Source organism: Leopardus geoffroyi, chromosome X, assembly GCF_018350155.1.
Source record: "Leopardus geoffroyi isolate Oge1 chromosome X, O.geoffroyi_Oge1_pat1.0, whole genome shotgun sequence".
Classification (NCBI taxonomy): domain Eukaryota; kingdom Metazoa; phylum Chordata; class Mammalia; order Carnivora; family Felidae; genus Leopardus; species Leopardus geoffroyi.
The window spans coordinates 64,090,451-64,162,539 of record NC_059343.1 but is presented as its reverse complement, the minus strand read 5'-3'; the positions used below and the strand labels follow the sequence as shown (position 1 = coordinate 64,162,539).

At 36.3% G+C, this 72,089-nt stretch overlaps 1 protein-coding gene across 4 annotated transcripts; it reads left to right on the top strand.

The window, feature by feature from the left end:
- The first annotated feature begins 18,576 nt into the window (after nucleotides 1-18,576).
- Nucleotides 18,577-67,251, top strand: CYSLTR1 (cysteinyl leukotriene receptor 1). 4 transcript variants are annotated; one of them, XM_045471386.1, is made up of 5 exons: nucleotides 18,577-19,081; nucleotides 20,666-20,815; nucleotides 40,357-40,414; nucleotides 59,812-59,897; nucleotides 63,339-67,251. In XM_045471386.1, the coding sequence occupies exon 5, from the start codon at nucleotides 63,366-63,368 to the stop codon at nucleotides 64,386-64,388; it is 1,023 nt and encodes a 340-aa protein (XP_045327342.1). In that variant the 5' UTR covers nucleotides 18,577-19,081; nucleotides 20,666-20,815; nucleotides 40,357-40,414; nucleotides 59,812-59,897; nucleotides 63,339-63,365; the 3' UTR covers nucleotides 64,389-67,251. The 4 variants fall into 4 exon arrangements, with proteins under 4 accessions (XP_045327342.1, XP_045327343.1, XP_045327339.1 ...); XM_045471387.1 differs by lacking the exon at nucleotides 20,666-20,815; XM_045471383.1 differs by lacking the exon at nucleotides 40,357-40,414.
- The last annotated feature ends 4,838 nt before the right edge of the window (nucleotides 67,252-72,089 follow it).

Sequence of the window (72,089 nt, the reverse complement as noted above, 5' to 3'; positions counted from 1 at the left end):
GGTTGTACCTAGAGGGTGTTATGCTAAGTGAAATAAGTCAGACAGAGAAAGAGAAATACCATATTACTTCATTCACATGTGAAATCTAAAAAACAAAACAAATGAATAAACAAACAAAAAATGGAATCGGACATGTAAATGCAGAGAACAAAACTTATGGTTGCCAGAGAATAGAAGGTTGTAGAATGGGCAAAATGGATGAAGCAGCATGAGAGATACAGGTTTCCAGTTATGTAATGAGTAAGTCATGGGAATAAAAGGCATACCATAGGGAATATAGTCCATGATATCATAATAGCATTGTATGGTGACTCACAGTAGCTATACATGTGGTGAGCATGGCATAATGTATAGAGAAATTGAATCACTATGCAGTACACCTGAAACAAATGTAACATTTTATGTCAACTATACTCAAATAAAAAAAATGTTTTAAAGACATAAATAGCTGAAAAAAGTTTGAAAACAATATTTTTAATTTGAATCCATTTTGATTAATACATCTATGTATATATGTAAAGAAAAGAGTATAAAAGGCTATACATATCAATATTAAGAGTGGGTTAATTCAGAAAGGTGAGATTATGGATGATTTCCTTAATTGATTTCTTTAATTTTTGTTTCATGATATTTGTAATTTCATATAACTAAAACAAAATAAAGTTACTTCAGGAAAAAAGAACAATTTGAAGTTATTTATGCTGAAATGTTAGCAATATCTCAGATCCACTTTCCTTCAAAACTTTGGAACTCAGCATAAGAAGAGAAGGACTGGATGCCTGGAAAGCTGAAGAGATAAAAATTGGAAAACATGAAAAGGATTAAAAGGCATAACTTTGAGTTATAAAATAATAATTCACAAGGATGAAAAATACCCCATATGGAATGAGTTAATCATATAGTAATAACTTTGCATGGTGACAGATAGTAATTACATTTGTGGTGAGCATTTAGGAATGTATAAGATTTCCTGGTTAATCCATTCATTCTTTGTTTTTTAATTTACACCCAAATTAGTTAGCATATAGTGCAACAATGATTTCAGTAGATTCCAATGAGTCATCCCCTATATATAACACCCAATGATTATCCCAACAAGTGTCTTTCTTAATGCCCTTTGCCCATTCAGCCCATCCCCACACCAACAACCCCTCCAAACCCTCTTTTTCCTCTATATTAAATAGTCTCTTATGTTTTGTCCCTCTCCCTGTTTTTATATTAGTTTTGCTTCCCTTCCCTTATGTTCATCTGTTTTGTATCTTAAATTCCACATAAAAGTGAAGTCATATGATATTTGTCTTTCTCTGACTGACTAATTTCACTTAGCATAATACCCTCTATTTCCAACCACATTGTGGCAAATGGCAAGATTTCGTTCCTTTTGATTGCTGAGTAATATTCATATATATATATATATATATATATATATATATATATATATACACATACATATTACATCTTCTTTATCCAGTAATCTATCAGTGGACATTTCTGTTTTTTCCTTATTTTGACTATTGCCAATAGTGCTGCTATAAACATTGGGGTGCATGTGCCCCTTCAAAACAGCACACTTATATCCCTTGGATATATACCTAGTAGTGCAATTGGTGGGTTGTGGCATAGTTCTATTTTTAGTTTTTTGAGGAACCTCCATACTGTTTTCCAGAGTAGATACACCAGTTTGTATGCCCACCAACAGTGAAAAGGGTTCCTCTTTCTCCACATCCTTACCAACATTTTTTCTTTGCCTGAATTGTTAATTTCAGCCATTCTGACTCGTGTGAGGTGATATCTCATTAAGTTTTGATTTGTATTTCCATTATGATGAGTGATGTTGAGCATTTTTTCATGTGTCTTCTAGCCATCTGGAAGTTTTCTTTGGAAAAGTGGATATTCATGTCTTTTGCTCATTTCGTCACTGGATTATTTGTTTTTTAGGTGTTGAGTTTGATAAGTTCTTTGAAGATTTTGGATACTAATGCTTTATCTGATATATCATCCACAAATATCTTCTCCCATTCCATCAGTTGCCTTTTAGTTGTGCTGATTGTTTCCTTTGCTGTGCAGAAGCTTCTTATCTTGATGAGGTCCTAATGGTTAATTTTTGCTTTTGTTTTGCTTGCCTTCAGAGACATGTTGAGTAAGAACTTGCTTCGGCTGAGATCAAAGAGGTTTTTATCTGCTTTCTCCTCTAGGATTTTGATTACTTCCTGTCTTATATTTAGGTTTTTCATCCATTTTGAGTTTATTTTTGTGTGTGGTATAAGAAAGTGATCCAGGTTTATTCTTCTGCATGTCACTGTCCAGTTTTCCCAACACCATTTGCTGAAAAGACTGTCTTTAATCAATTGGATATTCTTTCCTGGTTTGTCAAAGATTAGTTGTCCATAACTTTGTGGGTCCATTTCTCGTTTCTCTATTCTGTTCCAGTGATTTGTCTCTTTTTGTGCCAGTACCATACTGTCTTGATGATTACCGTTTTGTAATACCTCTAGAAGTCAGGAATTATGGTGTCTCCAGCTTTGGTTTCCTTTTTTTCAACTTTACTTTGGCTATTTGAGGAGTTTTCTGGTTCTATACAAGTTTTAGGACTGTTTTTTTCCAGCTCTGTGAAGAATGCTGGTGTTATTTTGACAGGATTGCATTGATTATGTAGATTTCTTTGGATAGTATCACATTTTAAATATATTTGTTCTTTCAATCCATGAGCGTGGAAAATGTTTCCATTTTTTTGTGTGTCTTCTTCAATTTCTTTCATAAGCTTTCTATAGTTTTAAGTGTATAGATTTTTCATCTCTTAAGCTAGTTTATTCCTAGGTTTTTATGGTTTTTGGTGCAATTGTAAACAGGACTGATTCCTTGATTTCTCTTTCTACTGCTTCATTATTGGTGTATAGAAATGCAACTGATTTCTGTGCATTGATTTTTTATCCTGCAACTTTGCTGAATTCATGGATCAGTTCTAGCAGTTTTTTGTCGAATCTTTTGTGTTTTCCATATAGAGTATCATGTCACCTGCAGAGAGTTAAAGTTGCACTTCCTCTTTGCCAATTTGGATGATTTTTATTTCTTTGTGTTGTCTGATTACTGAGGCTAGTACTTCCAGTACTATGTTGAATAACAGTGGTGAGAGGGGACATCCCTGTAGTTTCCTGACCTTAGAGGGCAAGATCTCAGTTTTTCCCCATTGAGGATGATATTAGCGATGGGGCTTTTGTATATGGCTTTTATGATCTTGAGGTATGATCCTTCTGTCCCTACGTTCTTGAGGGTTTTTATCAAGAAAGGATACTGTATTTTGTCAAATGGTTTCTCTGCACCTATTGAGAGGATCATGTGGTTCTTGTCCTTTCTTTTATGGATGTGGTGGATCACATTGATTGATTTGTGGATATTGTACCAGCCTTGCATCTCAGGTATAAATCCCATTTGATCATGGTGAATAATTATTTTAATGTATTGTTGGGTCCAGTTGGCTAGTATCATTGAGAATTTTTGTATCCATATTCATCAGGAAAAAATGGTCTATAGTTCTCCTTTGTAGTGGGGTCTCTGGTTTTGGAATCAAGGTAATTATGACCTCATAGAATGCATTTGGAAGTTTTCCTTATATTTCTATTTTTTGATCAGCTTCAAAAAAATAAGCTTATTTAATAACTTTTATTTAAATTTTTGATAGAATTCCCCTGGAAAACTATCCAGTTTTGGACTCTTGTTTGTTGGGAGATTTTTGGTTACTAACTCAATTTCTTTACTGATTATGGGTCTGTTTAAATTATCTTTATCTTCCTGTTTCAGTTTTCATAGTTTATACGTTTCTAGGAATTTGTCCATTTCTTCCAGATTGCCCAATTTATTGGCATATAATTGCTCATAATATTCTCTTATTATTATTTGTATTTCTTCAGTGTTGGCTGTGATCTCTCCTCTTCAATTCATTTTATTTACTTGGTTCCTTTCCTTTTTCTTTTTGATCAATCTGGCTAAAAGTTTACCAATTTTGTTTATTCTTTCAAAGAACTAGCTCCTAGTTTCATTGATCTGTTCTACTTTTTTAAAATTTATTTTGATAGCATTGATTTCTGCTCTAATCTTTATTATTTCCTGTCTTCTTCTGGTTTGGGGCTTTATTTGCTACTCTAGGTGTAAGTTTAGGTTGTGTATCTGAGACCTTTCTTCCTTCTTTAGGAAAGTCTGGATTGCTATCCACTTTCCTCTTATGATGGCCTCTGCTGCATCCCAGAGGTTTTGGGCTGTCGTGTTATCATTTTAATTGGCTTCCATGTACTTTTTAATTTCCTCTTTAACTTATTGGTTAACCCATTTATTCTTGAGTATGATGTTCTTTTTTTCTAATGTTTATTTATTTTAGAGAGAGAGGAATGAGCCAGAGAGGGCAGAGACATAGGGAAACACAGAATCTTAAGCAGGCTCCAGGCTCTGAGCTGTCAGCACAGAGCTCAACGTGGGGCTCAAAACCACAAACAATGAGAACATGATCTGAGCTGAAGTTGGACACTCAACCAACTGAACCACTCAGGCACCCCATGTTAGGATGTTCTTTAATCTCCAAGTATTTCTTGTCGTTCCAAATTTTCTTCTTGTGGTTGATTTCAAGTTTCTTAGCATTGTGGTCTGAAAACATGCACGGTATGATCTCAATATTTTTAAACTTGTTGAGTGCTGATTTGTGTCCCAGTATGTGATTTATTCTGGAAATATTCCATGTGCATTTGAGAAGAATGCTTATTTCACTGCTTTAGGATGAAATGTTCTGAATATATCTGTTAAGTCCATCTGGTCCAGTGTGTCATTCAAAGCCATTGTTTCCTTGTCGATTTTCTATTTAGATGATTTGTCCATTGTTGTAAGTGGAGTGTTGAAGTCCCTTACTATTATGTTATTATCAATGAGTTTCTTTATGTTTGTGATTAATTAATGGGGCATAAATGTTTACAATTGTTAGATCTTCTTGGTGGATAGACCCCTTGATTATGATATAATGTCCTTCTTCATCTCTTGTTACAGTTTTTATTTTAAATCTAGATTGTCTGAGATAAGTATGGCTACTCTAGCTTTCTTTTGGTGACCATTAATATGAGAGATGGTTCTCTATCCCCTTACTTTCAATCTGAAGGTGTGTTTAGATCTAAAATGGGTCTCTTGTAAACAGCATATAGATGGATTTGGTTTTCTTATCCATTCTGCTACCCTATGTCTTTTGATTGGAGCATTTAGTCCATTGACATTTAGAATTAATACTGAAAGATATGAGCTTAATTCTACTGTGTTTTCTGTAGAGTTCAAGTTTCTGATAGTGTTTTCTGGTCCTTTTTAGTCTATGTTGTTTTTGGTCTTTTTTGCTTTGTCTTTTCTCCCATCAGAGAGTCCCTCTTAAAATTTCTTGTGGGCTGGTTTAGTGTTCACCATACTCCCTTAGGTTTTTTTGTTTGTTTGTTTGTTTGTTTGTTTGTTTTGGTCTGGGAAACTATCTCTTCTTCTATTTTGAATGACAGCCTTGTTGGATAAAGAATTCTTGGCTGCATATTTTTCCAATTCAGCACGTTGAATATATCCTGCCACTCCTTTCTTGCCTGCCAAGTTTCTGTGGGTAGGTCTGTTGTAAAACTGATCTGTCTTCCTTTATAGGTTAAGGACTTTTTTCCTTTGCTGCTTTCATGATTCCTTCCTTGTCTGTGTACTTTGTGAATTTGACTATTATATGCCTTCTTGATGGTCAGTTTTTGTTGAATTTAATGGAGGTTCTCTGTGATTCTTGGATTTTGATGTCTGTGTCTTTCCCCAGGTTAAGAAACTTTTCCACTATGATTTGCTTGCATAAACCCTCTACACCTTTTCCTCATTTTTCATCTTCTGGGACTCTTAGGATTTGGATGTTCTTCCTTTTCAGTGAGTCACTGACTTCTCTAATTCTTATATCATGCTCTTTTGCCTTAGTTTCTGTCTTTTTTTCTGCTTCATTACTCTCCATAATTTTGTCTTCTATATCTCTTATTCACTGCTCTGATTCATCCATCCTTGCCACTGTGGCAGCCATTCAAGATTGCACCTCAGTTATAGCATTTTTAATTTACTCCAAACTAAATTTTACTTATTTTATCTCCACAGAAAGGGATTCTATGCTTGTTTCAATCCAAGCTAGTACTCTTATTATCGTGATTCTAAATTATAATTCAGACATCTTGTTTATATCTGTGTTGATTAAGTCCCTGGCTGTACATTCTTTCTGTTCTTTCTTTTGGGGTGAATTCCTTTGTTTTGTCATTTTGGAGGAAGAAAAACAATTAATAAAATAAAAACTAAAAATTAAAAAGAGCAAAAACAAAACAATAAAATCAAATAAAAGAACATATACCTTATGTATGTTTTGGTCTGATTGTTGGAATAAGCTTGACTGAATAGAGAAAAAAGGGAAAAAGAAAAGAAAAAAATAAGAAAACATCTAAAATTTTAAAAAATGTTTACAGGGGTGCCTGGGTGGCTCAATTGGTTGAGTGTCCGACTTCAGCTCAGGTCATGATCTCACAGCTTGTGGGTTCAGGCCCTGCATCAGGCTCTGTGCTGATGGCTCAGAGCCTGGAGCTGCTTTGGATTCTGTTTCCCCTCTCTCTGCCCCTCTACCACTTGCACTCTGTCTCTCAAAAATAATAAAATAATAAAACATTAAAATTTTCTTAAATAATAAAAAATGTATACAATAAAATAGAATAAAATTAATTGAAGAAGGTAAAATAGAATAAAAAATAAATTTATAAAAATAAAAATATAGTAAAATTTTTTTAATTTTATATAAAAACAGAAAATAAAAATAAATCTTTTTCTGTATCCAAGAATAAGAAAAAAAAATAGATGGACCAGCAAACAGAATGATATCTGAATGAAATTACATCCACTTTCCCCTAGAAGTCAAACTATGAAGCACTTTATTGTCCATACATTAAACAGGTAGACAGACTTGTGATGGTCCTCTAGGACTTGGTTGGTGAAGTTGGATGGGGCTTGGTGTAACGGCTCCATTCTCCACTAGGTGGTGCTTCTTAGTTTACTGGGGTGGATCAGTGTGGTGCTCCAGCCTGTGTGTGTACATGTGTAGAAGAGGTGAAAATGGCGCCACCCAACTTCCCAGTCTCTAGTACCAGAACTCTGTGCTCTCACCAACTGGCAATCAAGCACCCCCCCCCCTTCATCTCTGGCTTCCATGCACTCCCTGCTTCTCTACTGTCTGCCTCCAAACCATTGGCCTGTCAGGCAGGACCTCCCCCCTGAATTTTATCTCAGATGGGTCTGTGTTTCCAAACCCCTCACTTCTGAGGGCCCTGCTGCTATGACCCAATCTGACCCTCTGGGGGAGGGTCTCACCAAGCAATGGCCAAGTGCCAGAATGCCCCTGGGAACATACTTGTGATCACAATGTTGCAGAGGCTCAGAAGTTGTGGCCAGGTGTTGGCTTGCCCCAGAATAAGTTCATGATGTCACAAAGAGACAGTGGTTCAGGGATTATGGTAAATCACAACACACAACCAGCTCCAGGTTTCACTGCACCCTAGACACTTTGTTCCAATACCAGCAACTGTGTTCCCTAGGGTCCCCTAGGACCTTTGCCTGTGGGGAGGCTGTACAGCCTCTACCAAATTCTCTCCTAGTAGGGGACCCCCTAATCCCAGTGTGGCCCACAGACCCCTCGGACCTTGCTACCAGCTCCTGAGGATTTGCCCTTCCAAACAGAGTGTTTCCAGCCATTGGGCAGTGGAATTCCAACACTGCTCTGCCTTTTTTATAGAGTCCTAATGGTATTGGAAACCTCTCCTTTCTCCCTTTCTTGTTCAGTCACTTGTGGATGTTTCCACTCTTTCTCTTTCTCCCAGCTACTTTCAGGGTGAGTGCTTTTCCCGTACTCTCCCCACTTTCTCTGTCTTCTCTCTACAAATACTGCTCACTACCTCCCACAACTTCTCTATCCCCCAACTCACCTCGCTGCACCATGTGTCTGCCAAGTTCTGCAGCTCTAGTTATGCAGATTGTTGTGTTAATCCTAAGATCAGTTTTCTAGGTGTGCAAAATGGTTTGATTCTGATTTAGCTGCATTTCAGGGAGGAGAGAAGCAGAGAACTTCCATGCTGCCCCACCATGTTGGGACCCTGCCGCTGCTCTGCCAGCCTACATTCATTCTTTAGTAGGATGTTTCTTCCAATTTTTTTTCTTGTGGTTGACATCAAGTTTAACAAGAGTTGTTCTCTAAAAATATGCATGGTATGATCTCAATCTTTTTTGACTTCTTGAGGGCTGATTTGTAACCCAGTATGTGATCTATTCTGGAGAATATTCCATATGCAATTGAAAAAAAATGTGTATTCTGCTGTTTTCAGATTAAATGTTCTGAATATATCTGTTACCCATCTGTTCCAGTGTGTCATTCAAAGTCATTGTTTCTTTATTGATTTTCCACTTAGCTGATCTGTCCATTGCTAACAACCAGGACATTTAAGAAGAAATTACAAAATACATGGAAGCAAATGAAAATGAAAACATGACAGTCCAAAACCTGTGGGATGCAACTAAGGTGGTCCTAAGAGGGAAGTATATTGCTTGCAATACAGGACTATCTAAAGAAGTAAAACTAGTCTCAAATACACAACATAACTTTATGCTAAAGGAGCACAGAAAGGAACAGCAAATAAAGACTAAAGCCAGTGGAAGAAGAGAAATAATAAAGATTAGTGCAGAAATAAATAATATGGAAATAAAAAACAGGTAGAACAGATCAACAAAACTAAGAGCAGGTTCTTTGAAAGAATTAATAAAAGTGATAAACCCCTAGCCAGAATTATCAAAAAGAAAAGAGAAAAAACTCTAATACATGACAGAAGAGAGAACACAACCAACATCACATAATTATAAGCAATTATAAGAGCATATTATACACACACACACACACACACACACACCAACAAACTCAGCAATCTGGAAGAAGTGAATAAATTCCTGAAATCATACAAACTACCAAAATGGAAGCAGGAAGAAATAGAAAATTTGAACAGACCCATAACCAGCAAAGAAATTGAATCAGTAATCAAAAATCTCCCAAAACAGAAAAATCCAAGGCCAGATGGCTTCCCAGTGGAATTCTACCAGACATGTAAAGAGTTAATACTTATTCTTCTCAAACTGTTCCAAAAAATAGAAAGGGAAAGAAAATTTCCAAACTCATTCTATGAGACATTACATTGATTCCAAAACCAAAGATCCCAATAAAAAAGAGAATTATAAGCCGATATTGCTTGAACATGGATGCAAAAATTCTCAACAAGATATCACCAAATCGGATTCAACAGTACATTAAAAGAATTATTCACCACGAACAAGTGGGATTTGTTCTGGGACTGTAAGAGTGGTTCAATATTCACAAATCAATCAACATGACACATCACATTAGTAAAAGAAAAGAACCATATGATCTTCTCAATAGGTGCAGAAAAATTATTTGACAAAATACAGCATCCATTCTTGACAAAAACTCTCAGTTGAGTAGTTATTAATGAAACATACTTCAACATCATGAAGTCCATATATGAAAGACCCACAGCTAGTATCATCCTCAATGGGGAAAACGTGAGAGCTTTTCCTCTATGGTCAAAAACAAGACAAGGCTATCCACTCTCACCATTACTATTTAACATAGTAGTGGAAGTCTTAGCCTCAGCAACCAACAACAAAAAGAAATAAAAAGCATCCAAATAGGCAAAGAAGAAGTTAAACTTTCACTATTTGCTGATGACATGATGCTATATGTATAAAACCTGAAAGACTCCATGAAAAAAATTGCTAAAACTATTACATGAGTTCAGCAAAGTTGCAAGATATAAAGCCAATGTACAGAAATCTGTTGCATTTCTATACACCAATAATGAAGCAGCAGAAAATTAAATCAAGGAATCAATCCCATTTACACTTTCAGCAAAAACATTAGATAACTAGGAATAAACCTAACCACAGAAGTAAAAGATCTGCACTCTGAAAACTAAAGAACACTTATGAAAGAGGTTGAAAAAACACAAAGAATCATTCCATGTTTGGAATATTCATAGATTGGAAGAACAAATATTTTTAAAATGTCTACAGTATCCAAAGCAATCTACAGATTTAATACAATCCCTATCAAAATAACACCAACATTTTTCACCGAGCTAGAACAAACAATCTTAACATTTGTATGAAACCACAACAGACCCCAAATAACCAATACAATCATGAAAAAAGAAAGCAAAGTGGGGACATCATAATTCCAGACTTCAAGTTATATTACAAAGCTGTAGTCATCGAGACAGTATGGTACTGGTACAAAAGCAGACACATAGATCAATGGAACAGAATAGAAAACCCAGAAATGAACCCACAATTATATGGTTAACTAATATTCAACAAAGCAGGAAAGAATATCCAATGGTATAAAAACACTCTGTTCAACAAATGGTGTTGGGAAAACTGGAGAGAAACATGCAAAAGAATGAAATTGGATCACTTTCTTACACCATACACAAAAAATAAATTGAAAATGGATGAAAGATCTAAATGTGAGACAGGAAACCATCAAAATCCTAGAGGAGAAAACAGACAGCAATATCTTTGACCTTGGCCTAAGCAACTTCTTACTATACACATCACCAGAAGCATGGGAAACAAAAGCAAAAATGAACTATTGGGACCTCATCAAGATCAAAAACTTCTGCACATCAAAGTAAATAAGCAACAAAGCTACAAGACAGCCTAAAAAATGGGGGAAGATATTTTCAAATGACATATCTTATAAATGGTTAGTATCCAAAATATATAAAGAACTTATCAAACTCAACACCCAAAAAACAAATAATACAGTTAAGAAATGGGAAGAAGACATGAATCAACATTTTCCCAAAATTGACATAGAGATATCCAACAGACACATGAAAGGTGCTCAATATCACTAATCATCAGGGAAATATAAATCTAAACTGTGAAGAAATACCACCTCATACCTGTCAGAATGCCTAAAATTAACAACACAGGAAACAACAGATGTTGGCCCATATTCAGAGAAAGGGGAACCATCTTACACTGTTGGTGTGAATGCAAACTGGTGCAGCCACTCTGGAAAACAGTATGGAGGTTCCTCAAAAAAGTTAAAAATATACTTTAATAAAATACTAAAATTTAAAAAGGAAAATAGTTTTTAAATAAAACATAAGTCAAGAAGTGCTCACTTCACTTATTCCTAATTTTCTTCAGGGGTTATCCTATTGGACTGACAAGTTCTGACTTAATTTCACATGTGCAGTAGACAAAACATGGCCCCAAGAAAAATGTAGTATGAAGAGATTTTTAGGTTTCTAGCCTCTTTCTTCTGTGTTTAAAATGTTCTTCTGACTTGCTGCCCTGAGAACCTATTAAGTACAACTAAACTATCTGATACACTCTTAAAAGTCTGAAAGGAGGCACAGTTATGCAACATGGAGTGCTTATTTATATATAATGCTACCAGCACTTCCTGCTTAAAACAGGAAGGAAGAGAAGGACTGACAGTTATAAAACAAAAATAAGTAAATTATGAGTCCTTTTTATCTCAGAAACAAAGAGACAGATTTTACAGGTACCATTTTGACTAATCCTGATGACTCCTCATTTGTTTAAATGATAATGGACTCAAGACAGCCTAGAGATTGAATAGTCATCATATTCAAAAACAAAAAGTAGAATCAGACCTATAAATACAGAAAACAAGCTGATGTTTACCAGAGGGAAGTGTTGTGAGGGGATGGGCAAAATGGGTGAAGGAGAGTGAGAGATACAGGTTTCCAGTTACGGAATGAAAAAGTCCCAGGAATAAAAGGCACATCATAAGGAATATGGACAGTGATATTATAATAACATTGTATGGTGACAGATGGTAGCTACGCTTATGGTGAGCATAGCATAACATTGAGAATTTGAATCACTCTGTTGTACTCTTGAAACTAATGCAACATTTGTATCAACTATATTCAAATAAAAAGAAAATTTTAAGAAAAATCTTAAAAATAAGTCAATAATTTTTAATCTATTTATAAATTGAGTTTGACCTAAATATAGTTACCATCTGATTATGTTCTGTATGTGGAAATTTTATTGGCAGTAAGAATAAACAAATAATATTTATGCAAATTCCAAAGAGAAAAAAAGTGCTTCATTTAGAAAAAAGTGGACATTAGAACCATTTCAGAGGAGGGAGCATACCAATAATATCTTTATACAAATGAGAAATTTCAATATTCTCTAACAAGAGCATTTCTCCATCAACATTAAGCTAATAACAAATAATGATCTCAGAATTTTACAGTGAATTCCTATTTTTTAAAGTGCTTTCATAAACTTCATTTGATCAACAGTGAAGAATTGGAAGATAACAGTTCAGATTCCATGCTAAGAGATGAAATAGGGGCGCCTGGATGGTTCAGTCGGATGAGCACCAACTCTTGATTTTGGCTCAGGTCATGATCCCAGGGTTGTGGGATTGAGCCCATGTCCAACTTTGTGCTGAGCATGGAGCCTGCTTTAGATTCTCTCTCTCTCCCTTTGCCTCTCTCCCTGGATCACATTCTCTCTCTCTCTCTCTCTCTCTCTCTCTCTCTCTAAAAAAGAATAAAAGAAAGAAAATAGATGTAACAAAAGTGATCAGTTTATGTTCCTGAACACCAGATAAACCTTTACTCCTCATCCTATTAAGTGTATTTTCCTGCTATAAGGAAAATGTTCAACCAACCAGGAACCACACATTTGTCTCCTTCCTTTCCCATATTTCTTCTCTATGGGTGAGAAATAAATTGTCATGTACAACTTCATGGAACAAAAGGTAATCTCTAAACTAACAAAATGAACTTGAGGTTGATCCATAGAAGTATGTTCAAAATCAAAAATTATGAAATTAAACAAACTAATCCCTTTTTTCCATAACCATATCTATTATACTTCTAGGGATTCAGCTTAGTCCCATGAGACAAATACTATATTCTGTGTGTTTTTTTTTAGAACAGTAAACAAAATCTTCATTTTCATTAGTTTGTTTTAGTCAAGTTCAAAGCTTCAAGCAGCCAATCTAGGTACCAGGTACTAGGTACTAGGTATTTAGTAGTGAGGAGCCTTCTGGGCTAAATTGTGATGCACGTATTTATTAGGATATAATCAATATCAAGTAAAGCACTTTGATCACCTGAAAGCAAAAGTAAAAAAAAAATTACCAAAAAGTGTAAATTGGAAAAACTGTGGAAATAGAAATGAAAACAAAAAGTAAAGATTCTACATTGTATTCAAATTTGTGCCTAATATTTCCTGAGGGTTGGCTCACTTGTACAAATCACCAAATCACCAAACCAGAAAGGCTACAACGTGGGAAAGTTCTGAACACTCCAAACCAGAAGTCATTCTTCAGGACAGTGTCTAATTCCTGATTGGTAATTTCAAAATATAATAACTCTGAGTGAGCAAAACCATAGCGTGAATAAAAATAAAGCTATATTTATTGGAAACATTATGCCAGGCACTATTGCATTTAAGCCTTGTAACAACCCCATGAGGTAGTGTAATTATTGGTTCCATTTTACAGACCAGGAATTTAAGGAGCTAAGAGGTTGAATAACTTACTCAAGATCACAAATAGTAAATGGTGGAACCAAGATCGAGCCCAGATCTGTCTGTCTCCAGAGCTTACACTATTAACTACTAGTGCATACAATGCCTCAGAATATAGTTACTTCTGCTACCAACTACTCCATCTAAAGGAGGGGTTCTGAAAGGAAAAATGAAAAAGGGGAGTCATTGAAAACACTTCCATTGAAGCACTTTCCCTTCTTGGCCAGAGAATTGATTGGTCCCTGCCTAAATAAAGGAAATATATCAAAGACAGCTTCTAAACACGTCCCTGGGGCATTTCCCAAGATACTAGGAAATAACAATTACATTGTTTGTATAGCTACTGACAGTTCACAAGCATTTTCACATGCATTAGCTCACTCTTATTTCTAGTGAAGTGATATAGTCGCAATTATTAACCCTTTACTGTTATTAATTACAAATGGGAGAACTGACACTCAGAAAATTCAAGTGACTTTATCTCTTCCAGGTCACACCAAAAGTGATGTAGCCACAATGAAACCAGGGGTGCATGTATCCATTTGAATTAGTGTTTTTGTACTTTTTGTGTAAATACCAAGTAGTGTGATTCCTGGACCATAGGATATTTCTATTTTTAACCTTTTGAGGAACTTCCATACTGTTTTCCACAGTGGTTACACCAGTTTACATTCTCTCACCAATAGTGCAAGAGGGTTCCCCTTTTTCCACATACTTGCCAACACTTGTTATTCCTTGTGTTGTTGATTTCAGCCATTTTGACAGGTGTGAGGTGATATCTCATTGTAGTTTTGATTTATATCTCCCTGATTATGAGTGATGTTGAGCATCTTTTCATATGTCTGTTGGCCATTCTGAATGTCTTCTTTGCAAAAATGTCTATTCATATCTTCTGCCCATTTTTTAACTGGATTATTAATTTTTGAGTGTTGAGTTCGATAAGTTATATTTTGCATACTAACCCTTTATCAGATATGTCATTTGCAAATATCTTCTCCCATTCCATAGGTTGTCTCTCAGTTTTGTTGGTTGTTTCATTTGCTGTGCAGAAGCTTTTTATTTTGATGTAGTCCCAATAGTTGTTTTGTTTTTGTTTTTTGAGAGAGAGAGAGAGAGAGAGAGAGAGAGTATGTTTGAGCAGGGGAGGGGCAGAAGGAGAGGGAGAGAGAGAATCTTAAATAGGCTACACGCCCAGCAAGGAGCTTGATGTGAGGTTTGATCTCATGACCATGAGATGATGACCTGAGCCAAAATCAAAAGTTGGACCCTCTACCAACTGAGCTAACCAGACACACCAGTTTATTTTTGTTTTTTTTTTTTTCTCTTGTCTGAGGAGACATATCTAGAAAAATGTTGCTATAGCATATGTCAGAGAAGTTACTGCCTGTGTTCTAGGATTTTTATGGTTTCAGGTCTCCATTTTGAGTTTATTTTTGTATATGATGAAAGAAAGTGGTCCACTTTCATTCTTTTGCAGGTGGCTGGCCAGTTTTCCCGATACCATTTGCTGAAGAGATTTTTGTTTTACGTTGCATATTCTTGCCTCCTTTGTCAGAGATTAATTGACCATATAATTGTGGGTTTATTTCTGGGCTTTCTGCCCTATTCCATTGACCTATGTGGGGTTTTTTTTTCATGCCAGTAGCATACTGTTTTGATTACTACAGCTTTCTAGTATAACTTGAAATCTGGAATTGTGATACATCCAGCTTTGTTTTTCTTTTTCAAGATTGCTTTGGCTATTTTGGGTTTTTTGTGGTTCCATAAAAATTTTCAAGATTGTTTTTTCTAGTTCTGTGAAAATGCTGTTGGAATTTTGATAAGGATTGAGTTAAATCTGTATATTGCCTTAGGGTGCATGGGAATTTTATCAATATTTCTTCTTCCAATCCATGAATATGGAATATCTTTCCATTTGTTTATATCATCTTTAATTTCTTTCATCAATGTTTTAGTTTTCAGAGTACAGGTCTTTCTTCCTAGGTATGTTATTATTTTGGGCGCAATTATAAATTTGATTATTTTTTTAATTTCTCTTTCTGTTGCTGCATTATTAGGGTATGGAAACAAAACAGATTTCTGTAAATTGATTTAGTATCCTGCAACTTTACTGAATTCATTTATCAGTTCTGGTAATTTTTTGGTGGAGTCTTTAAAGTTTTCTACATATAATATCATGTATCTGAAAATAGTGAAACTTTTTGCTTCTTCCTTACTAATTTGGATGCTTTTTATTTCTTTTTGTTGTATGATTGCTGTGGCTAGGATTTCCAATACTATGCTGAATAAGAGTGGTGAAAGTGGACATCCTTATCTTGTTCCTGACTTTATGGGAGAAGCTCCCAGTTTTTCACCATTGATCGTCACTAAAATCTATTTTAAATCTGTGGTTTTCAATGCAGTTGCCATTATCCACATTACATGTGCCTATGAGCATCTGGAAGATGGCTAGTTTTATTGAAGTATTTTATTTTATTTTATTTTATTTTATTTTATTTTATTATTCTACATTTTATTTTAAATAATCACTTTGACTAGTGGCTACCACATTGGACAGAACAGAATAACATAAGGATGTTGACTTTAATGATCTGTACGATCTGTCTTAGGTTATCTATGCTATTCTGTACAAGTTTCATTCAAACTCATCTAAAATTCTGTTAGTGTACCCTGACCTCACCAGAAGTGAAAATCCAGGGTTGCTTTATACTCATGCAGTGAGTGGGCCCTGAGGCAGGAAGAAAGTGTTGAATGCCATATTTTCACAGCTTAGACTGATATATTTTTATTGTCTCTGAGTTTCCATGAATTGAAATAAAAGGATGAATCACAGCTATCTCGGTCTCTGTGAATGAATGTACATGTGTGTATATCACTGTGCTATGAGTATAGTAATACTCTTTATCTTCCTTTCCAAAGTGCCATTAGTGTTTATTGTGGAACAATTTCAGTTCTTGGAAGAAAAAAAAATGATTCCTCTTGATTTTATGGTGAAATGAATACATCTTAAGAAAGTCTCTTTCTCTCTGGTTTCAGTTTCCTCATCTCTAATATGAGAGAGTTGGACTACATTTATTTAGTTGACAAAACAAACAAGGCAGAAAGCTAACAGCTGGTGACACATGATAAATTAGACCTGTGATCAATTAGACCCTCAGGGATTCAATTGAATAAAAAGTCTAAGCAAAATGATTTTAAGGCTCCTTTTTCAGCTCTATAAGCTCATGTAAACTATGAATCCTGTAGCTCATAATTAATGAGTAAACATTCTACGACTGAAAATCCTTTAACCTTGTACCAAAGTCCTAGTTAATTAAGACAGTGTCTCCATCCAACTATATGTTATTCCCCCTCTTCTTCACCATTCCCTACTTGGTCCTCTCCAACTCAGTAATAAAATAAGAACTGAAATAATCTGGGAAAATGAGAAAGAGTAGAGAGAAGGCAGCAAAGAGGTATCAGTTTTGGCATTTCATCATTTCCTGGAATGGTAAAAAAAAAATGTTAGTTATTATATCAAACATGATATAAATTGATGCAGCTATACAGGGAAAAGACCCAATTGTGGATGGATGGAGCACTGCCCTTCCCATCACTCAGGAAGCAGAGAAGCAGCTAAGGAAGGAAATAAGTAGGGGAGCACACATGAGCATCACATGGCATCCCCTCTCTGTCATAGCTATTGTGGTGACATCTTGAAGCTCAAATATGTTAAAACCTTTCTCTTTTCTTCATTATCTGAGTACAAACTACTTTTCCACCATAGCTCAAGATGACTGTAATAGTCCAGACTAGAGAGGAAGTGATAACTCATATTCTGCCTCCCTTATTAACTTTCCCCTAGGCCTCTGGGGATCCAAACTCAGCTGAAAAAATTCTAGTTATAATGTCACTTTAGCTAGTAAACGCCCCAGGGGAGGATTGAAGAGTCTGGTCTTGGATCCAAATGTTATCTCTCCCTTTAATTTGCTTGGACAGCTTTCTCTCTCATCCACTACCATAACTAAGAATTCTATGAAAGAAAAAGTAGGTTTCAGAATTTTTAGTGCCCTTGCCTCAAGTTTCCTGTCATATAATTCAGGTACCTACATATGCAAAGTTTGAGTAAATGGCTTTGCATCTACAGCAAGTAGTAAACAGAGGGCTGTTGCTGGGCTCATGTTTTACTGAGTACCAAATTAATTATTAATTATTAGTTATGGGAACATGTTTAAAAGGTGTTAAAATGAACATACTTGTACCCATCCCCATATATACCACCCTAATGTAGCTCAATATAATTGATGTAAACAACTCACACCTTGTTGTTCTCATCCATTTTGTTTATAATATCAAAGTGCCACCCCAAGCTCCAATCAAGGCATAGCAGACTGCCATATCCCTATTCCACAGAAGACAGACAGGGCATCCCATTGTTCCAACACTCCAGAGCCTAACCAAAATCTAAGAGTATTTACCTGCCTTCCAGATTCCTAATACAGGACTACTGATGGCAAGTCTAGTCATTCCAGGTCATTCTCAGCGTGATGGAAACAAAACTACCTTTAATCCAATGGAGGCAATGTCTGTCATGGAGATTTTGGGAAATCAGACTCAAACTAAGACAATTATTTTCCAGAACATAAGTCACCAAAAAGAAAAAGAATTTTTTAGAGTATGGATAGAGCCACAAATACAATTAAGGAAAGAGAGACAGACACAGAGAAAGAGACAGAGAAAGAGAGAGATACAAGGAGGGTGAGGGAGACAGAGAGAGATACAAAGAGGGTGAGGGAGACAGAGAAAAAAAGAGAGAAAGAGAGGTGAAATTTATCTTGCCTAAAATCAAGTTTCACATAATGGCAGTTAGATTAGCATATCCTGGTAGGACTATCTTTCTCCGCCTACAAATACTCTAACCACCCTTAAGTCGTAAAAATTAGAACTAAACTTCACAGAGTATACGCCTTCCTGCTTCCCATCTCAGTGCAGCTACAAGATTTCCCGAGGATTCTGTTGCTAGAGCTAGGCATAAAATCTCATTTATATACACAACAACCTGCACGTCTCCAGTTTCTATTCCTCCTCCCTCCCTCTGCTTTCCCCTCCCCCACTTTGCACCAGAGAAGCCAAATTTAGGCGTGCTTTACAGTATGAGGACTAATCTGAAAGAGGAAGAAGAATCTGTATACATTGGCTAGCATATATGCCCTGCCTTCTCTCTTCTTGAAAATCGCAGCAACTCATCTTTTCAAAGAAGTCTGCCTAAAGAACAGGCACCCTGTGAATGGAGTGTGCTTTTAGAACCCTCTAGGATATTCAAATTCATTGTGGAGCTCACTAAGAAGGTTACCTCTCCAAGGGACGATTTACGGAAGACTTGGAGCTTGCCTCTGAGAATGAATGCAAAAGGACCCTAAACTGTCAGTCTTGAAGGTAGCAGGTAAGAAGATTTGATGTTTCAATGCTATGACTAAAATAGTTTGTAGTAAAATTTTCTTTTCGCTTTTTGGCTTTTGGCTTTTTGGCATTTTAGCAAATTCCCAGGAGTTTGAGGGTAGCTAATCTGCCTTGCCTATTTTAAATTAGACTGCTACTATGAATTCTTTATACTTTACTTATTGGCCAGAGATTTGATAATCTAATCAGTCTGTCAACAAGTGTTGCTCAGTGCTTCTGTTGGGGCTCAATATGGCAAAATATAGAGGGGACACTACCCAAGTCTCCAGCACATTTGCAATTAAGTTAGAAATATATGAGTGAAGTCATATGATTTTTGTCTTTCTCTGACTAATTTCACTTAGCATAATACCCTCCAGTCCCATCCACATAGTTGCAAATGGCAAGATTTAATTCTTTTTGATTGCCGAGGGAAGGGAAACAAAAATAATATAAAAACAGGGAGGGGGACAAAACAGAAGAGACTCATAAATATGGAGAACAAACTGAGTGTTACAGGAGGGGTTGTGGGAGGGGGATGGGATAAATGGGTAGGGGGCACTAAGGAATCTACTCCTGAAATCATTGTTGCACTATATGCTAATTTGGATGTAAATTTAAAAAAATAAAAAATAAAATAAAACAAACAAATAAATAAATAAAGTACCTCATAATAATTTTAAAAAAGAAAAAGAAATATAAGGCATATTTTAGAATCTTATTTCAAGGGCTCAGAGGAGTTTCTCTAATCTGTAGTGGCAGTTTCTTTCATTATGGAAAAAAAAAAACTATAAAGGGTTATCCTGAGTATACATGCAAACTCTCAAGTTTGGCCAAGCAGACAAGTTTCCACATTGCTGATAAAAGTAAAACAAATAGTGAAGAATGACCTAGCTTATTCACAAAGTAGTTTCACATTCATTATCCCACTTGAACCTCTCATCCTCATGCATTTTAGACAGGGTAAGTGTTACTATCCCTGTTTTGCAAATAAGGAAATAGACTCAGAGGCATTAATAAATTTTCTAACAGATTCTAACTAGCAACTGCAAACAGAAAGCTCTCACAACTATAAATCGATACTCTGATTGTTTTGAAGACTAGAGAGAGGCCATGACATATAATTATCAGCTGATTATTCTAAAATAAAATGTAAGTAAACCTGGACTTCAGACTCTACTATGTTTCAAATACATTAGTGAAATTTGCTTCTAGATAATTTTAAGTTTTGGTATCTATTGCAATCACTCAAAAATATTTTCTGTTGTTGTTTTGCTATTAATTTCCCAATTAGAACTAAAGGTGGTCTCTGTTTATATATCAAATTAATGACCTCAGGTACTACATTTACATCCTTAATACACCCTTAATAAAAACTGTTTCCCTGGTCCCCAAAATAATCAAATGACTGCACTAGCCAATCAGTTCCTATAAATGACAGTGAACCCAAACAGTATAGGTAAAAGAAAGTTTCCAGATTGAGTCCAGTCTGAATCCAGCATTTTTGTGTCTTCCTAGCCCAAAATCATCAATTTCATTTTCTACTACTTTGCTTTCTTACTCTTAATCAAACTTTTGATGTGTTTAGGAAGTACTTATCTGGGAAAAAGCAAGATTCTACCATGGTGCAGGAAATTATAAATTTGCCTTTGCGAATCACTGACTGATAATAAGGCATTAAAGGATGGCACTGATCCTAAGGGACATATCTAATATTGTGGATTTGATGCCATGAAAGGTAACTATCATAATCTCTTAAATAACATAGCTCTGCATTGATCTACTTTGATCCATTTTGTTATTTCTTATGTTCTTATTAAAATATCTAGAATCTGTTGTAATCCAGTTAAACAAATGTCAGTTAACCTCAATACAGTGTGTGACACAAAGGTAAGATGAAGTTCCTGCTCTTGGGGAACTTACAATGCTGGTGGGGATATAAGACTTACAGAACATAAAAATATGAGACAGTAAACCAATGTTATATTTTTAATGGCAAAGGGGTTTGGAGAAGAAAGATAGCAGTGGGTTGGGCTGAATCAAGATGGCTTCATAGAGGAGATAAAATGAGATAGGCTTAAATAAACGTCTACAATATGGGACCATGCTAAACAAACCTTCTGTGCACATAGTAAGTGTTCAATGTATGTTGTTTGCATTCAATTCTAGTAATAGAAATGACAGAAATACATTGTATCAAAAGTGAATTTGGTACCTGTATTGTACACCAAAGAACCTGATTTGGCTAGAGTAAAGGGACTGAGTTGAGGAGTAACAGTAAATAAATTTGGATAGAAATGTAAGCCCAGATTATTAGACTTTGAATTCCGGGCACTTTTTAATGGGAAATCATATCAGCAAGCTTTGAATAAATGAGTATATGATGGAAAAATATTTTTAGTTGAATAATCTAGCAGAGTTTCATAGGCTTAAGTACATTTGAGAAAACTGGATATGGAGAAGCCACTTAAAGAGTAGAAATTAATTAGACTATAGGATAGGTGGATGCCAGTGGAAATGGAATGGAGAAACACTCAAGGAGACATTTAAGAGGAATAATAGATGGAAATTGGTGAGTGATTAGATATAGGCAGCATAAGAAAGTCAGAGCTGTCCCTAAAATTTTGAACCTGTGGGATCTGGGAAGTGGTGCTACACTATACACAACAATAGGTAATTTGGGGATGGAAATTGGGAATGTAAGACGTGATGAGTTCTGTTTTTGACCTGTCAAGTTTGAGGAGATGGCAAAAATTCCAAGAAGCAATGTCTTATGGATATTTGGAAATAATGACCCTGACTGTGAGTGATGGTTAAGTGGTGGAAGCCAAAATTAAATCTGGGGCATGTGACAACCAAGGCCATAAGATTGGCCCATCTTAGAGAAAGCAAATCTAAGAGATGACCAAAGACTGAAACTTGTGCAGTGCATACATTTTTGGTCAAGAGAAAGAAGAGAGTCCTGAGAAATAAAAGCCACAGAAATATAGTTCTTCTCAAAATATACCAAGAGTCTTGACAAAAGGTGTCAGGTTATATATTCTTTTAAACTTCCTCTCCCCAAGTATAACTAGCATAGTGCCTTATGAATACCATGAGCACCCAAAAAATATTGTTATTCTACTATAAACAAGCATGGAGATATTTTGTTTCAAGTTATCTTTGAAACTGGACTCTGTCATAAACTCTGCAACCTAACAGTGGTATCTTTAAACTACCTTGCTGCATGTATTTCAATGGGAAGGAAACTTGGCCTGGGTAACTGGAAGTTTATCCTAGATTTGCCTTTTAATCAGTTGTGTGTCCTCTAGCAAATTGTTGAACATCAGTATTTCTTGGTTACCTCATGTATCCAATGTAATAATGAGCTTATAAAGATATTTTTCAGATCTGCTAAAATGATAAAGTGAAAGGGACTTGAAAATACAAACCATCATCCAAAAGGATTTTGTTTAAATTCCATTCTAGGAGAGTAAGACACATAACAAGACTGCATGTGGACTGAGTAGGACCAGATACTTTCTGCTCCCAATACTGTACCTCTAAACAGGGGCCTCATTCTAAGTAAGCATCAGCAACTGCAATCAGCAATTCTAAGTAAGCATCCTATTTTTAGGACGCCAGTAGGAGCCAACTCTCTGGTTACTTTTAATTCTACCATACCTATGCAGTCCTCAATGTGCATGCCAATTTGTTGATTTGCATTGAGGAAATACAACTGCTAAGAGGTCTGCTGTACTCATAGCAGGTGGTGGCACATTCTCATCCTTACAGAAAAGGCACCAAAGTAAGCCATTTAACTTGATTTGATAAATCCAGACATCTCAGATCCATTAATTCATGTTACAGTACTGGTGTTAGTTACAATTACTTTTGCTTTCAACTGATAATTCTTCATAGGCTGGTAGAAAAGACCACTGTTTAAACAAGTTGTGCACAGCAAAACTCTTCTATCTTGCTTCCTCATTCCATCCCATTTTACTACATCCTATCATAACTTCTCTTTTCTTTGTGCCCCACCAGTTTTTCTTCTGGATTTAGGAGAGAAAACAGAAACAAAAATATTTAAATATTTGGGGCAAGTTAGTTAGAGATGGGCTCTGGTAGAAATAGGGGGAAAGACACAAAACAGAAAAGTAAACATAGACCCCTGAGCATTTAAACACAGAGGTGGTTTTCCTTTTGATGAATAAAATGTCATTATCATATTTACAGTGTTTGTAGAATCAATACATCCCAGACATTTGAGATCCTACTTAAATGTAGCTAATGGAAAAAGAAAAGGAACTGATATCTAGACCTAGAGTCCCCTGGAACATTCAGGCTTTCTTTTATTATTTTTTAATTCCCTCCTTAAAAAGGAAAGAAAAATCCAATTTGGTATCACATTTTAAGGTCTCTAACATGTAAGAATCCTAAAATTTCTCATCTATTTGAGATTAACAGTCTGTTTTTACATATGGCTGTATTTGTGTTGTCATGGATTTAAAATAAGTGGAATTAAGCTAACAATAACAACACTCAAACCTCTCTGACACACCTTATGTAAATATTCCAAAGTTCATAGGAAATTCAGGCCTCAGAAAATATAAAAAGTTTCTTTTCATCATAAATTGGTTACCTATTTGTTTAATCTGAATTTAAATTATTCGAACACCTTATTTGGGCCTTCAATAAAAAACAGTCTCCTAGAAAACAGTTATCCTGCTTCTAAGATCCAGGCATCTAAATTCCAAGAAGTTAGAGGCAGGCCTCAGAGTCAGCTGTGATCAATGGTTTCAGATCGTAGGGGGATTCCAAGTTGCTGGTAATTAGGTAAAGACTTAACAGGTATCCCTGGAAGAAAGTGGGCCCTCTAGTTAGTGCTTTATAAAAAGTCCAAAAGTATGTAAGCTGTCTGTAACATATTTCTATCACCCAGACTAAAGTTAGAACTGTCTTCACACTATGCACTCCCACCATACCCATGCACTCCTCAATATCTCTATTGCTATTTTGTGACTTGTGTTTCCCTTCAGGTATGTTCCCGATCACTTTATTCTGATTATACAGGATAAAACATTTGTGTCACAGTACTATGTAAAGGGACACACTGTGTCTTTAGCTCTGAATACCACATTCCAAGTTCGTTTGGGGCTTAACACTGTACTGGGTTTGGAATCCAGCTGTCTGACAACAGAGTGGCCCAGTGTTATTAATGTAATGTTCTCCCCTTAATGGTAAATAAGCTGTTGGAGGGAAAAACTTCTTAGAAATGTCAACAATGTAGTGACTCCCATGTAGTTTCTAATACCAGTGAGAATGCCGCTAAGCATTTCCATGGAAATGCCAACCTAAAAAGCTACTTATTGTGATAATAAAGTTATAGTGATGAGAGGAGGGTCTTTCTGCTCCCCTCCCCAAAATTATTTATTGCCATGGAGGAAAGCCACTGAAATCATTAATACAAGCCATGTTGTTTATAGATTAAAACCTTATGGAGGATGTGTAGCTTTGCTCCAATTAATGACCAATCACTCAATAAGCACTTATTGCACATTTTTCTTTTTTTAATTCTATTTTTTAGAGACAGAAAACACACAAGTGGGGGAGGAGTAGAGAAAGAGGGAGATAGGATCCAAAACAGGCTCTGCACTAACAGCAGAAAGTCCAATGTAGGTCTTGAACTCAGGAACCACGTCATGACCTGAGCAGAAATCAGATGCTTAACCGACTGAGCCACCCAGGTGCCTCTATTACACATTTTTCTATTTGCAAAACATTGTGACAGGCTAGGTTTGTGGTTCACAGAGCTTAAGAATAAAAAGGCTGGACTTTTTTTCTCCCACCCTATGGGAGTTCACAATCTACCTATGGAGACAAGATTTATTCTCATTAAAAGATACAAGATAATAGAATAATGACTGCCATATTATTGGTAAAGACAATAAACATAATACAAGTTGAAGGAAGAGAGATATTAGTGTAGAATGGGGTGGTCAAAGTAGGTGTCAGGAAATAGAACCTGAGCTGAGCCTAGTATGAGTATGAAAAAGAGTCATAAAAATTTACATTTGTGTAGTGTTCTACAGTTAACAAAACATTTATATTTGCTGGTTCTCCTATTTATTATGCATCATTCAACAAACACCTGCTGTATTAAAAAATTAACTAAACTTTGTCCCCATTTATTAAGTTGATGGGGAGAATCCCTTCATAATGTATATGTACACTTTAAATACATTACAATTTTATTTGTCTATTATACTTTAATAAAGCTGGGGAAAAATTGTACCTCACCTCCTTGAGATTATCTTTATAGGGTAAACAGAACAACTAACTTTTATCATTTGGCAATAATAGGATCATAAAGAAAGCAAAAAGGTCACTGTGGCATTGGCCAAATAAAAGTAGGGCCCCACTGAGCTGTACTTTCATGAAAATTAAGCTTCCTGCATCTTGCCGCTGCTCAGCAGAAGTATCTGCCTTAGAAGACTGAACCTTATGTCCTAACCTCCCCCACTTCCTCTTCTGCCTTGGCCCTGCCCTCTTCACCCTATCCCTGTTGGCAGTCGTCCAACACATGCACACACCATCCGGTGCATGCTAGCATTTATTAGAAAGGTAAAGGAAGTCTTGAGTGAGGCATTATGCTTAATGTAATCATAAACTACCCCCAAATATTGATTTAATCTTTAAGTCTCTCCTGGAGGCTGAATTAAAAAATACTCATAAACCCCCAAACCCCAAACCTTGTATAGCCAAACACATCCTTGGGTCTTGGGATTCTCATCAATCTCTCACCTATACCACTTCTGATTTCTCCTTCAGTCCCACTAAACTACTTTTGCTTTTTTGGTTTTATGTTCTTTGCCTTCTGTTCCTTCCTAAATATGTGGATTCTTCTGCCCCACCCCTTTTACTTTCTTCTCCAGTGATTTGTAGTGTTCATCCACAGGTCACGGTCCCTTACATTTTTTTTTTCAGGTTTCTTTTTTAATAGATTCTACCCTGCTAGCGAAGTCCATATTTTACTTCCACTTTATGCCATTATCTAGATTCCTGCACAATAGCATCTGTGTTTCCACACTAAAAACTTGCTCCTTCCTCCACCCACCCCTAGACACCCATCCTGAGGAATTAAATACTGTATTACTCAAAAGTGTCTAATACTGCACAGTTATTCTTCCAAAGTTGCTCAATTAGGAGAGGAAGAGAGCAAAACTGAATAAAGCAGACTCACTGTCATTAATACGCTCACTGTCTAAATGGATATGACAGATATGTAATCAAAAAGAGTGATTACAGCACTCTAATAAATATGGTAATAGTACCACAAACAAGGGGACATTTACAAATAATAAAAACTTCAACTTAAATCTTGAAGTATAAGTGTACATTTTCCAAGTTCACCTCTTTGTCTAGTGAAAGAAGGTACATAGTTTGAGTATCTTCAAGTAGACAAGATATGCTGATATAAGGATCCTGATCTAAGTTGGTGAGAGAAGGTCAGGAGAACTGCAAGATAAGCCTCAACAGAACTTTGAATTTACACATGAGAAATGAGGTCAGTAAAGATCAACTCTGACTACCAGATTCTGTGCCAGAGTGACTGGAAGATGTTTAATGTCAATGGAAAAAAAAGTCCTTTGGAAGAGTTGATTTGGGAGGGAAGATAATATATTTGTATTTAAGCATGTTTAAATTGAGGGGGAAAAGCATAAGATTCAAGAAGAGCAATATTCTAGGCAGTTGAAAATGAAAACTAAAGTTCAGGTGAATAGTTTGTGGCTGAGACAGAGATTTGAGTCATCCACATGAAAGTGATCATTTTAAAACATGAGAGTTAAGTTATCCAAGGGAAAGAGAGAACCAAAGAGATAAACACCAAACATTCGCATTTCACAGATCTTAGATGCAATAACAACCTCAATTAGCTATCTGAAAAAAACTGTCATTGACGAAAGGAGACCAAAGGGAAGAGTGGGTATTGGGGTATCAGTGTGGTAGTAGCAGATTTGGACTGAAGGTTGTAGTGCCTGGGTTCTAGTCACAGCCCTGTCATTATCAATACACTCTTGAGCAAGTCATCACTACTTCACTCCCATTCATAGGTTTCATGTTTAAACATGTAAAAGTACATTGGAACAGGATCTCTAAAATCACTTCGACTCAATCTGGCACCTGTTCTTTGAATAGCAAAAAGCACATTCTACTGACATGGCTCAGTAATACAATTTTCTTTTAAAAGAATGGTATAGAGGGGTGCCTGGGTAACTCAGTCCATTGAGCATCCAACTCTTAATCTCAGCTCAGGTCATGATCTCACGGTTTGTGAGATGGAGCCCCACATGGAGCTCTTTGCTGACAGCACAGAGCCTGCTTGGGATTCTCTCTCTTTCTCTCCCAAAATAAATAAACTTTAAAAAACTAATGGCATAGAATCTCACTAGACATTCATTGTGTTCCTGCTGTGTATGCAAATTACTATGGTAACCACTCTAGAAGAAAACTGGGGAAGTATAAAAGGAAGTAAAGTGGGAAAAGAAAACATGAAGATATAATCCCTGTTTCCAAGGAACTTGAAATCTAGTTGAAATTACTGGCCTCACATTCAGCTTATGCACAGTAAGTCATAATTCTGCTGCCAGACTTGTGTATCATTTTTTATATTGTTTTGTTTAAATGTTTATTTGTTTATTTTGAAAGAGAGAGAGAGAGAGAGCAGGGAAAAGGTAGAGAGGGAGGGAGACAAAGAATCCAAAGCAGGCTCTGCACTGTGTAGGGCTTGAACTCACAAACCATGAGATCATGACCTGAGCCCAAATCAAGCATCAGACACTTAGCCGAATGAGTCACCAAGGTGTCCCCATACTTGTGTATCACTGTAGTTTGATGAGAAACAAGCAGCTTAAATTTATCTCTTACATAAAGTTGTACCTATTTTTTGCTTTGATAAGATGCTCTGGAAAAAAATCCCTGCTCCTGTTTCAAAAGTTACAACAAAGGAAAAATAAGTAGTAATATAATAAAAGAACTATACATCTAAGGTGACTCAGTAAAACAATTCTGAAATGAGTTGGTCTGATTCAACATATTTACTGAGCAACAAGTGTAATGTTCCTTACTAGGTTCTACAGAACCTATTTTATTATAAATTATATCTTATCTTTGTCCTCAAAAGTGTCTAAAAGTTAGTAGTGGACATTATGTAAATATACAAATTACTATAAGAAAAAATAAAAACAGGTAGAAATACAAAATTGAATTCTGTAATTTAACCATTGGCCACTGTGGCCAACTGCTCTCCAAGGTTCTGTCGTCCTGAGAATACCCTGTACTTCCTGATTCTTCCTTCCACATTTAACCTTTCTACAAATTCTCTCTTCACTGTGCCCTCTACAACACCATTTTCATTATAAGTTCTCCTACATCCTAAATCGCTTCAAATAATTCTCCCACCGCTTCATTGTCTTATGTAAAACTTGGTCCTCCCCATCAAAAGTAAGCTGCTTATTTTTCTACATCTCATCTACTGTGAAACCTAGAGAGTTTGTTCAATGTCTCCTGGCTTCCTAGTGCCATTTTAAATCATTACTTTTCTACTATAATGCAAACAGCCATTCACTTCTGCCACCCTTTAATCTTCCTTATTAATATCACCATCTATTGACCTCCTAGTTATTTTTCCCTAATTCACTGAATAATTTAGCATTTGGCTTGTGGTTTTCCTCTTTACCCCAAATCCTGCTATCACCTTTGTAACTTCATATTCCATATAAACAACCAACCTAGGAAACTGATTTTAACTTATTTGACCTCCTTATTTAGAACAATATGCATTCACATTCTACCTTACCTACTCATTCCATGGCCATACTTGGAACCTCAATTTATTATCACACAACTGAAATCTGAAACTCCATTGTACCACACTCTCACCACAAACTCCTAGACTTTCAGTTCTCTCACACCCTTATTGCTACTACACCACTTCTTAAATCTCAGTGAATCTTCCAGTCCCTTGGTCCCTCCCTTTTCTCCCAATCTGTTAAAACTTCATAGTTTCATTGTTAACCACCCTTTTGGCAGCATTCTCAATCAATCTCCTTACCTATTGTTCTTCCGTAAGTTTTCTCTGTTACTTCCAATCTTATACCAATTTAACCATTTGTATTTTTTCTTTCCTACATGCAGGCTGTTGAACACCACTGGGATAAATCACATAATTGTGTAGACTGGGGCCACTAAAAATCTACACTATCCAATTTCTCTTGGGCCTTCAGAGTCTTGGTCATAGTTCTCTTCCATTTCCCAGAGCTACCATTCAAACCTTTACCAATTGTCAGAAGACCTGAACCCAAGTGAAGCCATCTTTTTCTCACCAGACACCATCATTTCTTATTTTACCAAGAAAATTAAACCTCAGGGATGACCAACCTCTATTTTTTTCTGCTCCACTTCCACTTTCATTTACATGTCAGTATTTTCTCTCACTCTGCACCCTCTAATAGCTCCCTAATCCCTAGAGGATAAACCCAAATTCTCTAGAATTTCAAACCCCATAGTCCAATGACATACAGATACATACACCCAAATATGCATAGCTGCACACACCTTTATCTTATATTTCATCCTTATCACATTGTTAATTTTCCCTACACATATCAGGTTATTTCTTATCTCCAAGGCTTTGTTCATTCTACTTTCTAACCCTGCCTAAAATGCTCTTCTCCACCTGCCCTACTCTTCTATATTTTATGAAGCCTTTACTAACATACATGAACAATTTGTATTTCCATTCTGTGTCCTTTATATTCTTCTATTGCTACAGCTGTAGTGGTGCAGTGAATTAATTTGTTAACACATCTGTGTCTCCCTTTAGTGGAGTGAACTTTTGATGGGCAGGGCTTGTGTCTTATTTTCCAAAGTGTCTAGGATAGAATTGACATATAGTAAGCAGCTAATACATCCTTTTTGATATGACTAACATATCACAATGGTACAGAAGACAAGGAAATTTTTTAAGAAGGATATGATGTAAGAGATAGTCATAAAGATTATTAGAATTACATATGATAGCAATGAGGAAAAAGAACATATCAGATGACAAAATGGCCTGAGCAAAGAAAAAGAGACCAAATAAGGATGGAGCTTGTCATAAGTTCACATTTATATATTATACATATAATAAATGATGGAGAGTGACACTATAATGTTAAGATAGAATATTATTGTGGTCTTAAATGCTTCATCAAGCTTAACTTAAGTCACTGGAGACCTTTGAAAGGGAAGTGATATGATTAAAACTGTGCTTTAAGATGAATAATCTGGCATAAGTAATAAGGATAGACTGAATAGAAGAGAAGCAAGAAAGTTAAAATGAAAATTGTAACTTCTAATATTCATTAAAAATAGTCTCATATTATAACCAAAAAGAGGATCAAGAAATAGATCGATCCTTGGCTTATGTGCAGTTGTCTTCACAACAGTTTGTTCAACTGCCATGATTTGTACCAGTATTTGAATTTGTCTTATGTCAGTGTTTAGTGCTAGAGCTTGTATTATCTATAACGTAACAGTGTTGTGTAGTAAAAATAGCAATGGACAGTGAGTCAAGCATCCTGACTCTGCCACTAATTCTGTGTGTTACTTTTGCAATCATTTTATCTTTTTGGGTCATAAAGAGAGTTGAATTAGATGCATTCTAAGTTTTGTTCTACCTCTAAAATTCTATAATACTACGTCATTGAATCCTAATCAGAGATTTTTATTTCCCTTTAGGGAAGCTTCAGTCAATGTAGTATTTCTGTTTAAGAATTGTTTTCAGTATCCTGACATGTACTTCCTTTTTTATTGACTTGTTCACAGTGACCTGGTTTCACCTAACAGTTGTGTGGGAACATAACTATTACCCCTTCTCATATGACTCAATCTGTGATCACGTTTGGTCTCAAATCCTCAGGAAAGCCTGAACACTAGGACACTGCTAAGTTATGTTTTTTCCTGCCATTTCTTATTGTAAAGAGTGCCCAGGTATCACAGGTAAAATTTTTCAAATAATTGGATATGTCTTAGAGAAACAAATCTGATGTTATGCTAACAGATTTACAGTAACAAAAGGGACTCTAAGAAGCAACTTAGTATAAATTAGTGGGAAAAAATTTATATTTGCTCCTATAGGCAATTAGAAGATTCTGAGGAGGAGGTGCCTGGGTGGCTCAGTCAGTTAAGCATCCAACTTCACCTCAGGTGATGATCTCACAGCTGGGGAGTTTGAGCCCCATATTGGGCTTTTTGCTGACAGCTGAGAGCCTGAAACTTGCTTTGGATTCTCTGCCTCCCTCTCTCTCTGCCCCTTCCCTGCTGGCTCTCTCTCTCTCTCTCTCTCAAAAATAAATAAACATTAAAAAATTTAAAAATGTATGATCAAGATGGTGTTCAGTGAGAACTACCTCCTCACTGCTGATTTATGAACAAATTAAAGCTTGCTTTTCACATGTATACCTAGGTTGTTCATTCTTCCTTCCTTCTTTCCTTCCTTCCTTCCTTCCCTCCTTCCTAGTTCTACTTGCAAGAAAACACTACATTTCCTGACTGGTATTTAAGAAACTATACAAACTTGGGGGTGGGGAAGAGCTAAGATGGCAGAGGAGTAGGAGGACCCTAGGCTTGCCTCCTCACTCCAACACAGGTAGATAAATATCAAACCATTGTGAATACGCAAGAAATTAATCTGAGGATGTACAGAACAAACTGCACAACTAGAGGGAGAGAAGAGGCCACATTGTGGAAGGTAGGAGGTGTGGATATGTGATTTGGAGGAGAAATGGAACACAGGTGTTGTGGAGGGGAGGCATCTCTGGCCACAGGGAGAGATGAGACAGAGACAGAGACAGAGAGAGGAATGCACAGGAGATCACACAAAGAAAACACTACCTCAAAACCATTGGTTGGTAAAATTAGAGGGGCTGATTTTCCTGAGATTTACAACAAGTGAGGCTCAAAGACTAGAGTTTTAGAGGTCCATAACATGGCCAGTATGGAGCCTGGCAGGTGCTGCAGTGTTCCTGTGGAGAAAGGGGACAGATAGCCCAGTAACAGATGGCATGATCTGAGGATCTCCTGTGACACACTGGGAGAGATGGTTCCCCCTTCTTGGAGCACAGAAGGTAAAGGTGGCATTGCCTCTCTGGGGCAAGAACCATCAGGAGCCCCCACTCCTCAGCATAGGTGCAGAGGTACCTGCTGAGGGCAGTTAACCTAGGCACTGACTCTTTGCTGTGCTTTACTACAAAATCCAGGCTCTTGCACTTTGATGCAACTGCCCTTCTGGGACAAACTTATATCAGTCCCATTGCAGCAAGACCCTCCCTCAGGCAAGCATGAATCCCCACAATGCCAAGTCTTTAAAGTTTGGGAGAGTTTTAAAACACCCTGCCTGTCTGCCTGGAATAAAACACATGTGCAATGCACTACTGGGAAGGCACACAGCTCAGACACAAACAGGGTGAATGCAGGGATCTAAGGGATGCCAAGACACAAGAATGGAAATTATTTGCTCATCTTGGAGGGCTTCCTGGACAGTGGTGGGTGTAAAATCCCCTCTACAGAATGAGGGAAGGGTCTGGTGCCATTTCTGTCCTCCCCCCTTCAGCATAAACTAACTTCTGTAAGCAGAACTGACGGCACCAACACAAGTGGCCAAAACCGCTTACAACAAGGTCTGCCCCCTGCACTCTGCAAGTGCTGTTTTTCTGGGCAAGTGTGCCTGAGAATCAGAGCAGCAGGCCCTTCACACAGAAGACCAGCACACACCCACACCCACACACACACCATGTCTACTGACCATAGAGTGCCACAAGGCTTCAGCTCTAGTGGAAATCACATCAGATCTCTTTTAACAAGCAGACAAGAGCTCATCTAGAAGAAACCGACCACAATGTGGCCAAGGTCCAAACACTCCCCACTGCAGTCAAGGAGAAACACTGCACAGGACAGACATGGGGAAAAGAGCAGCCAAAACACAATAACAGAGTGCACACAGGAAACACCACAGATACTTACTTCTTGCAGTGCCAGGCCCTGGACAATATATGACCTCTTTTATATAAAGTCATTACTCTCAGGAGCAGGAAACATAACAGGTTTTCCCAAACCTAAAACACAGAGGAAGACAGAGACCTAGACAAAATGCCAAGATGGAGGAATTCATCCCAAAAGAAAGAACAAAAAAGGTTCTCACCAGGGATCTAAGCGAAACAGATATCAGTAATATGCCAGATCCAGAATTTAAAGAAACAACCACAAGGGTACCAGCTCAGCTTGAGAAAAACATAGAAGACACCAGGGAGTTTGTAACCACAAGATAAAAGATCTAAAAACTAATCAGGCTGAAACAAAAATGTTATAACCAAGATGTAAAATCAACTGGTGTAATGACCACAAGGATGAAAGAAGCCAAGAATGAATAAGTGATATAGAAGATAAAATTATGGAAAATAATGAAGCTGAAAAGACACAAAGAAAAATATTGGACCATTATTGTAGATGTAGGGAACTCAGTGACTCCATCAAATGTACTAACATTCATATCATAGGAGTCCCAGAAGAAGAAGAGATGGTAAAGGAGGCAGAAGGTTTATCTGAGGAAATAATAGCTGTAAATTTCCCTACTCTAGGGATAGAAACAGACATCCACATCCAGGAGGCACAGAGAACTCCCATCAAAATCAACAAATCAGGCCAACACCAAGACATATCATAGTTAATTTTGCAAAATATAGAGATAAATAAAAAAAAATCCTAACAGCAGCAAGAAAAAATAAGTCCCTAACTTACAAGGGAAGATACATAAGGTCAGCAACAGATCTGTCCACAGAAACTTGGCAGGCCAGAAAGGAGTGGCATAATATATTAAACATGCTGAATGGGAAACATATGCAGACAAGGATACTCTATCCAACAAGGCTGTCATTCAGAATAGAAAGAGAGATAAAGAGTTTCCCAAACAAACAAAAACTACAGGGGTTTATGACTACTAAACCAACCCTATAAGAAATATTAAACGGGACTCTTTGAATAGGAAATTAAGACTAAAAGTTAAGACTATAAAGGAAAAGAGAAAACCTCCAGAAACAACAAAAATAATCATAAAATAGCACTAAATTAATATCTATCAATATTCACTCTGACTGTAAATGGACTAAATGCTCTAATCAAAAGACATAAAGTGCCAAAATGGATAAAAACAGAAGACCAAATCTATATGCTGCCTACAAGAGACTAATGTTAAACCTGTAGACACCTGCAGATTGAAATTGAAGGGATGGGGAAATATTTATCTTGCAAATGGATGTCAGAAGAAAGCTAGAGTAGCTATATTATAGAAGACAAACTAGATTTTAAACAAAAGATTTTAACAAGAGATGAAGAAGGTATTATATCATAATAAAGGGGTCTATCCAACAAGATCTAATAATTGTAAATATTTATGCCCCCCAACCTGAGCACCCAAATATGTAAAACAATTATTAGCAAACATAAAGGAATTCAATGATAATAATGAAATAATAGTAGGGGACTTTAACAACACACCTACTTACAGCAATAGACAGATAATCTAAACAGAAAATCAACAAGGAAATGATGACTTTGAATGACACACTGGGCCAGATGGACTTAACAGATTTATTTGGAACATTTCATCATAAAGCAGCAGAATACATATTCTTTACAAGTGCTCGTGGGACATACATCAGAAATGATAACATACTAGTCACGAATCAGGCCTCAATCAGTAAAAAACGAATGAGATTATACCATGCATATTTTCCAACCACAATGCTATGAAACTTGAAGTCAACCACAAGAAAAAGTTTGGAAAGACCACAAATACATGGAGGTTAAAGAACGCCCTACTAAAGAATAAATGGGTCAATCATAAAGTTAAAGAAGAAATTTAAAAAACACATGGAAACTATGAAAGTGAAACCACTAAAGTACAAAATTTTGGGGATGCAAGAAAAGCAGTCATAAGAGGGAAGTATATAGCAATATACACCTACCTTAAGAAGCAAGAAAAATCTTAAATACACAAACTAACTTTACACCTAAAAGAGCTAGAAAAAAATAACAAATGAAGCCTAAAGCAAGCAGAAAAGGGAAAATAATAAATATTAGAGTAGAAGTAAATGATACAGAAACAAACAAAAAAAAAAAAAATAGAACAGATCAATGATACCAGAAGCTGATTCTTTGAAAGAATTTTTAAAAAATGATAAACCTCTACCAAGACTTACCAAAAAGAAAAGAGAAAGGACCCAAATAAATAAAATCATGAATAAGAAATGAGGGATCTGGGGCGCCTGGGTGGCGCAGTCGGTTAAGCGTCCGACTTCAGCCAGGTCACGATCTCGCGGTCCGTGAGTTCGAGCCCCGCGTCAGGCTCTGGGCTGATGGCTCAGAGCCTGGAGCCTGTTTCTGATTCTGTGTCTCCCTCTCTCTCTGCCCCTCCCCCGTTCATGCTCTGTCTCTCTCTGTCCCAAAAATAAATAAACGTTGAAAAAAAAAATTAAAAAAAAAAAAAAAGAAATGAGGGATCAGAACCAGCACCAGAGAAATACAAACAACTATGAGAATATTATGAAAAATTATATGGTAACAAATTGGGCAATCTTGAAGAAATGGAGCAATTCCTAGAAACATATAAACTACCAAAAGTGAAACAGAAAGAAATAGAAAACTAGAACAGATTGAGAACCAGCAAAAAAATTCAATAACTAACCAAAAAATCTCCCAACAAACAAAAGTAAAGGGCCAGATGGCTTCCCAGGGGAATTCTACCAAATATTTGAAACTATTTGTACCCATTCTTCTTGAAGTGTGCCCAAAAATAGAAATGGAAGGAAATCTTCCAAACTCATTCTATGAGGCCAACATTACCTTGATTCTAAAACTAGACAAAGACCTTACTAAAAATGAGTATTGCAGGCCAATATCCCTGATGAACGTGGATGCAAAAATTCTCAGCAATATACTAGCAAATCGAATCCAACAGTACATTAAAGAATCATTCACTGCTATCATGTGCGATTTAATCCTGGGCTGCAAGAATAGTTCAATATTTGCAAATCAATCAACATGCAGTACCACTTTTTTTTTTAAAGATTGAGAACGATATGCTACTCTCAATTGATTCAGACAGAAAAAGCATTTGACAAAGTAGAGCATCCATTCATGATAAAAATCCCTCAATAAAGTAGAGATAGAGACAACATACCTCAACATCATACAGGCAATATATGAAAGACACACAGCTAATATCATCCTTAATGTGGGAAAAATGAGAGCTTTTCTACTGTGATCAGGAAGAAGACAGGGATGTCCACTCTCAACGTTGTTATTCAACATAGTACTGAAAGTCGTGGCCTCAGAAATCAGACAACAAAAAGAAATGAAAGACCCCCAAATTGGGAATGAAAAAGTCAAACTTTTACTATTTGCAGATGACATGATACTCTATGTAGAAAACCTGAAACACTCCACGAAAAAAATTGGGTAGAACTGATATGAATTCAGGTAAGTCGCAGGATGCAAAATCAATGTACAGAAATCTGTTGCGTTTCTATACACCAAAAATGAAGCAGCAGAGAGAGAAATCAAGGAATCTGTCCCATTTACAATTCCACCAAAAAACTGTAAGATACCTAGGAATAAACCTAACCAAAGAGGCAAAAGTTCTGTACCCTGAAAACTATAGAACACTTATGAAAGAAATTGAAGATAATGCAAAGAAATGGAAAAATTCTACATGCTCATGGATTGGAAGAACAAATATTGTTGAAATGTCTATAACTACCCAAAGCAATCTACATATTTAATGCAATCTGCACCAAAACACCACCAGAATTTTTCACAGAGCTAGAACAAGCAATCCTACAATTTGTATGAAACCACAAAAAAACAAAAATGAATAGAGCAAAGCTGAAGGCATCATAATTCTGGACATCAAGTTTTTAATACAAAGCTGTATGTAGTCATTAAGACTGTATGGCACTGGCACAAAAACAGATCCATAGATCAATGGAACAGAATGGAAAACCCAGAAGTGGACCCACAACTATATGGTCAACTAATCTTCAACAAAGCAGGAAAGAATATCCCATGGATAAAGACAGTTTCTCAACAAATGGGAAAACTGGAGAGAAACATACAAAAAATGAAACTAGACCACTGTCTTACACCATACACAAACATAAATGCAAATTGATGAAAGACCTAAAGGTGGAACAGGAAACTATCAAAATCCTAGAGAAAGACATGGGCAGAAACCTCTTTGACATCTGTCATAGCAACTTCTTACTAGATATGTCTCCTGAGACAAGGGAAACAAAAGCAAAAATGAGCTATTGGGACTTCATTAAAATAAAAATCTTCTGTACAGTTAAGGAAACAATCAACAAAACTAAAAGGCAACCTTCAGAATTGGAAAAGATATTTGCAAGTGACATATCTGATAAAGGGTTAGTATCCAAATCTATAAAGAACTTATCAAACTCAGCACCCGAAAAAACAAATAATCCAGTGAAGAAATATGCAAAAGACATGAATAGACACTTTTCCAAAGAAGACATCCAGACGGCCAACAGACACATGAAAAGATGCTCATCACTCATCATCAGGGAAATACAAATCAAAACTGCCATGAGATATCACTTCAGACCTGTCAGAACGGCTAAAATTAACACAGGAAAAAACAGATGTTGATGAGGACACAGAGAAAGGGGAACCCTCCTACACTCTTGGTGGGAATGAAAACTGGTGTAACCATTCTGGAGAACAGTATGGAGTTTCCTTAAAAAGTTAAAAATAGAACTATCGTATGACCCAGCAATTGCACTACTAGGTATTCACTCAAAAGATACAAAAATACTGATTCAAAATGACACATGCACTCCAATATTTATAGCAGCATTACCAACAATAGCCAAATTATCAAGAGCCAAATGTCCATCAACTGATGAACAGATAAAGAATATGTATACATATATTTCATAAAATGGAGTATTACCCAGCCATCAGAAAGAATGAAATACTGCCATTACCAATGACATGGATGGAGCTAGTGCATCATGCTTTGTGAAATAAACAATAAGTTAAGTGAAATATACTGAGTGAAATAAAACAAATACCATATTGATTTCACTCATATGTGGAATTTAAGAAATGAAAGAGATGAAAAAATGGGGAAATGAGAGAGAGACTAACCATAAAACAGACTCTTAACTGTAGAGAACAAACAAGTTTGCTGGATGGAGGTTGGTGGCAGGAAAGGTTAAATATGTGATGGTTATTAAGGAAGGTACTTGTTGTGATGAGCACTGAGTATTATATGCAACTGATGAATCACTAAATTCTACTCCTGAAACTAATATTACACTATATGTCAAATAACTGGAATAAAAAGAAAACTTGAAACAATAACAACAAAAAGGAAACTACACAAACTTACTAGGCATTCACCCTAGTTACATCTCCTAACTCATTTTTCAAAATTATTCAGTTTTAACCTGTAGCTACAAACTGGTTACATCTGCATAAAGTAATGATTCTGTTTCCTTGCCTGTTATTAAGGATATCAGTTAAGAGTTATTGGCCAAGGCCCACACTGTGTAATATGGCTTATTCCAGTCTCAGACCAATGCAGATCAGTTATCATTCTCAAGAATATTCCTGCCAATTCAATACCAATCAGTAACACCTTTGAGGACTTACCATGTCCCAAGCCTGGACTAAGATTGTTGAGAACACAAAGATGAGAAAGACATGGTACCTGCCCCAAAAGCTTCAGGTGAGAAGAGCTAAGCCAGGTACATAAATATAAATAACAGAGGCTTAGAAAATACTTTTAATAAATTGATATAATATTAGGCATAAAGATATAAGTTCTATAGTTATACCACATTTTTTTGCTTTATTATTGAGTGTGTTATGAAGAATAAAAGTAAATTTTAAAACAGGCTAATTGGCTCTTCTGTTTACAAAGTCAGCTTAACTTCTTTTTTAAAATTTTTTTAATGTTTATTCATTTTTGAGAGACAGAAAGAGACATAGTGCAAGTGGGGGAGGGGCAGAGAGAGAGGGAGACACAGAATCCAAAGCAAGCCTCAGGCTCTGAGCTGTCAGCACAGAGCCCGACATGGGGCTTGAACTCATGAACCATGAGATCATGACCTGAGCCAAAGTCAGATGCTCAACTAACTGAGCCGCCCAGGCACCCCTTAATTTCTTCTTAATACAACTAGCACTCTTACTATATTTTCTTATTTATTTTTTAAGCTTTTATTTAAGTTCCAGTTAGTTAACATACAGCATAATATTAGTTTTAGGTGTACCATATAGTGATACAACACCTCCATACATCACCCAATGATAACACAAGTGCACTCCTTAATCTCCAGAACATATTTAATGCATTCCCCACCCAAATCCCCTCTGGTAACCATCAGTTTGTTCTCAATAGTTAAGAGTCTATTTCTTGGTTTGCATTTCTCTCACTTTTTTTTACCTTTGCTCATTTGTTTCGTTTCTTAAATTCCACATATGAGTACAATCATTTGTCATTTGCCCTTCTCTGACTGACTTATTTTGCTTAGCATAATACTTTCTAGCTCCATCCATATTGTTGCAAATGGCAAGATTTAATTCTCTTTTATGACTAATATTCCATTGAGTATATATGTTACATCTCCTTTATCCATTCATGAATCAGTGGACATTTGAGCTGTTTTCATAATTGTTTTTTGTTTCCATACTTTGGCTATTATAGATAATGCTGCTATAAACATTGGGGTGCATGTTTCCCTTTGAATTAGTATTTTTGCATCCTTTGAGTAAATACCTAGTAGTAAGATTGCTGGATCATAGGGTAGTACTATTTTTTTAATGTTTATTTATTTTTCAGAGAGAGAGAGAGAGAGAGAGAAAACTGGGGAGGGGCAGAGAGAAAGGAAGACACAGAATCTGAAGCAGGCTCCTGGCTCTGGACTGTCATCACAGAGCCTGACAAAGGGCTCGAACTCATGAAAAGTGAGATCATGACCTGAGCTGACATATGATGCCTAACGGACTGAGCCACCCAGGGGCCCCTGGGCAGTTCTATTTTTAGCTTTTTGAGGAACCTCTGCACTGGTCTCCACAGTGACTGAACAAGTTTGCATTCCCACCAGCAGTGCAAGTGGGTTGCCCACTTTCCCCATCCTCACCAACACCTGTTGTTTCTTGCGTTCTTCATTTTAGGCATTCTGACAGAGTGAGATGATATTTCATTGTAATTCTGATTTGCACTTCCTTGATGGTAAGTGATATTGAGCATCTTTTCATGTGATGTCTATTCATGCCCTCTGCCCACTTGTTAATTGGATTATTCATTTCTGGAGTGTTGTTTTATAAGCTCTTTATATATTTTGAATACTAACCCTTTATTGGATATGTCATTTGCAAATATCTTCTCCCATTCCTCAGGTTGCCTTTTAGTTTTGTTGATTTTTTTCCTTCGATGTGCAGAAGATTTTTATTTTGATGTAGTCTCAATAGTTTATTTTTTATTTTGTTTCCCTTGCCTCAGGAGACATAGCTAGAAAGAAGTTGCTATGATCTATGTCAAAGAAGCTACTGCCTATGTTCTCTTCTAGGATTTTGATGGTTTCTTGTCTTGCATTTAGGTCTTTCATCAATTTTGCATTTGTTTTTGTGTATGATGCAAGAAAGTAGACCAGTTTCATTCTTTTGCATGTTGCTGTCCAGTTTTCCCAGCATTATTTGTTAAAGAGACTTTTCTCATTAGATATTCTTTACTGCTTTGTGGAAGATTAATTGACCATATAGTTGCGGGTTCATTTCTGGGTTTTCTGTTCTGTTCCATTGGTCTATGTGTTTCTTTTTCTGTCAGCACCATGTGGTTTTGATCACTACAGCTTTGTAGTATAAATTGAAGTTTGGAATTGCCATGCCTGTGGCTTTGATTTTCTTTTTCAAGGTTGCTTCTTTTTGGAGGTCTTTTGTGGTTCAATACGAATTTTGAAATTATTTTTTCTAGTTCTGTGAAAAATGCTGTTAGTATTTTGACAAGAATTGCATTAAATGTGTAGATTGCTTTGGGTAATATAGACATTTTAAAAATATTTGTACTTCCAATCCATTAGCATGGAATGTCTTCTATTTCTTTGTGTTATCTCCATTTTCTTTCATCATTGTTCTACAGTTTTCAGAGTACAGTTCTTTAACCTCTTTGGTTAGGTATATTCCTAAGTGTCTTATGGTTTTGTGTGCAATTGTAAATTGGATCAATTACTTGATTTCTCTTGCTGCTTTGTTATTGTTGTATAGAAATGAAACATATTTCCATACGTTACTTAATTCATTTATCATATCTAGCAGCTTCTTTGGTTGAGTCTTTCATGTGTCTATATAGAGTAACATGTCATCTGCAAATAGTTAACGTTTTACTTCTTTGCCAATTTGGGTGCCTTTTATTTCTTTCTGCTGTCTGATTGCTTTAGCTAGGACTTCCAGTACTGTGTTGAGTAAAAGTGATGAGACAGGACATCCCTGTCTTGTTCTTGACCTTAGAGGGAAAACTCTCAATTTCTCCCCATTGAGGATGATATAAGCTGGAAGTTTTTCATATATGGCCTTTATTATACTGATGCATGTTCCCTCTAAAGCTACTTTGTTGAGAGGTTTTTTTTTTTTATCATGAATGGATGCTGTATTTCGTCAAATGTTTTCTATGCATCCACTGAAGTGATCATACGATTATTACCATTTCTTTTTCTAAGGTGATGTATCATGTTGATAGATATACAAATATTAAACAACACTTCCAACCCAGGGATAAATCCCACTTGATCATGTTGAATGACTTATTTAATGTAATATTGGATTCAGTTTACTAGTATTTTGTTGAGGCAGAATTAGTGTCTGTAGTTCTTTTTTTAGTGGTGTCTTTATCTGGTTTTGGTATCAGGGTAATGCTGGACTCATAGAATAAATTTAGAAATTTTCTTTTCTTTTCCATCTTTTGGAATAGTTTGAGAAGAATAGGTATTAACTCTTCTTTAAATGTTTGGTAGAATTAGCCTGTGAAGCTATCTGCTCCCTTCAGTTTTGTTTCTTGGGAGTTGATTATTGATTCAATTTCTATCCTTATTATTGGTCTCTCCAAGTTTTCTATATTTTCCTATTTCAGTTTTGGTAGTTTATATGCTTCTAGGAATTTATTCATTTCTTCCAGTTTGTCCAATTTATTGACATATAGTTTTTCATAATATTCTAATTATCTGTATTTCTGTGGTACTCATCATTATTTCTCCTAATTTCTGATTTTATTTATTTGAGTCCTTTCTTTTTTTCTTGATAAGTCTGGGTAGAGCTTTTTCAATTTTATTAATTTTTTCAAAAAATCAGCTCCTGGTTACATTGATCTGCTGTATTATTTTGGGGGGGGGTTTAGCTTGGGTTTTTTTTTTTTTAGTTTCTGTATCATTTATTTCTGCTCTAATCTTTATTTTTCTTTCTTCTGCTGGTTTATGTTTTGTTGTTGGTTTTTTCTAGCTCATTTATGTGTAAGTTTATATCGTTTATTTGAGATTTATCTTGCTTCTGTCAGTAAGCCTATATTCCTATAAACTTCCCTTGTAGAACTGCTTTTGTTGTATCTGAAATGTCTTGGATCAGGGGCACCTGGGTGGCTCAGTCAGTTAAGCATCCAACTTCAGCTCAGGTCATGATTTCACAGCTTGTGAGTTCGAGCCCTGTGTCAGGTTCTGTGCTGACAGCCTGGAGCATGCTTCTGATTCTCTCTCTCTCTCTGTCTCTCTCTCCTCCTCTCTCTCCCTCTCTCAAAAATAAACATTTGGGGCGCCTGGGTGGCACAGTCGGTTAAGTGTCCGACTTCAGCCAGGTCACGATCTCGCGGTCCGTGAGTTCGAGCCCCGCGTCAGGCTCTGGGCTGATGGCTCAGAGCCTGGAGCCTGTTTCCGATTCTGTGTCTCCCTCTTTCTCTGCCCCTCCCCCGTTCATACTCTGTCTCTCTCTGTCCCAAAAATAAATAAATGTCAAAAAAAATAAATAAATAAAAAATAAACATTTAAAAAATTGAAGCGTTTTGGATCATTGTGTTTCAATTTTCTTTTGTTTCTATTTAGTTTTTTTTTATTTCTTCTTTGATTTCCTGGTTGATCTATTCATTGTTTAGTAGCATGTTATTTAATCTCCATGTATTTGTGGTCTTTCCACATCTTTTCTTGTGGTTGACTTCTAGCTTCATAGCATAGTTGTCAGAAAAGATGCATGATATGAGGTTGATATTTTTTAATTTGTTGAGGCTTGTTTTTTGAGCTAATATGTGATATATTGTGGGAAATGTTTCATGTGCACTGGAGAAGAATGTGCATTCTGCTGTTCTATGATGGAATGTTCTGAATATAGCTGTTTAGTCCATCTGGTCCAGTGTTTCATTCAAAGAAATTGTTTTCTTGTTGATTTCCTGCTGAGATGAGCAGTCCATTGATGTAAGTTAGGGTGTTAATGTCCCTTACTATTATTATGTTATTATCAATTCCTTTATGTGTATTATTGTTTTATATATTTGGATGCTCACACATTGTGTGCATATTTATAATTGTTTTATCTTCTTGTTGGATTGTCCACTTTATTATTATGTAGTGTCCTTCTTTGTCTCTTGTTACAGTCTTTGTTTTGAAGTTTATTTTTTCTGATTATGAGTATTGCTAGTCCAGCTTTCTGTTTGACATCCATTTGCATGATAGTTTCTCCATTTCCTCACGTTCAATCTGCAGGTGTCTTTAAGTCTAAAATGAGTCTTGGAGGCAGGATACAGATGGGTCTTGATTTCTTTTAATATTTGAGAGATAGAGAAAGACACAGAGTATAAACAGGGGAGGGGCAGAGAAAGAGGGATACACAGAATCTGAAGAAGGCTCCAGGCTCTGAGCTGTCATCACAGAGCTCAATGCGGGGCTTAAACCCACGAACTGTGAGATCATGACCTGAGCCAAAGTCGGATGCTCAACCAACTGAGCCACCTAGGCGCCTCAGATGGGTCTTGATTTTTTATCCATTATGACACCCTATGTATTCTCATTGGAGTGTTTAGTCCATTTACATCAAAATTATTTTTTATATGTATTTATTGCCATTTCATTACTTTTTTGTGCTTGTTCCTAGAGATTTACTCTGATCTTTTCTTTCTCTCATGTTTTGCTGATTTTTAGTGATATATTTGGATTTCTTTCCCCTTATTCTTTGCATTTTTATTAGTGGCTTTTGATGGTTAACCTTAGGTTTGCATATAACCTTTTCTGCAAATAGCAGTGTATATTAGGTTGATGGTTGTTCAAGTTTGAACTCATTCCTTTCTCCTCTCCTTGTCACATTTTTGATGTATGTTATTATATTTTATATCCCTTTTTTTGTGTGTGAATTCCCTGACTCATTTTTTTAGAAATATTTATTTTTACTGCTTTTGTGTTTCCTGAATTTATATTGTTTCCTTTGGTCCCCTTTAATATTTCTTGCAGGGCTGGTTTAGTGGTCACAAACTCTTTTAGGTTTTGTTTCGGAAACCGTTTATCTCTCCTTCTATTCTGAATGATAGCCTTGCTGGATAGAATATTCTTGGCTGTGGGTTTTTCCCATTCAGCACTTTGAATATGTCATGCCACTGCCATCTGGTTTGCCAAGTTTCTGTTGATAAATCTCCAGCTAGCCTTATGGGGCTTTCCTTGTAAGTTAAGGACTTATTTTGTCTTGCTCCTCTTACAATTTTTCTTTATTATTTTTCAAAGTTAATAACAATTATGTCTTGGTGTTGACTTGCTTTTGTCGATTTTGATGGAACCTTTTCAAAATGATGTCTGTTTCCCCAGTTTATGGAAGTTTTCAGTTATTATTTCTTTTTTTTTTTAATATGAAATTTGTTGTCAAATTGGTTTCCATACAACACCCAGTGCTCATCGCAACAGGTGACCTCCTCAATACCCATCACCCACTTTCCCCTCCCTCCCACCCTCAATCAACCCTCAGTTTATTCTCAGTTTTTAAGAGTCTCTTATGGTTTGGCTCCCTCCCTCCCTAACTTTTTTTTCTTTCCTTCCCCTCTCCCATGGTCTTCTGTTAAGTTTCTCAGAATCCACATAAGAGTGAAAACATATGGTATCTGTCTTTCTCTGTATAACTTATTTCAGTTAGCATAACACTCTTCAGCGTCGATGGAACTGGAGAGTGTTATGCAAAGCTATTATTTCTTCACGTAAATTTTCTGCCCCCTTTTCTCTCTCTTCTTCTAGGACTCATATAATATGAATATTACTATGTTTGATGGAGTCACTGAGTTCCCTAAGTTTGCTTTTGTGCTATATAATTCTTCTTTCTCTCTTTTGTTCAGCTTTATGCTTTCCATTATTTTGTCTTCTAGGTCATTAATTTGTTTCTCCGATTCTTCTAGTCAGCTGTTCATTCCATCAAGCATGTTTCTGATCTCATTTATTGCACTCTTCATCTCTGATTCTTTTTTAACTTTTTTATCTCTGTGGTAAAGGCCTCCCATATGTCTTCCATTCTTTCCTCAGGCCCACTGAGTATCCTTATGATCACTGTTTAAGTTCTCCATCAGATATGTTACTTATATCTGTTTCACTTAGATCTCTGGCTGTGACCTTATCTTGTTCTTTCATTTGGGAAAAATTCCTCTGTCTTCGTATTTTGCCTAAGTGTCTGCTTTCTCTGTGTTAGAAAAGTCATTTATATCTTCTTCTCCTGAAAGTAATGGTCTTATGAAGAAGATATCATGTGGGGCGCCTGGGTGGCGCAGTCAGTTAAGCGTCCGACTTCAGCCAGGTCACGATCTCGCAGTCCGGGAGTTTGAGCCCCGCGTCGGGCTCTGGGCTGATGGCTCAGAGCCTGGAGCCTGTTTCTGATTCTGTGTCTCCCTCTCTCTCTGCCCCTCCCCCGTTCATGCTCTGTCTCTCTCTGTCCCAAAAATAAATAAACGTTGAAAAAAAATTAAAAAAAAAAAAGAAGATATCATGTAATTCCCAGGTCGGCTTTCAGTAAATGCCTCCATTGTGTATTGTGTGTGCTCTGCTGTTATATTCTGGCTCCTGTGTCCTTCATCCCAGTCATCTACAGAGGCTCTCCTTGCCTACTGCGGGCAATGTTAGGTCTCTGATCTGAATGTGATGAGTTTTAGCTAGGTGTGCTCTGGTCTGCTTGTGAAATGAGACCTGTCACAACCCTTACTGGAACTGAAGCCTTGTAAAACTCTCTGGTTGGGAGACATGGCATGTGTAGGGATTTTACTGGTTTTCCAATGGAAAGTCCTGCCAGACTAAGGAAAGCATGACTGAGAAGGGAAGTTCCACCAGAGCCAAAGGGTTGGAGCTTGGTATAAGCAAGTTAGGCAGCCAGTGTCTGTGCTGTACTGCTTCCTGTAGGTGGCTCTGTGTTTATGCTGAGGGGTAGGGAAAGGAGATGGTGACCAACCAGTTCCTTTCCCTGACAGGTGTGTCCATAAATGCTCTCAGTGATGTGCTCTGATAAGAGCAAATAATATCCCCACTGTGTGCCCCAAGTGTTCTTCAAATGATTGCTTTCATGCTGTCCTCCTCTGGGGTTGTTTGCCTGTCTTCTCTATAGGAGCAGCTCAGTGCCTTCTGGGCTCTATCCCAGCCAATCCTGCTGACCTTTTAAACTCTAGATTTTAATCCCTGCTGGTTGCAAGAACTCACGAATTCAGCCCCTCTTGTTTTCCACACCAATGGCTTTGGGGAAATGTTCTCCTTGTGAATTTCCTTGTGTTCTTATCTCTCTCTTGCCCTTCTCCAAGGACCATAGAACCTTTTTTTCCAAAGCACGTGAAATCCATTTGTCTGCTATACCATGTCTTGACACTTCCTGCTTTCTTAAGTGTACAGTCTTCTCTACCTTTAGTTGTGGAGTTTGTTCTGTCCAATTTTAGGTCAATTTCTGGAGTATTTTGGATGATGTGATAGTTATCTAGTTGTGTTTGTGGGACGAGGTAAGCCTAGGGTTCTACTCTGCTGCCATCTTCCTGCTCCTCTTTTAGTATTTACTACATACTGGTCTTGTATTTTTACCAATATCTTTATATTGTAAATGTATTCTCTAAGGTCACCACTGACCTCCTAATCCAATCACTATTTTATGAACTTCATTCTCTTTGGTCTTTTGGAAACATTTAAAATCAATTGCCATATTTTTCCTAAAGATTGTTCTTAAATCTAAATATTTTCTATTTGGATGTTTCTTTCAAATTGTAAACTTTAAAATAACTACAGTTTATAACCTAACTGTGAGTTTTGGGTATTTTAAACAACAGTAGTCCTCTTGCTTGTTCATGATGTAAACTGAAGAAATTTTCTGCTATCCCCTCACCACCATAACCAATATCTACCTTTCAAAAACATACATTTTTAAAGCAAACAAACTTATATTAAAATCAACCATGTTCCTTTACCTCTAATTTTGAAATATTTCACTGGTTTCCTATATTTTGGAAAACAAAGTGGGCTCAATGTAAATGTTCACATCATCTCCTTGCTCCTTATAGAAAGTATATTTCTCCCCTAATGCAGACTAACTTTTTTCCTTGGGCACTTAATAATCCAAATGAGTGAGTCATTTTTCCCACGTAAAAAGATTTGTAATTTGCTTTATTCCAACAAAATGCGATCAGTAGTATAAAGTCCCCAAATTCAGATTAATACAGCTGCTCTTATTTTTGTGTTTTCAAATTCTTTTTCACAGTCTTTAGGGAGCAAATTTCAGAATTAAGTTCTCCTAAGATCATTTTAGAGTCCAAATGCCAGAACACAAACAAACTCCCACCTGTCATTCTGTTGATTAAAGTTGGCTCTGGCATCTCCCTTAATTAGGGTTATTAGAGACATCACGTACACTTGACTACCTCTCAAGATGTTACCTATAAGTAAACAAAAATGTTTCTGATTTGTTTATATTGGATAAATAACAACTTCAAAATAGATGTTTCATTTCTCAAAAGATGATTCAAGTGGGGCAAAGCTGGAAGTGGACCTGGGGGGAAGGGGTTGGGTAAAAACAATGGATACTTATAAATGATGACAAGATAACATTAAAAATAAATTAAACAATGGTATTATAACACATAGTCTCAGGAAAAAAAAATCACTGATCTGAAGAGCAAGGATATTAGCTTACTTTGGTGCATTCCTATACTACACACAAGACACAGGCTTGCCTCAACAATCAGAATTTTAAACTAGCATGTCAGAGTAACCTTGTACCTAACCAAAGTTTTGTCAAGAGTCACTATTACAATAGTTGCACTGTCACTTTCATTATACAGAATATCTTAGTTTGAGAAAACTGTACATCCAAAAAGATGCCACATATTATTTCAGGGCTCTCTGTCTGAGAACTCTAAGCACTCTTTCGTACTTACTAGTGGATTTTTCCTTTCTCCAGCTGGTAGTTCTTTGGCCTCTTCCATTATTTTCTTTCTCTGTAAGACAGAAGGTTGGATAGGAGATTAAGGCTAGATTGTGGAGGGGGTTGCCTGAAAGATAAGGTTGGCATTTTATTATAGTCATTGTAGGCTCTTGAACAGCAAAAAGATTGGTGTATCCAAAGGTTAAATAATGGCCACTGTAAAAAAATAAATGAATAAAAAGAATGACCAGTGTGGCAGTGGTGTGTAAGATTATTTTGAGAGAAAAGAGCCTGAAATTAATGGGGTATGAGAAACATCTCCAGGAATTACAAAAGTTCAGCATGGCTAAAATACAAAGTGCATGTAAAAAGTAGGTAATAATGTCATCTATGTATGAGGTAATGGGAGCCAGAAGTGAAGAAGTAACAGTAGGAATGAAGATAAATGAAGAGGGAAAGATTAAGACTTAGTATCAGACTATATAAAAGTTAGCTGGAACTGGAGCAAAATTGGGAAGGAGTCAGATTCCTCCTCCCTTCCCCCACCCCCAGCATCTATGGTGTTTTCCCTATCTGTAATTTTAACTTCAGTGTTTTCAAGTCTCAGATTTCCAGTGCCTTTTTGCTATTTTCCTCTTGCCACTATCAGCTTTAACAAAACTCTTCCAGACTCTTTCCATCTAACGGCAATGACAGAGTCTGATAAATTTGGGGATTGAATGACCTAAAGACAATGTCATTTTAACAGAAATTAAGGCTTATTATATACTCTGCAGGATAAATTTCACATATTAGCTAAGATATGAATGGATGTGCTGTTCATCCTCGCACCCTAATACCATATGATCAAGTAGGATGGGCATCTCATACAAGAGATGACAAAAAGGAAACAGCAAAGGTGACTTTAGGGGCTTCTCTGTTAGATCTGAAGAATGGTGTTCATACTACCAGAACAAGAAGAATGGTGTTCATAATACCAGAACAACAGATGGTGTAACTTGTTATTGTAAAACAAAAAGGGTAAGGCTGGCTAGAAAGACTTCTGAGCCTTAGAAAGTTGGACAGCTTGGGGGAGGAGCCAAGATGGCAGAATGGCATGGAAGGTTTTTGTGTGTCTCACGTCCATGAAATACAGTCAGACACCTAGAAAACTGATTAGAGGATTAACACAACAATCTGCACAACCTGAACCACAGAATTCAGCAGGTATGTGGCGTGGAGAGGTGAATTTGGGGAGTGAGAAGCCGCAAAAGGTAGGGAACCCCTTTTGTGGGTGGAGAGAGGATGGAGACGGGGGGGGGGAGCATACGGGAAAAGCACCCCTCCCCAAAAGCAGCTGGAGAGGAAGTGAAAAACTGGAAATAGCCGCAGGGAATAAACTAAAAAAGGAGAAAGAAGAAAGGAGAGGGTTTAAGTTCCGTTAAGACTGTAAATAAGGGGAGTGCAGTCTGCAACTCCACAGATCAATACCTGGAGGTGCTCTGGTGGGAAGGGTGAATCCCCAGGCACAGAGTTGGGTCCGGGAGGTTCTCAGGCCACACAGGAAAAAGCAATTCCACTGCTGGAAGGACATTTGGTGAAGCCTGTTGAAACCACCTGGTCCCAGCAGACCTCGGAAAACGGCCACATTCACTGGTGCTTGAACAAGGTCATTGAGGGTGAAGCCTGGTGCCAGATGTATGTTGTGATTTTCTGTAATCCTTGAAATGCTGCTGCTACACTATCTCAAAAACTTTTTCTGGGGTGGGCTGGCACTTGGCCGCAGTCTCGGGGCACCGGCAGCAACAGGGTCCAGCAAGCAATCCTGGGTGCAGCCAACATTCGGCCATTGCTCAGTGAGACCCTCCTGCAGAGGGGCAGAACGGGTCAAAGCCGAAGTCCTTCAGAAGTAAGGCGCCAGGGAAAACAGCCACATCTGAGACAAAACTTGGGAGAGAGGTACTGCCTGGGACCTGGTCACGGAGAGTGAAAAGGCGGGGAGTGGACGAGAGCTGAAGACAGAGGACAGGTGCACGATTGCTGATCCAGAAGAGACTGGGTAGCTGGGTGGCGACATATTCACCGCTTCTGCTCATGCACATAAGCATCTACAAACACTGCAACAATCCACCCCAGTAGGCTACCAGCGCTATCTAAAGGCGAGCGGAGCTGTTACACTGAGCCCCTCCCAACTGGGCCAACTTCACTCTTCAAGAACACAAGTCTTACCGCCGGTTTAGATTATGGACTACAAACTGCTACATAGACTGACTTCTATGGGAAAACAAAGTAATTTCAGTCCTACTTCAATCCGTTAGCAGGTTCATCTATTCAATTTTCTTTTTTATTTTTTTCTTTTTCTCTTTTACACTTCTTTTCTTTTTCTTGAATACAGAAAGAAAAAATTCATTTTTATTTTCAATTTTTATTAAAAATATTTTTTTAATTTTTATTACTATACTTTTTAGTTTTGTGTAGATTTTTTTTCAAATTCTATTTTACTTCTATCATTTTATTTTAGTCTACTTCAGTGTATTCAACATTTCAAATTTTCAAGCAATTTCCTTTTTACTTTTTTCTTTTCTTTTTTTCTACTTTTCATTTTGTTTCTTGAATGCAGAAAGACAAAAACTTCATTTTACTTTCAATTTCTATTAAAAATATCTTTAATTTTTTACTATATTTTTTGCTTTTACGTAAATTTTTTCAAATTCTATTTTATTTTCATCATTTTGTGTAGTCTTCTACAGTGTATTCACTTTTTTAAATTTTCAAATGATTTCCTTTCCTTTTCTTTCTTTTTTAAATATTTTCTTTTTAATTTCTTTTTTTTTCTTGAATACAGAAAAAGAAAAACTTCATATTTATTCTCACTTTTATTAAAAATATTCTTCTTTAATTTTTTTCTATTGTATTCTTTACTTTGTGTATACTTTTTCAAATTCTATTTTACCCCATCATCTCATTTTAGTCTACTTCAGTGTATTCGTTTTTTCAAATTCTCAAACAATTTCATTTTTTTTTCTTTTTCACACTTTTTTTTCTCTAATCCGTCAAAGCACTTTCAACACCCAGACCAAAACACACCTAGGATCTAGCATCATTTATTCGATTTTATTCTGTGGATGTATTTTTAACTTTTAATATTTACATTTTTTAATTTTAATTTTTTTGTAATTTCAATTTTTCTACCTCATTAATTCCTTTTCTCCATTCAAAATGACAAAAGGAAGGAATTCACTCCAAAAGAAAGAGCACAAAGAAACGACAGCCAGGGATTTAACCAACACAGTCACAAGCAAGATGTCTGAAGCAGAATTTAGAATCACAATAATAAGAATACTAGCTGGAGTCGAAAATAGATTAGAATCCCTTTCTGCGGGGGAAAAAAAAGTCAAAATAGCCAGAATGAAATTAAAAATGCTATAACTGAGCTGCAATCACAGATGGATGCAGCGGCGGCAAGGATTGATGAGGCAGAACAGAAAATTAGCAATATTGAGGACAAACTTATGCAGAATAATGAAGCAGAAAAAAAGAGGAAGATTAAGGCAAAAGAGCACGATTTAAGAATTAGAGAGATCAGTGACTCATTAAAAAGGAACAACATCAGAATCATAGGGGTCGCAGAGAGGAAGAGAGAGAAATAGGAGTAGAAGTGTTATGTAAGCAAATCATAGCAGAAAACTTTCCTAACCTAGGGAAAGACACAGACATCAAAATCCAGGAAGCAAAGAGGACCTCCATTACATTCAACAAAAACCGACCATCAACAAGGCGTATCATAGTCAAATTCACAAAATACTCAGGCAAGGAGAGAATCATGAAACCAGCAAGGGAAAAAAAGTCCCTAACCTACAAGAGAAGACAGACCAGGTTTGCAGCAGACCTATCCAGAGAAACATGGCAGGCCAGAAAGGAGTGGCAGGATATATTCAGTGTGCCGAATTAGAAAAATATGCAGCCAAGAATTCTTTACCCAGCAAGGCTGTCATTCAAAATAGAAGGAGAGATAAAAAGTTTCCCAGACAAACAAAAATTAAAGCCGTTTGTGACCACTAAACCAATAAATTTTAAGGGGGACTCTCTGAGGGGAGAAAAGATGAAGAAAAAAAATATATATATATATACATATATATAAATACCAAAAGCAACAAAGATTAGAAAGGTCCAGAGAACACCACCAGAAACTCCAACACTACAAGCATCATAATGGCAATAAATTCATATCTTTCAGTACTCACTCTAAACATTAATGGACTCAATGCTCCAATCAAAAAACATAGGGTAACAGAATGGATAAGAAAAAAAGATCCATCTATATGCTGTTTACAAGAGACCCACTTTAGACCTAAAGACACCTTCAGATTGAAAATAAGGGGATAGAGAACCATCTATCATCCTAATGGTCAACAAGAAAGCTGGAGTAGCCATACTTATATCAGATAATCTAGACTTTAAAATAAAGACTGTATCAAGGGATGCAGAAGAGCATTATATCATAATCAAAGGGTCTATCCACCAAGAAGACCTAACAATTGTAAACATTTATGCACAAAATGTGGTACCACCCAAATATATAAATCAGTTAATCACAAACATCAAGAAACTCACCGATAGTAATACCATAATAGTAGGAGACTTCATCTCCCCATTCACAGCAATGGACAGATCATCCAATAAAAAAATCAACAAGGAAAAAATGGCTTTGAATGACACACTGGACCAGATGGACTTAACAGATGTATTCAAAACATTTCATCCTAAAGAAGCAGTATATACATTCTTCTCCAGTGCACATGGAACAGAATAGACCATATACTGGGACACAAATCATCCCTAAGTAAGTACAAAAAGATTGAGATCATACCGTGTGTCTTTTCATACCACAATGCTATGAAACTCGAAATCAACCACAAGAAAAAATTTGGAAAGGTAACAAATACTTGGAGACTTAAGAACATCCTACTAAAGAATGAATGGGCTAACTAAGCAGTTAAAGAGGAAATTAAAAAGTATATGGAAGTCAATGAAAATGATAACACCAGAAGCCAAAATCTCTCAGATACAGCAAAGATGGTCATAAGAGGGAAGTATATAGCAATCCAGGCCTTCCTAAAGAAAGAAGAAAGATCTCAGATACACAACCTAACCTTACACCTTAAGAAGCTGGAAAAAGAACAGCAAATAAAACCCAGAACCAGCAGAAGACAGGAAATAATAAAGATTAGAGCAGAAATTAATGCTATCGAAACCAAAAAAGCAGTAGAACAGATCAATGAAACCAGAAGCTGGTTCTTTGAAAGAATTAACAAAATTGATAAACCACTAGCAGTTTGACCAAAAAGAGAAACGAAAGGGCACAAATAAATAAAATCAAGAATGAAAAAGGAGATATCACAACCAACACAACAGAAATAAAAACAATAATAAGAGAATATTATAAGTAATGATATGCCAATAAAATGGGTAATCTGGAAGAAATGGAAGAATTCCTAGAAACATATACACTACCAAAACTGAAACAGGAGGAAATAGAAAACTTGTACAGACCCATAACCAATAAGGAAATCGAATTAGTAGTCAGAAATCTGCCAAAAAACAAGAGTCCAGGGCCAGATGGCTTTCCAGGGGAATTCTAGCCAACATTTAAGAAAGAGTTAACACCTATTCTCTTGAAGCTGTTCCAAAAAATAGAAATGGAAGGAAAACTTCCAAACTCTCTCTATGAAGCTAGCATTACCTTGATTCCAAAACTAGACAAAGACCCCACTAAAAAGGAGAAGTATAGAGAGATTTCCCTGATGAACATGGATGCAAAAATCCTCAACAAGATATTAGCCAACCGGACCCAACAAAAAATTTAAAAAATATATTCACCACGACCAAGTGGGATTTATACCTGGGATGCAAGGCTGGTTGAATATCCGCAAAGCAATTAACGAGATTCATCACATCAGTAAAAGAAAGGACAAGAAATACATGATCCTCTCAATAGATGTAGAGAAAGCATTTGACAAAATACAGCATCCTTTCTTGATAAAAACCCTCAAGAAAGTAGGGATAGAAGGAGCATACCTCAAGATCATAAAGACCATATATGAACAACCCAATGCTAATATCATCCTCAATGGGGAAAAACTAAGAGCTTTCCCCCTAAGGTCAGGAACAAGACAGGGATGTCCACTCTTGCCACTGTTATTCAACATACTATTGGAAGTCCTAGCCTCTGCAATCAGACAACACAAAGAAATAAAAGGCATCCAAATCAGCCAGGAGGAGGTCAAACTTTCACTCTTTGCAGGTGACATGATACTCTATATGGAAAACCCGAAAGATTCCACCAAAAACCTGCTAGAACTGATCCATGAATTCAGCAAAGTTGCAGGATATAAAATCAATGCACAGAAATAGGTTGCATTCCTATACACCAACAATGAAGCGACATAAAGAGAAATCAAGGAATAGATCCCATTTACAGTTGCACAAAAAACCATAAAATACCTAGGAATAAATCTAACCAAAGAGGTGAAAAATCTATACACTGAAAACTATACAAAGCTTATGAAAGAAATTGAAGAAGACACAAAGAAATGGAAAAAGATTCCATGCTCCTGGATAGGAAGAACAAATATTGTTAAAATGTTGATACTACCCAAAGCAATCGTCATATTGAATGCAATCTCTATCAAAGTAACAGCAACATTCTTCACAGAACTAGAACAAATAATCCTAAAATTTATATGGAACCAGAAAAGACCCGAATAGCCAAAGCAATATAGAAGAAGAAAACCAAAGCAGGAGGCATCACAATCTCAGACTTCAAGCTATACTACAAAGCTGTAATCATCAAGACAGTATGGTACTGGCACAAGAACAGACTCTCAGACCAATGGAAAAGAATAGAGAACCCAGAAATGGACCCACAAACGTATGGGCAACTAATCTTTGACAAAGCAGGAAAGAATAGCCAATGGAATAAAGACAGTCTCTTCAGCAAGTGGTGCTGGGAAAATTGGACAGCGACATGCAGAAGAATGAACCTGGACCACTTTCTTACACCATACACAAAAATAAACTCAAAATGGATGAAAGACCTCAATGTAATACAGGAAGCTATCAAAATCCTTGAGAAGAGAGCAGGCAAATACCTCTTTGATTTTGGCCGCAGCAACTTCTTTCTCAACACGTCTCTGGAGGCAAGGGAAACAAAAGCGAAAATGAACTACTGGGACCTCATCAAAATAAAAAGCTTCTGCACAGCCAAGGAAACAATCAGCAAAACTAAAAGGCAACCGACAGAATGGGAGAAGATATTTGCAAATGATATATGAGATAAAGGGTTAGTATCCAAATTCTATAAAGAACTTATCAAACTCAACACCCAAAAAACAAATAATCCAGTGAAGAAATGGGCAAAAGACATGAATAGACACTTCTCCAAAGAAGACATCCAGATGGCCAACCGACACATGAATAAATGTTCAACATCACTCATCATTGGGGAAATACAAATCAAAACCACAATGAGCTACCACCTTACACCTGTCAGCATGGCTAACATTAACAACTCAGGCAACAACAGATGTTGGCAAGGATGTGGAGAAAGAGGGTCTCTTTTGCATTGTTGGTGGGAATACAAGCTGGTGCAGCCACTCTGGAAAACAGTATGGAGGTTCCTCAAAAAACTAAAAATAGAACTACCCTAGAACCCAGCAATTGCACTACTAGGCATTTATCCACGGAACACAGGTGTGCTGTTTCAAAGGGACACATGCACCCCCATGTTTATAGTAGCACTATCAAGAATAGCCAAAGTATGGAAAGAGCCCAATGTCCTTCGATGGATGAATGGATAAAGAAAATGTGGTATATATATACAATGGAGTATTACTTGGAAATCAAAAGAATGAAATCTTGCCATTTGCAACTACGTGGATGGAACTGGAGGGTATTATGCTAAGTGAAATTAGTCAGTCAAAGAAAGACAAAAATCATATGATTTCACTCATATGAGTACTTTAAGAGGCAAAACATATGAACATAAGGGAAGGGAAGCAAAAATAATATAAAAAGAGGGCGAAGGACAAAACAGAATAGAGTCGTGAATATGGAGAACAAACAGAGGGTTCCTGGAGGGGTTATGGGAGGAGGGATAGGCTAAATGGGTAAGGAGCACTAAGGAATCTACTCTTTTCATCATTGTTGCACTATATGCTAACTAATTTGGATGTAAATTTTAAAAAATTAAAAATTAAAGAAACAAAAGAAAGTGGGACAGCTTTACATCATAAGATTAGCACTAGTTTAGAAACCACTAAAAATGCTTGTGTTGCCTTTAGAGGTTCTGACCAAGTTAATATCCTGAGAGCAGCTAATACATTCAAAGAAGAATTGAGTATTTCTCTCAGATGTTAACCTAAAACTCAGGGAATATCTTAATAGTCTTAAATCAAGCTTTCAAACAACTTTTGTCCATATTTCTCTTCAGTAAAGCCATAGATCTCTCATCCTACTTGCTCTTTTTTCCCTAGGATTAAAGTAAACCAAGGAAAAACAGTACCCTGGTCTTCATAGTTTTATACAATGGGAAACTGAAAGGAAATTCAGAGATCATATAATATAAACCTATTTAATTGCAAATAAGTGAAAAGATCACAGAGTGGAAGTGATTTATTCAAGATCACACAATTAATCACCCACCATAGTCTGAGGATGGTCCAGGTCTTATGCCTATCAGTTCTACAAACTTTGTACCATGTTCATTGTCTTTCTACATGCAAATATTCTCTCTTATTTTGATAAGACATTAATGAAAGTATATAAAAATTAATTCAAATCACCCAATATTTAAAACACATTGAACTGTACATAGCATGAAATACAAAAAGAATAAGACTTATTTTTTGTTATTTAATTCTAGTGGAACTGGGGTGGGAATTATGAAGAAGTTTAAATTGAAAAACCAGGAGATGACTATGACACAAAACAAGAAATGAAAATGATCAAGAACAGTAAAAACAAAATACTGCAGAACTTTAATGGAGAAAGATACTAAATTAGATTGAGAAGAACAGGAATGACTTTTTTTATTAGAAATAAAAAAGAATCACTATTACTATCTTCATTTGATAGAAGACACAAGCCTAGGGACACTTGTAGATCATCAAATCTACCCAGACCACACTTAGAGAACACAAAGTGTATAAGTCATTCTTGTTTGTAGGTAGTTCTAATGCAGCAACAATAAAGACTATGGTACATGAATTGGGATCTTGTATTCTCAGATTATCTCTGTATCTCTTATTTCCCTCATTCACTGGAGCTTGACCATGTTACAGGTTCAATGGAAGTTAAGGGCTGAAGGAAAGAAATTTACACACACACACACACACACACACACACACACACACATGTTCATGGACTTCAAATGACCCAAATAAAAGATCTGAGCAACTCCTGAATTAAATAATTAAAATTAAAAAATCACATACTCATACTCTTACTTTTTTGTGTGACGTCTACCCACCCCATCACCCAGAAAAGAATGGTAGAATCTAATTTTGGCAGAAGCTGCTGTCAGAGACAAGAATCCTCTAGGAAACTGAAAAAAAAAAAAAAAGAAAGAAAGGTAAGGAGTCAAAGTATTGAATGCCCACTATGTGCAAAGCTCAGAATTTCTTAGGAAATAATAGAAGACACCTCAGAATCCCAAACTTGAGGAAACACTACACTGTTGCCCAGACAATGTGACATTTACTTATTTGTACATGTAGTGTGAATTAAGTTATAATTGCACAGCTACCATGGAAATGGATAACTAGTACATTAGCCTGGTAATATTATACTTCTCACAGATAGGTCTTGGAAATTCATAAACTTTCTTTCTCTTTACACACTAGGAAAAAATATGTTTTGTCTAAATACAAAATTGTGACAGAGCCAAAGTTAATTTTCTCTATAAATTAATGGAATTATATAATTTAAGGTTCAGAGAAGACTTTTTTCATTCGATATTCTGTCAGTACCTTTATTGATTACAGAGACCTAGGACAAGCTAAGCAAAAAAAAGTTTACTGAATAAAAGCCAACACAGTTTGACTAATTTGACTAATTCCCCACCTTCAGTCCATACTTCATCCAGACTGCTAGTAGTACATTACCTATGTCAACTCCTTACCTGGAGAAGGAGGGAAATTCAGAAAGGGAAAAGAAGTTGGAGAACATCTTAAAATTATTATCTGAACACAGGGTGGATTCAATACACAATATTATAGCTATAGGTTGAGATTCCTACTTTTAAATATATCTATATTTTATATTTCTGAATTTCCTTTATTTTCCTTGTGATTTCCTTTTTTTTCAGCAGAGTTCTTTACAAAGGCCCAGTGTGTTTATACTTGCTAAGAATAAACTGGAAGAAGGTGTTTATTTTGTTGGTACTTAGACCACAGATAAATAAAAAAGTGGCCAGTCTCCGTAGTCCTTGCAGACAGGGATGAAAATTGCCATAGGGGAATACAAATTTAGGGGGGAAGTGTCCAGGTTGCTAATGTTTCATGAAAACCCTTCTTTGTTCATTTCTTGTAGATTTGTTATACTTTGTTAGATTTTCTGATATGGTTTAATTGAAGAGAAGAAGCATATACTCATGAAAAGTTAACTGTACAAACTACAAAACAGTTGGTTTCTGCAGGTATATAATATATGCCAAATTAGTGATATAAACAATAACTATTATTATGAGATTTTTAGGGAGAAGAGTCCAAGGTCCTCTAATCTATTATTCCTTAAAGGAAAATTGTCCCTAAACCATTCCAGACAGATATATTTGAAATTTTTAATGTTCTAAGTCTTCTTTCTAGCAAACTATATCTTCAGATATGAACTTCCAAATTATTTCCCCTTTGAACTTAATACCAAATGGTTTAGAAAAGAAAATAGGGAAAATATCATGGTTTCATAGAGAGAGGAGTATTTTTATGATACTGTGTTCATCTTTAGATATGGAAGCTTCCTGCACACAGAAACAAATATCTGTGATCAGCCCTGGCCTGTATTCCAAGTTTCTCCCCTGGGGATGTAAAAATAAATGGAAGGAAAAGAAGGAAGCATGGAATCCAATAACTAGCCCTAAATCTGTCCTAAAGCTGTGATGTCCCATGACACACTCTGTATCTGTACTTAAGGCCACTAAGCTCCCATGACCCTTCCAGAATACTTCTAATGTCATTAACTTTTTTTTCAATCTTATGATTTCAGCTTAAGCTTCATCTGAAATTACATTATAAGAAGCACTGACCACTAACTAGGAACATTTGTGAAAGGCACTGCAGTGTCAGAAAGAGGTATGGCTCCATTTTCTAAATCAATCTTGTTTCTTCAACTTGCAAATTATCTTAACAAAGTAACCTTTTTTGTCATCTGCACCAAAAATTAATTTTATGTATGTTTATTGCTTGTTTATATTAACCAATTAATAGCCCATTTGCTTTGTTCTAAGATAGTTCTTATCATACTGTGTTTTAACCTCTCCATACTTCTCAGTCATCACTCCTCTCCATGAACAGATTATGAGCTGCTTGAAGGCATGGATGGGATCTTAGGTATCTATGTATCCTTACAGCATAGATCTCATTATTGGGGGATCATACATAGTAAGTTCTATAAAAATGAATTAAATGCTGTTTAAGATAAGCAAAGCCATCATTTGTGAAATGAGTGCCTTAGACTAAGTGATCTCTACCCCTCCAGGATTCATTACTTGTTTGAAAGTTTTATAATTTTCTTTTTATAATCTAATATAAGTCATGGATGTGACTTAATTATAAACAATTGAAACTAAATACAAACATTACTAGGAAAACTTAAGTTGGACTGTAAGGACTGGAAAGTTTATTAATGGGACAAATGACCATCTGTTTTTCATTAATTTATTTATCAGTTTTATTTGGCATCTTTTATTCAAAGATCTGGGAATTTCAAATTTCTAATATTTAACAGAAAAATAAATGGGTATTCTGTGTCAAGATATGAATGTTTTTTAATCTTACAGTTAGCTTTATTATTTAGTGCTTTCCTTAATACTTTAAGAAGCAACTTTGCTTTAGGCTCTGAGGGTGGAATAATTTTAAATGATATTGGAATGCAAAGGTAACTCTAAGTGGTTTTAAATTATAAATAATACTTTAAGGGGCACCTGGGTGGCTCAGTCAGTTAAGTGTCCAACTCTCGGTTTTGACTTAGGTCATGATCTCAAGGTTCATGGGTTTTGAGCCCTGCATCAAGCTCCACTCTGACAGTGTAGAGCCTACTTGGGATTCCCTCTCTCTCTGCCCATCCCCTGCTCATTCTCTCTCTTAAAATAAGTAAATAAACTTAAAAAAAAACTTTAAGATAACAAACTTGTTCACCATTCATGTATTCATTCATTCAACCAAAAGTTATTGAGCTCTTATGGTCAAGGTACATATGTATTAGCCCTGTGTGACATGCTTTCTTATATATCAACAAGATAGTCTGTAAGGGAAGACAACATATATGTACAAATTGCTGATCTGAAAGATAAATTTAAAGTTCCCCAGAAGAGAATATGATAGAAATTACTGTGGAAGGAGGATAAGGAAATTCTTAGTCAAGGAGGGTGTAATTTGAGCTAAAGGGGGGGTAGTTTTTGCATATACATAGATGAAACAAAAAGCATTTAGGGAAAAAGAAATACCATGAAAAAAGATGGCAGATGGGAAAACATGTAACACATGTCCCTAGCATAATAAAATAGTTGTTTCATTGAAGTACAGTGTGTGTAGGGGTGCCTGGGTGTCTCAGTCCGTTAAGTATCCAACTCTTGATATTGGCTCAGGCCATGATCTCTCTGTGAGATCAAGCCCCACATAGGGCTCTGGGCTAACATCACAGAGCCTGCTTGAGATTCTTTCTCTCCCTCTCTCTGCCCCTCCCCTGCTCATGCTCTATCTCAAAATAAATAAATAAACATTTTTTTAAAAAGAAATATAAGGTGTGTAAAAGAGGAAAGTGAAAGAGAAGCTAAGAAAATTCAGTTGCAACTAGAGTGTAGAGATCCTTAAATATCAGGCCAAGAAGTTTGGATTTTATTCTGAAGGCACTCAGTGACCATTGAAGGTTTTAGAACAGAGCATGACATAGTTGAAAGCTCAAATATAGGGAAATTATTCTGGAAATAATGATGTAGTGAGTAAAGATGGTGGTAGGAAAGACAGATGGTAATTAATATCTTTCAAGTGTAGTTCTTAAAACAAAAGTTATATCAAAAATCTCAACAGCACCATCTAGTGCCTCAGCATAACACTGCCCAGTTTGTGGAAAACCTAGTAATAGGGCTAACAAAAAAAGACTAGATTAAGTTTAGGTGGTTTCCCTTTTTCCCATAATTGCACCTGAGTTCAGGGAGCCAATGGTGAAAGAGGTGGGTAGCTGGAAAAAAACCCGAGAAATAAACCAGAAGTTGGGAATAGTCACCTCGTTTTTCTCTTTGATCTTAGATATCCACTCTCATTGTTTTTGTCATATACCAACAGTTCTTGGTGAAAAATAATGAAATTTTTTAATCAAAGAAAAAATGGAACTGGCCAAGTTGTTAGCAGTAGTAAACCCGGGAAGTTATATCCCACCTACAACCACTACCATAGCTGTCTGTTTCTGTATTTATAATTCAGAGACAAGATCAGTCCCCTCTTTTGTTGGGACTTCTTTATATTCAGTCAGTCTTTCCACCTTACAAACCCCAACCAACTCTTTCTTACTAGGGAGCAGAAACTGTGTAAAAGTCCAAGAAATAAGACTTCAGTAAAAAATTATCCACCATATTATACATTGATGAGGTGCTCCCACTTTCTTAAAGAATAAAAGAATCTGGAGGAACACTAGAAATCATTACTTCTACATTGTCTCATCCCTAGCTCTATCTGATCAGAGCTTGTTTACTGCCTTAATTGACCGTCTTGATATAACTTAACTAAATTAGACCAAGTAACAACCCCTTGGTATAAAGAGAAATGATCATGTATTGTTGAATAGTATGACTTTGAGAGTGAGTCTAGGAAGAGAACAAGGATAAACAGTTACAACAATACCCTTACCCAGAAAGTATATTTCAACTAGTTATGCTACATCTTTCCTCAGAGCCTTAACTTATGGTGCAGATTTTAGAAACGTGTTTTACCTCTGGAACTTTTTTCTCTAATTAAAGCAACTGGATGAGCATCAACCAGCAGATGTTACCTAGGCAGCTTTCTTGAAGAAAACAAGCATTTTCACCTAGATCATATTCTCCAAGTGAATTCAATGCTCTTCCAATAGGTAGATGATGATAGATATATAACTATAGGTAGATAGAAGATAGATGAAATTTATATTTATGAAACTACTATCTTTAAAGATTTTATCTAATAGAGAAACAAACTCAATTAAAAGGAAGATTTACAGAATAGTACTAGAGTAATATGACTTAAAGAAAAGCAGAGATGTTTTAGCTAGGTCTTGAAGATTAAGAGTAAGTCCATTAGGCAAACTTGGATGGAAAAAAGAGGGGAAAAAGAGTTTTCTTTGAGCCTGTAGGACCCAAACCCTTCTCTTGGAGGCAAGATGCAGCTGAATATCTCTTCATTTCCCCACCACTTGTGCTTCCTACCATGGTCAAAAAGTATATATAATGACACTACAAAGTGAAATCTTAGTACTTCCTGTAATCTATTATCTGGTAAAAAATGGCAAGAAAAAAAATATATATATATATGTATGTATTTTAGGCACCAAGCAGACATTCCTAGAGAAATATGGATGGAGTTGGAAATCTGACAGTTTCTTCTGCCAGTAATAACACGTGCAATGATACCATTGATGACTTCCGCAATCAAGTGTATTCTACCCTGTACTCTATGATCTCCGTCGTGGGCTTCTTTGGCAATAGCTTTGTGCTCTATGTCCTCATAAAAACATATCATGAGAAGTCAGCTTTCCAAGTATACATGATTAATTTAGCAGTAGCAGATTTACTGTGCGTGTGTACACTGCCTCTCCGTGTGGTCTATTATGTTCACAAAGGCATTTGGCTCTTTGGTGACTTTTTGTGCCGCCTCAGCACCTATGCCTTGTATGTCAACCTCTATTGTAGTATCTTCTTTATGACAGCCATGAGTTTTTTCCGGTGCATTGCAATTGTTTTCCCAGTCCAGAACATTAATTTGGTTAAACATAAGAAAGCCAAATTTGTGTGTGTTGGCATTTGGATTTTTGTAATTTTGACCAGTTCTCCATTTTTAATGTCCACATCTTACAAAGATGAGAAAAACAATACCAAGTGCTTTGAGCCTCCACAGGACAATCAGGCTAAAAATCATGTTTTGGTCTTGCATTATGTGTCATTGTTTGTCGGATTTATTATTCCTTTTGTTATTATAATTGTCTGTTACACAATGATCATTTTAACCTTACTGAAAAATTCAATGAACAAAAATCTGTCAAGCCGTAAAAAAGCTATAGGAATGATCATAGTTGTGACAGCTGCCTTTTTGATCAGCTTCATGCCATATCATATTCAACGCACCATCCACCTTCATTTTTTACACAATGAAACGAAACCCTGTGATTCTGTTCTTAGAATGCAAAAGTCAGTGGTCATAACCTTGTCTCTGGCTGCATCAAATTGTTGCTTTGACCCTCTCCTATATTTCTTTTCAGGGGGGAACTTTAGGAGAAGGCTGTCTACAATTAGAAAGCATTCTTTGTCCAGTGTGACTTATGTACCCAAGAAAAAGGCCTCTTTGCCAGAGAAAGAAGAAGAAATATGTAAAGAATAATTTAAGCCTATTTCTAATGCAAATCAATGAAGAGTTTCCCAAACAAATATTATCTCAAACTATTTGTAATAAAAATAAGAATTTCCATTAATAATTTAAAAATACTTAAATGAATGTGTGCCTATAAATATATCTCATTTATGAATCCACACTGTTAGGGGTTGTAAAGATATTTTAAGTGTTAAAAATTCGGTCCACAACTATGAACTAAATTATAAGTGGTTTGTTTGATCATTCACCAAAAGGTGAAGAATATTTTTGTCTTGGCATTGTTAAAAAAAAATGGATCTGAGATCAAAGTTTTTCTCCTCAAATAAAAACTTTACAAAGGATAAGAAATAGCTTTTTAAGATACAAAATTAGCAATTAGTCCCCAATCATCCTAACATATCCCTTTGCAGGCATGTCATCAGATGAGAACTGGAATAACCGAGGACCTACATAAAATGTCCCATCACCCTCTTTGTAATATTGACTGACTAGGCAAAGTAGGGCCATTTTTTTTTTCCAAAATAGAATATGCAAGTGATAGAACAGTAATATCCAACCAAATAGTCCTAAAGGCCCCATGCAATGTGCAATCTGGAAACTGAAGAATATAAGCCTGGTCAAAAACCAGTTTGTGTCCAGTTTTCTTCTGCTCCTAACCCCAGGCTCTCAAAAGAGAATAGTGGAGTTTTTGTGGCTTATTGACATTATTATAGGTAATTCTCTCCCTATATGACATACAATCCTTCCTTAAGAAACTAGACAACTGGCACCTCCATATATGAACAAAAGTAATTTAAATTTATCTAAAGAAGAGAGAAGGGATTCTACTTTTCTTCTACATGCTTATTACTGGTATCAAAACTAGCTCCAATAGGTTTCTGAATAAAAATTTGAATGTTGATATTACAAATTGTTTTAAGAAGTACTTATATTTATACAACTATGTCAGAGATTTTGCTCTATGATATACATTTATGAGTAGAAGTTATGTTTTATTATTGTTTTATACTTTTTACTTCTTTATTGGCATATTGACAGGAGTATCAAGGATATATTTACAGTGGGTTTTATATTACAGTGGAATCTTTGTTCTTAAGACACAACTTGATTATAGCTGAAATATAATATTCATGGCAAGGTTTTGTTGAAGTGTGCTCTGTTCCTTTATTCTGTGTTTCAAAAGGCACATTACCTCAGAGGAAATAAATGATAATGGTGAAGAAAAAAAGAAAGTTATGAAAGGAGAAGTTCTATCTGAATCTTCCATGTGTATGTTATTTCTATTTCACTTCTAATGTTGCAGCCCTTTAGGAAAACACTCAAAACAGAAATAAAGAGGACTTCTAAGGCATAGTAATAACTGGTGCCTACTTATTTTTATTAACATACCTGAGATTTAGCAATATCTACACTTTTATCCTATACCATTTTTCCTTGGTTGAGACAAAGATCAAACATACTATTTATCAAAAAAAATCAGTCCTCATTTATCATGTACTAAGCTTTCTGTTATTCAGTAAGTATAGTGTGGTAGAAGAACACTAAATTGGAAGCTAGAACACCTGGTTGCTAATCTTGTCTCTATTACTTACAAGTGGTGTAACTTTAAGCAAGTGACATGAGTTCTGATCTTCAGCTTCCTCATTTATAAAATAAGAATAATAATACTCCTGCCTTAGTACAGGGCATTTTTGAAACTCAAATGTGATCATAACATACATACAGATGTTAACATACAGATGTTAAAGCTTTACTTTTAAATAATTTTAAAGTATATAGATGGTTTTGTTAAAAATAATGATTCATATTTATTACATGGATTCTAAATTTTGAAAGAATTAGAACAAAATATAGGCATAGTGAAATTCTAATGCACATAAAAGAAACTTGTGTCTTACTTATTCCCACCTCTAGGTGTTTTCCTATGTTTTCACCTCCACTAGCAGTCCCACTTTCTCCCACATAGAAACATACCATAATTCAATCACCTACAATCTAACCATGATTTGTTATTCTTTAATGTCATTTATTTTTGTATCTTATATGAAACTGTTTAGTACTTATTTTCCTTTTTTTAATATGTGTATGTATTTTCTCCCAAAGTGGAATCATCATTTTATGGGATTATAAATTCCTTGAGGTTGAAAAATATGCCTTTTAACCATGGTACCTAATAATTATTGAGCTTTTATTCTGTTTTAAGTGCTTTATCTATATCAACTCATTTAATGCTTACAATTGCCCTGTGACATATATAACATTCTTATCCCTGTTTTGCTGACTTAGGAACCAAGGCACAAAGAAATTAAGTAAATGTCCATTGTCAGGCAGCTAGTAAGGATCAGAAGTAAGATTCAAATCTAGGTAGTCTGACTCCAGAGCTCAATTCCTTAATTTTCTATGCTATCCTGCTGGACCATGTTCTATCTTCAAAATAAAGAGTAGAAGCAAGGGTTTTTTCAATGATTTATTTGTTTATTTGACAAAATACATTTAAATAACCGACAGTCTTAATTTGTTTACATGAACACATGAACCATGAACTAAAGCCTATGATTTTATTTGGAAAAAAAATCTTAAGAATATTGTATACTATCCTAGAATATTGACATTAGAAGGACTCTAATGTTTATAATTTCTAATGACTATATAATACCCTGTGGCATTACCATGACACAGTCTTCACATACATTTGGTCTATAACAGTTCTTTGAAATCCCATCAGCTATTCAAGTTCATTTTCATTATACACTTGACTTTTTTTAATTTTGTTCAGCTAATATAGGTCTGTATCTCAAAAAACGATTTCAAATGTTAAAGCAATGTTTTGTATTTTGTTCTCCAGAATAAACATAAGTGGTTTGTATACTCATCTCAGACTCTAAACTTTGGAATTTGGGGTTCTCAAAATCACCTGGATTTCACTCTAAAGATTTTTCATTTTTAATTGACTTTTAAATGGCCTTTTGAGATAATTAAATATATACCTCAATATCTAACTTTTACTAATCCTTTAGTAACTCCAACAGTGAAAAATTTTAGGAACTTGAAAGATGAGATTATATTTTAGAGCAATGTAAATTTGTTGGCCCTCTTTAGTAAGTACTGTACTGGAGGTAGGAAAAGAAACTCACTTATTCTATTCATCTTCATGTGTACATCCTGGGTTAGATTGTCTCGGTCCAATACTAAAATAACAACGTGGAGGAAATTTTGGGAAAATTGCAGAGTAGGAGGATCCTAAGCTTACCCCATCCCATGGAGACACCTAAATAACAGCCTCAGTGCAACTAACCCAGAAAATTACCCAAAGACTGGAAGAATAAACTGTCCACAGTTAATTGTAGAGAGCAGGCAACATCAAAAATGGTAGGAAAGTCAGACACCCAGTTTGAAACCAAACTTCTGGTGAGACTAACCACAAATGAGAGGGATACCACAAACACAAAGAAAGAAGAGGAACAGACCTCAAAACAGGCACCCCAGACATGAGGACCTGCAATGGGAAGACAAGTCCACATAAAACTTGGTTTTGTAAACCAGTGGAGCTTAACTTCATGAGTTATTATAATCAGTGAGGCTTAACTTTAGGTATTTTAAAAATCAGCAGGCTTAGCTCTGGGAAAGCTGGAGGATGATAGGAAAATGAATCCCCACCCTTAAAAAAACAGCATAATAAACAATTCTGGCAAGATACACCATAGAAGCAGCAAACTGAAAAATACCTGGTTATATGGAATGGAGATTTATTTACTAATCTGAGAACTTGCACTTGAGGGACAAGAATCTTTAGAAGATTTATCCAAGAACAAAAGAGTGGGTAAGCACCATTTCTGCAACCCACCCTCCAACCTAGATACCCAGATACCTGTATGAACCAGCATGAACACTTGCCACATAGCTTGCTAACACTGAGCTCACCATACCCATGGTCTCCCACAGACTTGTCCCACCAAACCCAACCCACTTGTAGGAGTTCCTCCAAAGTGACTCTGACCAGCTCTCATTCTATATACCCCAACAGTGACTAGTACCCCTCCAAAGTGATGCTTGCCCTGAAAAAAAAACGGGAAGATAAACACCCACATGAGTTCAACTTTATCCCCATTAGTGGCCTAGAAGCAGATCACTGAACTGACCTCAGGCCCTGCCCACAAACAAAAACCTCACAAAAACAAGCATAAAAATAAAGCCCTGTAGTTTAAAGTCACTGAAAACTCCACAGATGTACTGTAGGCAGACATGTGGTCTGACGGCAAGACCTGCCCACCAAAAGAAGCCTCTCAGGGGACAACACAGCAATAGCACCATGCAGTTCAATGTGACCCAAACCTCAGCAAGTGGGCTGAGGGCATACTTTTGGTCTGACTCAACTACAACCCAAAAGTGTCCCAGCCTGACCCATTAAAAGCACAAGGATCGAACCATTCTTGCAAAACAAAGAGGTTTTGCAGCTGACTGGACTGAAGACAAACACAACTCAACCAAACAGTAGGGTACATGCAACACACATAAGAGACACAACTGAAGCACCTGATTCTGGTGCACAAGGGTACATGGCACTACAAGGCACTGCAAGACCTCTTCCTAAGACCAGTATTTTCAAGATCAGGAGACATGGCTGACTTTCCAAATACATAGAAACAAACAGAGAGTTAGATAGAAGAATATGTCCTAAATGAAAGAAAAGGAAAAAAAACAGTAAAAAAGCAAAATGAATCAGAGATAAGCTATATACCTGATAGAGAATTCAAAGTAATGGTGATAAAGATACTCACTGGACTTGAGAAAGTAGTGGAGGATCTCAGTGAGACATTCAAAAGAGATTGAAAATGTAACAAAATAAACAATCAGAGATGAAGAATAACATAAACTAACAATATACTAAAGGGGATAAATAATAGACTAGAAAATGAACAAGAATGGATCAGCAAGAAGGATGACAGTAATAGAAAGCAATCAAACTGAACAAAAAAATAATAAATGAAAATGTGTTAAAGGAACTTGGTGACATCAAGTGTAATAACATGTGCATTTTAGATGGGTCACCTGGGTGGCTTAGTCAGTTAAGTGGACAACTATTGATTTTGGCTCAGGTCATGATCTCACATGAGATCATGCCCCATGTCAGGCTCTGCACTGACAGAATGGGGCCTGCTTGAGATTCTCTCTCCTCTCTCTCTCTGTCTCTGACCCCACTCACATGCTCTCTCTTTCTCTGAAAATAAATAAATGAACATTAAGAAAAACATTTGCATTATAGAGATACCAAAAGGGGAAGAGAAAGAAAAAGGGGCAGATAATTTACTTGAAGAAACAATAGTTGAAAAATTCCTTAATCTGGGAAAGAAAACAAATATCCAGATCCAGGAGGCACAGAGAGACTGCCAACAAAATCAACTGAAGGAGATCCACACGAAGACATACAGTAATCAAAATGGCAAAAGGTAGTGATAAAGATAGAAGTTTATTTTTTTAACTTTTTAAATATCCATTTATTTTTGAGAGAGAGAGTGCAAGTCAGGTAGGGGCAGAAAGAGACACTGAATCTGAAGCAGGCTCCAGGCTCTAAACTGTCAGCATAGAGCCCCACATAGGGCTCGAACCCACAAACCATGAGACCATGTCCTGAGCCGAAGTTGGACGCTTAACCAACTGAGCCACCCAGGTGCTCCAAGAGAGAACTTTAAAAGCAGCAAGAGAAAACAGTTACATACATAAAAAGGAAACTCTACTGAGCTATCAGCTTATATTCTTTAGCAAAAAAAATTTTTTTGCAGGACAGAAGTGACTAGCATTACATTTTCAAAGCACTAAAAAGAAAAAAAGCATGCAGCCAAGAATACAGCAAAGTTATCATTCAGAATAGGAGAGATAAAGAGTTTCCCAGACAAACAAAAGTTAAAGGAATTTATTACCACTAAACCAGCCTTACAAAAAAAATTTAAAGAGAATTCTTTGAGTGTAATAGAAAGGCCATAATCAGGAGGAAGAAAATTGGTAAAGGAAAAAATTTCACAGGTAAACACAAGCATAATAAAAATAGTAGATTAATCGATCATAAAAGCCATATATGAAAGACCCAATGTTAATATCATCCTCAATGGGAAAAAACTGAAACCTTTACAGGGATGTCTGGAACATGACAGGGATGTCCACTATCACCACTGTTATTCAACATAGTATTGGAAGTCCTAGCCTCAGCATTCAGGCAACACACAGAAATAAAAGCCCTCCAAATTGGCAAGGAAGAAGTCAACCTTTCACACTTTTCAGATGACATGATACTCTGTACAGAAAACCCAAAAGATTCCACCAAAAACTGCTAGAACTGATCCATGAATTCAGCAAATTTCATGATATAAAATCAATGCACAGAAATTGGTTGAAATCCTATACACCAATAATGAAGCAGCAGAAGAGAAATCAAGGAATCGATCCCATTTACAATTGCACTGAAAACGATAAAATACCTAGGAATAAATCTAATCAAAGAGGTAAAAAAAACCTATACACAGAAAACTATAGAAAGCTGATGAAAGAAATTGAAGAAGACACAAAAAAATGGAAAAAGATTCCATGCTCATAGATAGGAAGAACAAATATTGTTAAAATGTTGATACTACCAAAAGAAATCTACATGTTCAGTGCATTCCCCATCAAAAATAACACCAGCATTCTTCACAGAGCTAGAACAAACTATCCTAAAATTTGTACGGAACCAGAAAAGACCCCAAATAGCCAAAACAATCCTGAAAAAGAAAACCAAAGCTGGAGGCATCACAATCCTGGACTTCAAGATGTAATACAAAGCTGTAATCATCAAGACAGTATGGTACTGGCACAAAACAGACACTTAGATGAACCTAGAAATGGACCCACAAATGTATGGCCAACTAATCTTTGACAAAACAGGAAAGAATACCCAATGGGGGGGCGCCTGGGTGGCGCAGTCAGTTAAGCGTCCGACTTCAGCCAGGTCACGATCTCGCGGTCCGTGAGTTCGAGCCCCGCGTCGGGCTCTGGGCTGATGGCTCAGAGCCTGGAGCCTGTCTCCGATTCTGTGTCTCCCTCTCTCTCTGCCCCTCCCCCCGTTCATGCTCTGTCTCTCTCTGTCCCAAAAATAAATAAACGTTGGGAAAAAAAAATTAAAAAAAAAAAAAAAGAATACCCAATTATAAAGACAGTCTCTTCAGTAAATGGTGTTGGGAAAACTGGACAGTGACATGCAGAAGAATGAACCTGGACCACTTTCTTACACCATACACAAAGAGTGAACTCAAAATGGATGAAAGATATAAATATAATACAGGAAGTCATCAAAATCCTTGAGGAGAAAGCAGGCAAAAAGCTCTGTGACCTCACCCACAGCAACTTCTTACTCAACACATTTCCAGAGGCAAGGGAAACAAAAGCACAAATAAACTATTGGGACCTCATCAAGATAAAAACCTTCTGCACAGCAAAGGAAGCAATCAGCAAAACTAAAAGGCAACAAATGGAATGGGAAAATATATTTGCAAATGACATATAAGATAAAGGGCTAGTATCAAAAATCTATAAAGAATTTCTCAAACTCAACACCTAAAAACAAATAATCCAGTGAAGAAATGGGCAAAGGACATTAATAGACACTTTTCTAAAGAAGACACCCAGATGGCTAACAGACACATGAAAAAATACTCAATATCACTCCTCATCAGAGAAATA

Bases quoted from the DNA above. Each gene is read 5' to 3' on its own strand.
- CYSLTR1 (XM_045471384.1), top strand. From the start codon at position 63,366: ATGGATGGAGTTGGAAATCTGACAGTTTCTTCTGCCAGTAATAACACG.